The 72,089-nt window shown below is 41.6% G+C and overlaps 3 protein-coding genes across 3 annotated transcripts; 2 read left to right on the plus strand and 1 right to left on the minus strand.

The window, feature by feature from the left end:
• Positions 1-5,752: 5,752 nt before the first annotated feature.
• LOC119654472 (E3 ubiquitin-protein ligase SH3RF1) lies at positions 5,753-37,744 on the minus strand. Its single transcript, XM_038059890.1, has 10 exons — positions 37,247-37,744; positions 37,037-37,145; positions 13,362-13,596; positions 13,179-13,293; positions 12,389-13,124; positions 12,189-12,304; positions 11,555-12,126; positions 11,361-11,498; positions 11,028-11,288; positions 5,753-6,810 (listed from the first exon to the last, which is right to left on the minus strand). Exons 1-10 carry the CDS (start codon positions 37,358-37,360, stop codon positions 6,627-6,629), a joined length of 2,580 nt encoding a protein of 859 aa, XP_037915818.1. The 5' UTR covers positions 37,361-37,744; the 3' UTR covers positions 5,753-6,626.
• Positions 37,745-38,066: 322 nt separating this feature from the next.
• Positions 38,067-54,433, plus strand: LOC119654473 (transcription factor grauzone-like). Its single transcript, XM_038059891.1, has 8 exons — positions 38,067-38,525; positions 38,587-38,670; positions 45,918-46,396; positions 46,451-46,639; positions 46,697-46,900; positions 53,592-53,765; positions 53,823-54,167; positions 54,231-54,433. The coding sequence occupies exons 1-8, from the start codon at positions 38,403-38,405 to the stop codon at positions 54,277-54,279; spliced, it is 1,647 nt and encodes a 548-aa protein (XP_037915819.1). The 5' UTR covers positions 38,067-38,402; the 3' UTR covers positions 54,280-54,433.
• A 2,758-nt stretch (positions 54,434-57,191) lies between these two features.
• LOC119654926 (cytochrome b-c1 complex subunit 10-like) lies at positions 57,192-57,650 on the plus strand. Its single transcript, XM_038060577.1, has 2 exons — positions 57,192-57,352; positions 57,469-57,650. Exons 1-2 carry the CDS (start codon positions 57,303-57,305, stop codon positions 57,587-57,589), a joined length of 171 nt encoding a protein of 56 aa, XP_037916505.1. The 5' UTR covers positions 57,192-57,302; the 3' UTR covers positions 57,590-57,650.
• The last annotated feature ends 14,439 nt before the right edge of the window (positions 57,651-72,089 follow it).

Below are 72,089 nucleotides of genomic sequence, written 5' to 3' on the forward strand. Positions count from 1 at the left end.
ACTGGCCGGATCCAGAATCGCATATTCCGCCTTTTAAGCTTCGACGAAGTCGCAAAGTGTGTATGTTATATTGCTGACGAGGGATGTTAGCGCACAGAATGGTCATTGGAAGTCCCTTGTTGATGAGTAATGAGATCCAAAAATTAACATAGATCGCTCCAAATGAGAACAGTTTCAACCAAATTGACCACGTATTGATCTAACAGCTGAGGGGCAATATCGACTCGGATCATCTACTCGTTGGCAAGGAAGGATGTTACTCGACACCTACTTGCATTCTCGGCAATATTATTTTTCAAAACCTGTTATAGTAAATTTTATTAAATGCAGAAATGATTTCCACCATTACCGACGAAAAGGCAAGGAGCCTATTATGGAAGAAATGGTCCGTGTAATTGTGTAATTGTTAAGAAGCGGATGAAAGGAAGGTAATCCAACTGCCCTAAGCAATTCATCAACGTGTGCTCAAGGTCGGCGATAAGGAATCAATGCCTGCTGATTGGCAATGAGACGTTATTTGTCAATTATATACAAGAAAGAAGATGATACCCATTATCATCATCATCAACGGCGCAACAACCGGTATCCGGTCTAGGCCTGACTTAATAAGGAACTCCAGACATCCCGGTTTTGGACCGAGGTCCACTAATTCGATATCCCTAAAATCTGTCTGGCTTCCTAACCTACGCCATCGCTCCATCTCAGGCAGGGTCTGCCTCGTCTTTTTTTTCTACCATAGATATTGCCCTTATAGACTTTCCGGACTGGATCATCCTCATCCATACGGATTAAGTGATCCGCCCACCGTAACCTATTGAGCCGGATTTTATCCACAACCTGTCGGTCATGGTATCGCTCATAGATTTCGTCGTTATGTAGACTACGGAATCGTTCATCCCCATGTACGGAGTCAAAAATTCTTCAGAGCATTCTTCTTTCGAACGCGACCAAGAGTTCACAATTTTTCTTGCTAAGAACCCAAGTCTCCGAGGAATACACGATGACTGCACACATGACAGCATTGTCTTGTACAGTAAGAGCTTTGACTCTACGGCGAGACGTTTCGAGTAGAAAAGTTTTTGTAAGCTGAAATAGGTTCTGTTGGCTGACAACAACCGTGCGCGGATTTCATCATCGTAACTGTTATCGGTTGTGATTTTCGACCCTGGATAGGAGAAATTATCAACGGGCTCAAAGTTGTAGTCTCCTATCTTTATTCTTCCCGTTTGACCAGTGCGGTTTGATGTTTTTGGTTGGGTAGTTTTTGGTGCTGACCTTGCCACCATATATTTTGTCTTGCCTTCATTGATGTGCAGCCCAAGATCTCGCACCGCCTGCTCGATCTGGATGAAGGCAGTTTGCACGTCCCGGGTCGTTCTTTCGAAGATGTCGATATCGTCAGCATAAGCCAGTAATTGGGTGGACTTGAAGAGGATCGTACCTCTTGCATTTAGGGCATCCGTTTATCGTAGGCCGTGGATGATGTAGAGTGGTCTTGAGAGTGATCCTGCTGCTTCTATCTGGCCTCGCACATTGGTCAGGGTCAGCCTGTGCCCGTGTGCAGTTTACCCTGCCATGCTATCATAGGCGGCTTTAAAGTCGATGAATAGATGATGCAACTGGTGTCTATATTCCAACAGTTTTTCCATCGCTTGCCGCACAGAGAAAATCTGATCTGTTGCTGACTTGCCTGGAGTGAAGCCTCTTCAGTATGGGCCAATGATGTTGTGAGCGTATGAGGCTATCCGACCTAATAAGATAGAAGAGAATATCTTATAGATGGTATTCAGCAACGTGATACCTCTATAATTGCTGCACGGTGTGATATCTCCCTTTCTGGGCACAATTTGATGAACCACTTGGTGTAATTGGTCGCCTCCATATTAAACCAATTCCGCTTTAATTCCATTGGCTCCTGGCGACTTATGATTTTTAAGCCAATGAATTGCACGAACTGTTTCGTCTGTACTTGGTGGTGGCAGTAATTGTCCGTCGTCTTCAGTTGACGGGACCTCCAACTCGCCGATGTTCTGGTTGTTCAGTAGCTCATCAAAGTACTCAACCCATCGCTCCAATATGCTCATTCTGTTGGAAATCAGATTTGCCCCTTTGTCTCGGCAGGATGAACATCCTGCTGACTTGTTGGTAAAACTTGCGCGCCTGGTGCCGGTGCTCCCTGTACTTTTCGAGTTCACAGACCTGTTGGTTCTCTCAGGCTTCGTTTTTCCTTCTGTGAAGTCGCTTCTCCGCTCACTGGAGTTCGTGATAAGTCTCCGCGCGTACCCGCGTCCTTTGAGAATGCAACATTACTCGGTATGCAGTATTCTTCCGTTTCGTTGTTAGCTTACATTCATCGTCAAACCAGCCGTTCCGATTCTTTTTGCGGCTGGGGCCAAGTATGTTGGTGGCCGTATTTATGATAACGTTCTTCAGGTGATTGTGAAGATTATTTGGTGATGTTTCATCTCCAGAATCTCTGTTGGTTGCAATTATTGCGGCATCCATATCTCCCCTTATAGGTGTTGCAGAGGGCTGTGTTGTGGATGGCTTCAGTGTTAATTCTCACCTGATTGTCAGAGGGGATTCTGGGTGGTGGTAGGCTCCGAGGGATCGTTCTACTGTCTCGTAGAAGGTATCCTTCTCCGACTCTGCAGTCTCCTTTGTGAACCTTAAAGAGGTTTATATTTTTAAATTTACCTTGCAAGCACAGAGTGCCTAGTCTTTCGCTCAAAGCCGATAACAGCAAGTTTCATTTTATGGCTGACTAAGAAATCTACACATGGTTTACTGGATGGCTGCTATAATATATGCTGTAGTGACTCTTCTCCTGGAAACCGGTCCCTGTCCAATGCATCTCCTGTAACGCTACTACATCAGCCCTATATCGGGACAGGATATCGGCCAGCTGCTTGGCAGCTCCATCTCTGTACAGGGAGCGCCCCTTTCATGAGAAAATGCGCAAATCGTTATTCTTTTGTTGTTGCCGGGTTCGCCGTTGTGTAGTTAATCCAGTCCGGGGGTCCTTTTGTGGCTTCGTAACAAGTTCTTTTCCGTATAGGGTTGTCAGCCCTACCTTCTCTTCTACTTGGAATAATAGTCAGCATGCGCATGTTACGGTGATTAGTCATTTCATCCACAAGAGAAGGAATTTCACCGGATGTGATACGGTTAAGAACCCTATTGAAGCGTTCTTTCCACCGCTTTGGTTGCTCCTCGGTCGTTAACGTTCTCCACAGGATTGTCGAAAGATTTTTGAAACCATTGCGTTCTGTTGCATCTTCCACTTCCCTCGGGATTTCGCTCGGTATCGGCGTATCCATTTCCACAATTCTGCAGTCAGCCAGATTTTATTACACTTTATGTAATTTAGGACGTGGTCGACGGCCCGCGTAGCACCCGAAAGACAACGATCTATAGAGCTATCTTGTCGAGCGGCAGCTGTACAAACAGTAGATATTGAGCTTCGAGGGTCGCAACTCTCCAACCCTGCAAAAAGTGATGGACGCAACTCGCAAACGATAGTGATGGTGACAACTTTTAAATCTATTGCTGAACAATCTCTTTGCTTGTACGGTTCACATGACATGTCCGAGCAGCGATCACAGTGTCAAGGCTTCCCTGACCGAAAACTTGCAGTCAGTTAGAAACCGGCTCCCAGGCCAAGGGAGCAGAGAAACAGATTTCATTAGATTGGCAACAAAAAGAAATACTTTTGACTTTTTCTATATTCTAAAGTGTTAAAACAACAAAAACATGCTCAATTATTCACTGTAGAACTTATGCGCTTCTCAACATTCTAAATGCTTTTTTAGGGTTTATCTGAAAAAAAATGTCGAAAAAAAAATAAAACATACTCTCCAAGTTGAGGATTTTGTCAAATCGAACGAAATTTTGTACAATTTGAAAAACAAAAGATTTCAGGACGCTCCGTGATTCATGGTTGATTTTTCTAGTCATAGCCATGAAGAAGAAATACCAAACAATGCACGGCTGTTTCGTTCGATCAAAAGCAAATAAATCAACTCATTCGTTGATTTTTCTGCATATTCCCTGATGATGTGAAATGATATTTTCCGTAACATTGACTGCAGATTCCAATGGACTTGGCATGATTATACGGTGCATTTTTTCTGGATTTGAGTAAATGTATGGAATAAAAATTCGACGACATAGTCTTGCCCGACAAAGAAGTCAATAGCTGAAAATGCCTTTTTTGTACCCCAAAACCATTCAAGGCCCGTGACATTTTTCCTAAACCCACAATTTATTTCGACTTATGCCAATAATTCAAGCGAATGCTGCAATACTATTGTTCTGCGGCTGCCACAATGACAAAATCCCATCGACTTCTTAAGTGTTCAGCGATTTGGTTTTTCCCATTTCCGTTAATCTTCTATTATTTTATTCAAAACTTGTTTTGTACTCTGCGCCGAGACCTTCGTCCATTGAATGTAGAATAAACGCTGTACAATCGCTCGCTCGTGTTACAGGGATGCATTGGAGAAAATGAAAATATTTGACTTGATTCTAGTTAATTGTAAAATAAATTCATTTACTTAAGAATAGATAAATGCAGTAATCACTACGTCGAGATTATTAATTTTTCCTTGGGGTACAGAATGAACTCGTGGTGCAAACAGGTTTGGAACAATAATGAATAAATGAATTTTTAGTTATGTACAAATGCAAAAATAGTTAACGAACCAACGCTTTGACGGCTCAATGGGCGCAGTATGAAAGCGATAGACTCTCGATCTCGTTGCTCAATCACTTGCACAGTATTAAGTGTGGTGATAGTGAAACTGAAGCACTGTCTCAATGAAAATAAAACGTGGGAAAGAAAAAAAATAATAACAAATAGACTGTATGAATGCCCTATACTCCACAAAGGAGTGAACAGGAAGCAAACAATCAACTCTGAATTGTGTGAATCGATCAAAACTCATTCGGTACATACATACTGTATTTTCTTTATTTTTATATTTTTTGCGTATATACACTTTTTTCGTTTTTACAAGTTATTTATGTGAAGAAATTGTGGAGTTAGGTTTGTATAATAGGAATGTTGGGGGAATTTGTTTCATATTTAAATAAAACATTTTCGATAGAAACTGAAGTTATGAAATTCATCAAAATTGGGATATTAATTGATAGAATGTTTACTCTGATCATAATTATACGTTGGAATTAAATTAAACTTTATTTTATAGTTAGATCTTCTTTTGTAATTTCAACTCAATAAGAAAAATAAATAATATAAATGCAAATCTGATCATTCCTCCTTTGTTACAAATCTAATAAGAGAGGAAAGGAGAATAGTTCTTTCGTTCCATAAGAACAACTAAATACGCTAAATTAAAGTTGAATATGCATATATATTAAATTAAATGTTGAAATTTAATATATTTCCGGAAATGCCTCAAATAATGGTTACCATCAGAAATACCTTAGAGGACGTTTAAAACGACTTTAATAATTTCCTTTTGAAATTTGTAATTATAATAAAGACACTGTGTCCACAGATGATTTCATCATAGCGAATATAAAAAAATGGAAGCATTTACACTTTTTGTGCTACTTTTCATTTTAACAACCAATTTGAATAATAATTCAATAATAGTAAAGAATTAGTCTCATTATTATTTAAATCTACGCTGATAACGGTGTAGTTTGTTAAGGAAAACCGCACATTATACAAACAAAAAATTTCGAATTTGATCACAAACAAAATATTTTAAAATAAAAAACTGAATTAACTAGTCTACAATAATTTTAATATTCGAAAAACTCCGAAAAATCAAATATCACTGCCAAAGGATTTTATTAAATATATTTCTTCAAAAAAGAATTTAATTCATAAATTGTATTTTTCATTATTTGTCAAATGATGGTGATTTAATCAGAGCTGCATGCATGTTTCAATGAGATATAAGCGACTCCAATTAAGCTATAATCATTCTTCTCCGGAAAATTTGGATCTAGGCTTGATCTATCGAAAAGTAAATGCTGGGAATTTTTATTGTTACAGACTGGACGCAAGCTAAAAATGAAATATAGTGCATCCATTTTCAAAAACAAAAGAAAATAAATCTGTTACTAAACGAGTTACATTTCAATTTTGCCGGCAGGATCGTGTCTATATGGCTAAGCAGGTTATTGCTTAAAATATATGGCCAAAAGTTGAACATTGCTAGCAGATAAGAAACAACAGTCGAACTTTTTTGAACAACGCCCAATTGAATTGGAAATAGTTTCCTATTTGAACTCTCTCTCTCTACCTCTACCTATAAATCAATTTCAGCAGCAAACTATTATTCCACAGTGCATGAATTAACGAATACAATATGTATTTGAGAAGACTAGCCTAAGTGTGCGAAATATAATTTTGGCTCTCTCTGATTCTCAACATCCGATTTTTAATACACTATTAATTAGAAAAAAATGTTCTACATTGAATTCGCCCATGGACAATCTGCTAAATTACGAGCGAATTCAACTTAATCTCGGACTTTTCTTTGAAACATAACTTACTTTTCAAATGTCAATACATTTTGTTCATTATTTATAAATATCATTCTAAGCTCTTCTGATCACCTTATATATTCTTGTTCATCTGTGTAGTCTTTTTATAGATTATCAGGCTCTACAAAGGATGCTGGGAACAATCCGGTTTTATTTGTTCGCGCATGCGTTCCCTTATACCAGCCGTCCTTTAATTTTCGGTGCACGTAAACGATATCGCCAACATTCAATTCCAATTCAACGTTGCTATTGGGTGGATAGGAAACGACACATTTAAATCGGCTAGAACTGTAAGAAAATAGGAAATCGATCAAGCTTATTCCGAAATACATTGTACTCTTTTAATTTCGGGGATACTAATTTTATACACTGTTAAGAAGGTCATAATCATCGAATGTAAAAATGACTTGAACATTTTCAAACTGACATATTTTAAATAAACTTCTAACACAAGCTTTCTAAAATAGTAATTATTTTCCTCAAATATATTCATGCTATAAGCCAATATCTAGATGAGAATATTCCAAAAAAAGGCTTAAAACTAAAAGATTGCTTTTTAACGAACGACAATGTCTATAGGAAAGTGATCCAATTGGATTGTTGCGCCTTACGTCTTAGCACCCTTAACTTCTCAATACACTCCTTCCAATTTCCTGATTCTCAGCCAGATATTCGCTTATATTAAAAGTCACCTCAACCACCTTGGACCTTTCCCCAAAATTTTAAAACTCATTTCCATTTAAATACATTTCAACTTTTAATGTAGTCATTTTATAGTATTACTAAATGATCATTCAGTGGTGAAAGGATAGTATAGGTCCCAAGGCAAAACGTGGATTGGTACCTACTATGGAGCATAAAACCTAAGAAACGCCTGCTGAACCAACACCAACTGCTTTACTACCAAAACCTATCTCCACCTCCATGTGGTGACCGCTGGGAGTTCTTTCTTAACGAAAAGCTGCAGACGGAGAAGGATGAAGGCGAGTCTCCCGCGCCTAAAAACGGGGCAAATTGTACCAACCAATTCTCCAGGTTGTTGGTTGGGTAGGGCTGACAACCCTACACGGAAAGCCGAAGTTACGAAGCCACAACAGGAGCCTCGGACTGGATGGAAAACATAACGACGAACCCGGCAACGACAAAGGAATAACGATTTGCGCATTTTCTCATGGAAGGTGCGCTACCTGTACAGAGATGAAGCTGCCAAGCAGCTAGCCGATACCCTGTTCCAATATAGGGCTGATGTAACAGCGTTACATGAGATGCGTTGGACAGGGGCCGGTTTTCAGGAGAAGAGCCGCTACACCATATATTATAGCGGTCATCCAGTAAACCATGGGCTCGGAGTAGGTTTCTTAATCAGCCAAAAAATGAAACCTACTGCTATCGGCTTTGAAAACATAAGCGAACGGCTATGCACTCTGCGCTTACTTGACAAATTTAGAAATATAAGTCTCATTAATGTTCACGTCCTACAGAGGTGACTGCAGAGTCGGAGGATACCTTTTATGAGGCAGTAGAACGAACCCTCGGAGTCTATCCCAGATATGTTATCAAAATCATACTTGCGAATTGTGACAGCCAAGTAGGACTCCGTAACCCATATTCAGGCGATACGCTGGCTCCCATAGCTTACACTAAAATACAAATGATAACGGACTGCGGATTATTCAATTAGCAGTGTCACTCGGAATGGTTGTTGGAAGTACCTGGTTTGCACGGAAAGCGGTCCACAAACATATATGGGCCTCTCCAAACGGGACCACTTTCAACCATATTGACCACGTGTTTAACCAAATCCGCCACCTCTTAGCCTTGATGACTGTTGGAACATATAGGGGGGCCAATATAGACTCGGATCACTATCTCGTTGGCATGCTGCTCTGAGCTCGAATAACAACACCATCCAGAATCCCCTCTGACAATCAGGTGAGAGTTAACCTTGAAGCCATCCACAACACAGCCCTCCACGAGACCTATAAGAGGGAAATGGATGCCGCAATAACCGCAGTCAACAGAGGACCTAGAGATGAAGCATCAACAAATGATCGTAATAATCATCTAAAGAACGTTATCATTGATACGGCCACAAACACACTTGGCCCCAGCCACAAAAGGAGTCGGAACGGCTGGTTTCATGATGAATGTAGCTAGCAACGGAACGGAAGAATGCCGCATACCGAGTAATGTTGCATTCTCAAAGGACGCGGGTACGCGCGGAGACTTATCACGAACTCCGGCGAGCGGAGAAGCGACTTCACAGACGGAAAAAGGAAGCCTCGGAGAACCAACAGCTCTGTGAATTCGAAAAGTACAGGGAGCAACCGCACCAGGCGCGGTAGTTTTACCAACAAGTCAGCAGGATGAAGCCTTATACACCACGATGTTCATCCTGCCGAGACAAAGAGGGAAATCTGATTTCCGACGGAATGGGAATATTGGAACGATGGGTTGAATACTTTGATGAGCTACTGAACAACCAGAACATCGGCGAGTTGGAGGTCCCGCCAACTGAAGACGACGGACAGATACTGCCACCCCCAAGTATAGGAGAAAGAGTCCGTGCAATTCATCGGCTTAAAAATCATAAGTCACCAGGAGCCGATGGAAATATTGGATGGATTGGTTAAATATGGAAGCGACCAATTACACCAAGTGGTTCATCAACTTGTGCTCAAGGTTTGGGACAGCGAATCAATGCCTGACGATTGGCAACGAGGCATTGTCTGCTTCATACATAAAAAGGGAGATATCTCACAGTGCAGCAATTATAGAGGTATCACGTTGCTGAGTACCATCTATAAGATATTCTCCGCTATCTTGCTAGACCGGACAGTCTCATACGCCCAGAACATCTTTGGCCCATACCAAAGAGGCTTCACTCCAGGCAAATCAACAACAGATCAGATTTTCTCTCTGCGGCAAACGATGGACATCAGTTGCACCATCTTTCCTCCACTTTAACGCCGTCTATGATAGCATAGCCAGGGTAAAACTGCACACGGCCACGGGAGAATTCGGTATACCGACGAAATTGATAAGACTGTCTAGTCTGACCATGTCCAATGTGCGAGGCTAGATAAAAGCAGCAGGATCGCTCTCAAGATCATTGGACATCAACCACGGTCTACAAGGAGATCATGCGTCCTCTTTAACCTGGCCCTCGAGAAAGTGATCCGTGATGCTGAGGTAAATGCAAGAGGTACGATCCTCTTTAAGTCCACCCAACTACTGGCCTATGCTGACGATATCGACATCATGGGAAGAACCACCCGAGACGTACAAACTGCCTTCATCCAGATCGAGCAGGCGGCGCGAGATCTTGGGCTGGACCTCAATGAAGGCAAGACAAAATATATGGTGGCAACGTCAGCATCGAAAACCAACCAACCAACATCAAATCGCACTGATCAAACAGGAAGAATAAGGATAGGAAAATACAACCTTGAGGCCGTTGATAATTTCTCCTATCTAGGGTCGAAAATCACAACCGATAACAGCTACGATGATGAAATCCGTGCGCGGTTCTTGTCAGACAACAGAGCCTATTTCAGCTTACAAAAACTGTTCCGCTCTAAACGTCTCACCATAGGGTCAAAGCTCTTACTGTACAAGACAATGATCTTGCCAATCCTCATGTATTCCTCGGAGACTTGGGTTGTTAGCAAGAAGAATTGCGAATTCTTGGCCGCGTTCGAGAGAAGAATCCTCCGAAGAATTTTTGGCCCCTTACATGAGGATGGACGATTCCGTAGCCCACATAACGACGAAATCTATGAGCGATACTACGAACGTCAAGTTGTGGATAAAATCCGGCTCAATAGGTTACGGTGGGCGGGTCACTTAATCCGTATGGATGAGGATGATCCAGCCCGGAAAGTCTATAAGGGTATGGTATAAGGTCTATGGTAGAAAAAGAAGATGAGGCAGGTCAGGACGCCAGACAGCTTTTAGGGATATCGAATTGGTGGACCTCGGCGCAAAACCGGGATGTCTGGCGTTCCTTATTAAGGCAGGCCTAGACCGGATACCGGTTGTTGCGCCGTTGATAATGATGATGGTGGAAAGCACAGTGTCGCGAGAGGGAGAGGAGTACTTTCCAGAGTCCCACCATCTTACTTAGCTTAGCCCCAGAATATCCAATTTATGTCGCTGGAATTCTCGCTCAAATTGTAGAAAGCGCCGCCATTCTGAAGATTGCTACCGTTGTCGAGGAGCGTGCGTATGTGAGTTCAGTCCCTATCCGAGGCATTGTTTACACTCGGTAATAGAGGCAATAGAGTTTCAAAATTTGCAAGTTGCTAACCCATAAATTTCTATGCTTTTTAGTCGCTCCTTACGCCAAGCAGGGAAGGCTTTGAGGCCCAAATCCGAGGACCGAATAAAATTCAATGAATTTGACCTATGTGGGTCAATGTGATTATTCATATAATTACTTATTTCTATGTATTTAACATAGAAAACGTTGATTAAATCATTGATAAATCATAAGATATTCTTACCTTTCTCTTGAATGGGACCCATGTAATTTCCCGCCATTTAGAGAGCTATTAGTTATTTGTGACGAAATTGTATTCGCATCAAGACTTTGTGACTTGCGATGATGAATTACATGAGCGCCAACTTCTGATGCACACTTTTGATGGCTTTGGATAATCGACTTATGTTGAACATTTAGGTTGCCCTTGTTCATAGGATTCAATGAGTGATTATCTTTATCCTTATGTCCTCGAGAATTATTTGTATCACTGATTTGTCGCATACTGAAAGTGGCATATATAACGGTTTTTACTTCTACATGTATGTATTTTATATTCTATTGTTTCCTAACTTACCTCTGTAGGGGTGCTCTTTCTTTATGGCCTTTAATTCGCTGCGACCCAAACAATGCCTTGGAATTACTTGACGAATTTGGTGCACTTTCTACCTCCAAAGGGAGACTTTGAAGCAGTTGACTTGGACATGAACCCGACCTGAAGGAGAACGTTTAATATAAAATTGTGTAAACACAACTGACGATAGTCCATACCGAACGTGTATATGATGAGACATCGAATGGCTATGTTTTGGCTGCATCAATGGTTGATTAGTTGAGGTATCTTCAAATACCGGATTATCCATTGAATAAGTGCACTGATTCACATTCGAATTTGGTGGAGACTTTGATCGTTTGATATTTGTCAAGCGCTTCATTAAATTTAGTGCGGTAGACGGATTTTGTTCTCGTTTTTCTTTGTCTTTCGTGGGGTTTTGCTGGGAGACATTCGTTTGCGGTGAAGATTGTGAATGTTTAACAGCCGAATTGGGGCAACTACTTTCGTGTTTTGGCGTTGTGTTCGTCGATTTGGTTTCATTATTAGCTTGAGAGGGGCCCGTTGTAAATCTTTTACTAAGAAATGCTTGGAAATGAGCTTTAGCCCACTCCGAGGACGCAGACGTATTTGTATTGCTTCGTGGCGGTAGCTCTGGGGGTGGGAACCCTGTCTGAGTTCCTTGATTGTTTGGATGATCATGCGCACTTAGTTGTTGTAGCGGAGGAGGTGTTGTTTGAGGGGAATGTAATGGATTTTGTGTTGTTTTCCGTTGATGGATGAGTTGTTGCTAAAAATATTCAGATATGGTTCATAAGTTACAAATACGTTGATTTGATATTTGAAGTGTACCTGATCTCTATATCGTAGTGGAGTAACATAGTTTCCAGGAAACACACCACACTTTTCGGCCCAATTTTTCCCTTTGTACCAACCATCTAAACAGCGTTCAGTCACGAAATAAACGCCTAAAGGAGAATTATAAATGACATAATTTAAATCATATAAACGAAATTTGTATTGTAATAAAAAATCATAGAAACTCTACTCACATCCTTTTTTCAATTCCAATTCATCACTCTTTCGTGGCTTATAAGGGTATAATGCAACATATGCCCATGGCAGGCTCGGTTGATTGTGGTGCATATTTGACTTAAGTACATTGGCACGAGCAGTAGATTGTGTTGAAGATACATCTTGAGATTGACTGCAGTTATTGGCACATTGAACTTCTGTTGAAATCGTTTGTTGCGAACTTTGTTCGGTTGGCTCAGGTATCGTTAGAATTTCAGCTGAATGGCGATTAGATTGAACTACACTTAAATTTGTGTTTGCTGTCAGTGCGTTGAGTGAATGTCGTTTTTCTTTCATGTCATGTTTTGTGGCAGGATTATTTTGTGGTGAATTGGGTTTTGATGTTGGACTGCTTGGTATCGAGTTCGTGCTTGTGTTGCTACTACAAGTCGAATTTGGGCTAGTCGTAGCCATTGAACTTGAATCACTTGTGGCACTTTCAAGCGGAATTTGCGGGAGAATTCTGGCTGATGTAAGAGCAGGTCCACATGAAGATTCCATTAATTGCTTCGCTAATGCATTCATCTCTACGAAAGCAATTGGGAAAATGCCGATGCACGACCCAATGCACCCTTCTGCCCAATTATGATCAACTCGACGTAAAACGTTTATTATAGTTCCCTTTTTGAAAGTAAGGCAACCTTCTTCTTCATTCGGCCCCATCTTAAAATCGTACAAGGCCATGCATTGTGGGACGGGTAATGGGACGATAACCTAACCAAATGATTAAGTAAAATTTGAATAGTTTGAAATATTAATAAAAACTACCTGTACATAGTTCATGGGAATAGCACCTTCCCGACCATTTATTTCCCCAACATACCAATTCACATCAATTTTTCGTTTAAGTAAAATAATATCACCTTTTTTAAAATTAAGATCTCTGTAAAAGTACAGAACATGAAGTAAATATTCCATACAAAATTAAATCTCTCTATCTATACAACTTACCCAGTCTTTTTCGACGTAAAGTCATACAGTGCAAATGCGTGTGGAACAAACCAGGCACCTGCACCGGGTTGTTCATTTTGGCATCGCCCTGGTGGCACGCCATTTGTCGACAACTTTGTGCTCTCCTTTATTTCAAAATTATTTATACCAGTTACTATTGCATTAACATTACTATTTATAGTTGGACATGCAGTTTTTGTTGCGTTATTCTGATTTTGTGTGGCATTTTTCATTCCTGAAATGAGAGGAAATAATTTGTTTATATTTTGCGTCTTTTCAAATTTTAGATTATGTATTTTTTTTATTATTAGTTAACGCAATTTTGTGTAAAAGGCAAGTAATTCAGGGGCAAAAGTCTTGATGAGCGATCAATTTTAAATACATTGTAAATTATCCCAACCCCAATAGAGTTCTTCGTTCGAGATTGTGTTATCCGTCCATGCAGACAGGAAAAGGGAGAACCGTTAGTCTGAGAACCTTGATTTTGTTGATCTTAATCATTCCCACTCTATTTGCCTCCATCTCGGAATTCAGAGTCCTTCAGCCAAGGTGATGAGAGAGCAAGCGAATGGCATCAATGGACGCCAGATGGTTGAGGAATGATGTGATGATCGATTGAAGCCCTCCACGACATTCGGGCAAGGGAGGCAAGTCACTGAAATAAGAAGGAATGGTATCGGTGACAGAATGTAACCCTGTCGGACTCCGTTTTCCACTTCATACTCTTCCGAAATGTTACCTCGATGCAGCACGTGACATTTTGCGTCGTCATATGTTGCTCGGATAATAACTATTAGTTTTTCCGGATACAAACCCCGTTTACGCTGTCGAAAATTCTCTCGAAAACGATACAAAGCAGGTGATCCAATGAACTCTGGACACTGCTCCAAAACGATCCGCAGGGTGTTGATGTAATCAACGCGGAAGAACGAATCCTTCACTCGGTAAGCACAGAGACCATGAAACCCAGTGGATTTGCCTCGCTTAAGTGAATTAATGGCCTAAATTATTTCACTTTTGTTTGGAGGAGCAGGCCATATCCGCATATTACGGTGATGAGCCATTTTATCTATATGCGGTGGAAGTTCACGAGATGTTTTACAATTGACAGTGAAATAGTTCTTTCTCTCTAAAGCTACTCGTCAATGTGGATTAGGATCCGACCGATAACATCGCTCACAGAGACTTATGACCTTTCTTTTCCGATGCAGTATATGGCAGCGAAGCCATTATTATTTGTAGCAGCTTCTGCTTGCCTAACCAGCGCAAATTGGTTTTTGTCACGGCACACGTTACGAAACGCTTCTCGAGATTTGACGCAGTTGCGGGGCCTAAGCAGACGTTTGTCCTTCTCGCAGAGCCCACACATGCATTCAGTTCTTAACCTCCCCGATCGCCTCCAAATTTCAGCAATTAGCCAAATCTTATGGTGTCCCTATGGAACGTGGCCATCAACTTCACTTGTGCCAGAGAAAAGAGCAGTTTTGATGACGGCCCAAAGTCTGTCAATATTATCCGGCGAGCTATTCAAGGTGTTTGTTGTCCGGGCAGAAAGATAATTTTCCCGCTGCGAAACGACAGAGGGGCCTCTAAAGCGAACCGTATTGCCATTCGTGTATGGAGGCTTCACATTCCTGCAAGAAGATTCGGTCGCTATCCGCGGTGAAGTCACGTGAGGTTGATGTCCGCGCATCTCTTGTTTCGTACAGCCAGAAGACAACTTCTAAATCTACTGTCAATCGGGATGTGGTCTAACTGAATAGATATACACTGCAGGTCATTTCAAGTCAAACTGAAGTTATGGCAAAACTCTTTGCTCGGCGGCATATCACCAAGAATGAGACGCTGGAAGCTGTAGAAAGCCACAAACTTTGCATCATTATTATTAAGCTCCCGATTACCCTATTCCAATTAGGAGGTTATCAGCGACCGACTTGGCACTCAGATCACCAACAATGATTGCAACGTCACGTTTAGGAAGTCTCTCGTGGACTATATTGAGTTGCTTATAGAAGGCCTCTTTCCCTTTTGCAGCGGGTCTCTGTACTATGGAGATGTTCCTAATTCTGACCCGGAAGCTAGCAGTAGCGCTCTGTATATCAATAATTAATTCGACGCCACATTCACGCTTACTTCCGGCAGGCTTATTAGAGCACAATAGCACAGTGCTGCAAGAGGGAGACGAGTGCTCCCCAAAGTCCTCACCTTACCTCACTTAAAATCAGAAAGGCCACCGCTGAATCAACCATTACGGAATCCGATCATAAACCGTTATTGAAAGCAAAAGATTCTAGCTGACAGATCAGTCTCCGAGGCATGTTAATCGTTTCCAAAGCATAAAGGAATCTTTCTTTCCTGTTTAGTCGCCTTTTATGACAAGCAGGGAATACTTTGAGTGAATTCTAAATCCAGCAGCCCAGGGGAGGAATCACAGCCTCAACAGAGCAGCAACGGTTTACTAGTAAATACTATTTGTTCGGGTGTAGTTTATCCTTCCTTGTATGGGAGTTCCCCTTTAAACTCAACGTAACTCACCGCATGTGTGGGCGTACATAGTTCCTACCTTTTCGTGTGCGTGTGATAAACAGGCAGACAGATGAACATTGGGAGTTTCTGCAGAATAACCACAGGATTGGCAACAATTTTTACAGAGCCAAGGTGCGACGACACAGATGCTTGAGAGTCAATTTTCCGATCTTTTGTCTCGGTTTCGAATTCTAGTTGTGTGATAAATAATTGTGTTTGTTCCGATGCTCTATGCTTATTAATTGGCCTTATGAAAAAGGAAGTAGGGAGAAAAGCGATAATACCGATGAGACTGCATGGACTCCCTAGAACACACAAATCTAAGTATGTTTCCTGTTTACTATTTTGTAAAATATAGGATCTCCCCCTAGTTTTTTTCGTATTGTTTCTTGAATGAGACTATGCTTCAATTTCGTTATCATCACACAATAATGCTTTGTAAGTGGTGACAGTTCTCACTTTCGCCACTAAATTTCGTGTAAATTGGTTTAGCCGTTTTTGAGAAAAGTGCATGTGACAGACAAGCAAACATTGAACCGATTTTAATAAGGTTTTGTTTCGCAAACAAAAGCTTAATAATTGCTATTCAATCGTATGTGGAGAGCTGAATTACTCTGACTGAAGTGTAAATAATGCCGCCGATAAAGGAAACACTACGATGAAACGCGAACCACCATGACTCGGCTTTGCTCATGGAAGCTGCTGGAAAACGTGAGTTGAGACAGAATTTTTCGGTTGTAGGCGAGCAACAGGTCAACAAGTGAAAAGAAAAAAAAATCAATGTCTTATATTAAGACAGCGTGGACATTACAAAAAACTACTTATCATGGGAGCGATAATAATATTCGCTCCTCGACTGGGTAATGATGCGATGATGTTTGGATCTTCTTCGATAATGGTGAGGTGATATTACATTCAAGGTGATGCCACTTTTGTGGAGCTTCCGGATTTTGAACTGGGTGTCCTCCCTCACCAAATCTAAAATTCGCTTGACGACTAGATGTTTCAAGATATTAATTGCTTGCTTGTGCTTCAGGTTAACCGTAAACTCCTTTAATTAATTTAATTTATTTTTATGAGACATAGTTCAATTCATGACTTACATTAGTGCATTTTAGAAAATAAATAGCACAATAATTTATATTTAGCCATTTTTCGACGAAATACACCTTAGAAATATAAAAATTTAAAAGAGGAGCGAAAAACCTATTGTTCGCAGTTTTTAGGTTCTTGAATGAGAATAAGAAAACATTGCTTGTTTGCTCAACAATCGATCGAATATTGACGTCGATGCAGATGTCATCATTCATTGCCAGCACCAAAAGAATCTAATGCCAATAAATCTATTTGGAATAAGAACATATGTAGACTTCAGTTCTAGCATCTTGAGTTATAATTTCAACAGTTCGCTTTGATATCAATCAATTGCTTCCAAATTTGTTACAACAATTCAGATGTTATTTTGTATGCATGCTCAAATTTACATGCCTATTTTATAGCACCTTCTTAATTTTGCCGTTTTCTGATGTCCGAAGTTCTCATTTGAACGGTCACTGTCCCCGTAATTTACATTAACATACGAGAACTTAATTGATACTAACTTAGACACAGCTTTCGATACACCTAGTAATTCAAGCTACATGCACTACTCATTATTTGATTCACGTTGCCTCTATACTTTTATGAAATAAAAACTGTTATCAGGTTTATCTTGCCGGTTTACGAGCATTCCATAAATTCTATGAAAATTTTAAGGAACATAATATTTTGCCATGTTTTATGAGGAATAGGATAGAAGACGATAGAAGGCGTGCAAATTTTCTGAAATAATTACTAGACAGAAGTTGAGGAAGTAGATTCAAGGGTCCAAATGATTACTTTGGAAGTATGCTACTATGTGTAGATTAAATCAAACATCATCCTACAAAAACTACCCTCAAACGTTCGCTTAGTAATCACATCTTTCATCGTTTTATTCACAAGTTCAGTTTAAATCGTAACAATGAACTAGGTCGTTGATTAAGCGATTTTTATTATACGAATATGCACTATCTTTCTACTGATAAGCTTTATCTTTCTCGGAAAATTGATTTGCTAAGTAAACGATCAAATGACCTTCGCTAATAAAATGATAAATCGATAATTTGATAAGGGATATATTTTGGAATTGTAGTTAATTCAAATGTTTGTCAAATTGGATTCTCAGTGACCTGTGGTATTAAGGATAGGATAGCGATATCGATTTGATATGATTAGTGTGACTCAATTTGGTATAGAGGATTACGAGCCTATTTTTATCCATAAATTTGTTATTGATTTCTCATTCGCAAAGAGTTAATTGCGTAAATAACTAATAATTATTAATAACTTCTTTCAAAAGGTTCATTTATCATATAAAACTAATAATGAAATTATTGAAAGTAGTTTCTATTGTCAGTTACCCCTTCCATCATTTTTGGTAGACTACCTATTTTCCATTGCTTATTGCAAGGATTGTAATGGCATACATCGATTATATTGTAGAATCATTGATGTCCACAACATATTAATATACTATGTATCCCGTCCTCATTACAAATTCGTAAATCAAGCAAAGATACCGTAAGGATCGCCACATTTTCCTCCATTTCCAGAAGATATTAACCATTATTTCCAGCCAGCAAAGGCAATCTCATACATGTATCGTTCTATTATACTTAGAACATCATCATCATCAACGGCGCAACAACTTGTAACCTTATACCTTAGTAACGAACTCCAGACATCCCGGTTTTGCTTAGGGGTCCACCAAATCGATACCCCTAGAAACTATACGGCATTCAGGCAGGATCTGTCAGCTCTTTTTTTCCACCATAGATATTTTCCTTATCGACTTTCCCGGCTGGATCATACTCATCCATACAGATTAAGTGACCCGCCCACCGTAACCTATTGAGCCGGATTTTATCCACAACCTGACGGTCATGGTATCGTTCATAGATTTCGTTGTTATGTAGGCAACGGAATCGTCCATCCTCATGTAGGGGGCCAAAAATTCTACGGAAGATTCTTTTATCGAACGCGGCCAAGAGTTTGTAATTTATCTTGCTAAGAACCCAGGTCTCCGAGGAATACATAAGGACTGGCATGATGGTCTTGTACAGTAAGAGCTTTGAACCTATGATGAGATGTTTCGAGCGAAAGATTTTTGCAAGCACTATTGGAACAACACCAGTTGAAGTTCCGATTGTATCTCGTAAATCATAGAGAAACCCCTTACTAACTGTTAGAATAAATTTGGGCTGAGTCATACATCGAAAAGTGGCTATTGAAGAGAAGCCGTCCCTCGCATCGAATATATCTAGACTAGATTTCCACGCCGCGCTTAAACGCTTAGGACTAGGAAGATGTTTCAGAGGTTATGCCGTCTGCTAGTGAATGCGAAAATATTTATCAGAGCAGCATTATCATTCAAATATGATCCTAGTATTCCTCCATTGGGGAACTCACGGAACAGGGCATTAATACCTTTAAGCCAGTTTGAAAACCAGCTTGATAAGGACAGTAACCTACTGTAGAGTGAGGTAGAAATCTATCTGTATTACCTTGAACATCACACAATCATCAAAAAGGAAAATACAACGACCAAAGCCCACCCAGTATTTGATACTTCGCCGGAGATTCGTCGTAGCCGTGTAAAAGTTGGTTACACAAAATCGTACTGCTGTCTACGCTATCTAAGTTTGCAGCATTTGTGCGGATCTATACGCTACAGTTTAATGTAAGACAAATGAAGAGGAAATTGACACTAAAAACTGTAACAATTGTGGTTGATCGCACACATCTAACAGAGAGGTTGCTCAGTCTATACTGGAATTAAGCAGAAATCGGAGCCGAAACAACAAATTCATCACGCTGTTTCTGCAAAATATGATAATATCTTTCAAACTTCATCTACAATTTAACATTCCCAAAATAATGACCGAGACTACTCAACTCACTAACCACGCCCATGTGTTTCCAAACTGCCAAAAAATAGTACACCTCACAGCAGCTAACTGATCCAAGCAAAGTGGAAGTTGAGAATACAATCGCAGGTTGACAGATATATAGACCTAAACAGCAATAAGCCAGAACAAGGCGATCGCCACATGAAGCCCTCAAGGATCAACGCGAACAGGAGATACAAAGGTATTTAAGAGGCTTATCGACGACTACATAATAGTTTTTTTCCTGTAGAAAGCTAGAAGATGAAGATGAAGAAACCTGCTCAATGCGAATCGCCGCCAAATCAGCAAACCACAACTGAGCAAGAAACGATGCCGAAAAGGGAGCGGCATTTCTCCCCCATTTACCCCAGATAGAACTAAAACTTCCAAAAATATCTATGGGTAGGCGGACGGGAAACTATTCATTTTGGGCCAAACAAGATGCTTGGATCTTTAAAGAGCAAGTGGACCCAAAGACAGGACATGACCTCATCATGGGAAAAGTGTTGAATGAACTTTCGGGAATTGAAATTAAACACACATTCAATGCAATTCTACCTCTTCCCCTGACTGAGTCTAGCTGGAGTCATGCAGTCGAACCTTATTGTTGAGATTAGTGCTTGGAGAACTAAGGTGTCGGAATGGATATCGAAGTTAAAATCTTACTGGTAATAGAGAAGTCTGCATCGTAGACTAAATGTCGGATATTAGTCAACTTACCGAAGTAAACGAGTGCTTGAGTCAAATCAGGCTGATAATTCCGGGCGACATACACCTAATAGCGTATCATTACTTGTTCCCTATGCTCCTGAAAAGTCCTATCCTGCCTCAAGATCTAGTTTGGAATTGGACCATTGCTATTATTCCTTATAAAAAAAGTGAATGAATCATACCATTGTACATAGCAAACGAAAGTAAGATCGCAGGCACGCGACGTTATCAGAAAGATCTTTAAATGAAACACTCTAACACACTATATATTTCCTGGTTTCAAGTTATATATATTCTCACTGGAAAAAACTTCGTGCTGATGAATGCTAATTGGCGATCCACAAATGAGCCTCAACTATGTACTAATTCAATGATAATTGTACATACTTCTTTCATATTTTCAAAATATATACGCGCAAATAGTGTAAACACTTGATGCAATCATTGTTACTTTTACATACATAGTTATGCACGGCTACTTCTATGCTATTTCTATTATATTCTGAAAGAAATGAGGAGGTGAAGGTGATAGGTAGTCAGCAAATCTATTTGAATGCTAGTCCATAAGCCTGAATTGCTCTTGAGCTCATGAACTTCCAGCGTAGGAGGAAACAAGGACGACTTTTATTTTTCTAGCAAAATCAATAATCTGAATTGGTATTGAATAGGGTCATACGAAAATGGACCGACATATTGGCAGACTAACTCAAAAAGGGTATGTACAGTTAACGAAGGTTTTGTAATTGTTTTGAAGTATATATGTGTGTCGATGCTATTGCTTTGTTAAAGGAATTCTACATTGTAAATGTGTATTCACTTTTGTTATAATAATTCACCACTGAATCTTGACCTGAAAGTAATTTCGATGAGCAAAAGTGAATAAATGTACTATTTTTCGATAAAGTGGAGAATTAATTTCGGTTTCTAAGCAATTATCTATATTTGGAAGCAAAAATATACCAGACACTCAAATCGAACCTGGATCTTCTGTAGGATTCTTCTACCATCTATGACATCCGGTTAGCTACCTAGTGAGCGGACTTTCAACCGGATACATAAGGCGATAGAAAATTAAACGGACTTCATATCCGCGCTTCACGATTTCGTGATTCTAATTTCAATCTCGACCACATTCATGTTTGTGACTATCTTCAGGGGCAGTACAATGGAACTATTAAAGGTTGGTATGCAGGAACTATGTTCACCTACTTTAAAAGAATCCCGTGGTATGAATGTCTAGTGTCAACTTCACCTAAACCGCTTTGACCTCAAGTGGGGAGCTGATATACACTACATCAGCACTCTAGCCCTGGTATCCCAATTCAGAAATTGGAATATGACATGCAAAATAGTGTAACTTGAATGAGTTAAATAACTTATTCTACGGACAACGTACAAACCTGCGAGTCCAGATGACATAACTCCTACCCTAGTAATAGGAGGAATAGATGGTCAGGTTTCGCGTGTTCGGAATATATTATATACTATATACTGCACAAGCTTGTTGTACGCTTTATATGTACGTTAGTATAGGTTCGAGGCCGAAATTTGGATTGGTACTCACAATGGAGCATAAACCTGAGAAACGCCTGCTGAACTAACACCAATAGCTCTACTAAGCCACCCTATCTCCATCCCGACGTGGTGATCGGTGGGAGTTTTTTCTTAGTGAAAAACTGCAGACAGAAGATGAAGACGAGTTTCCTGCGTCTAAGGAGAAATAAGCACAATTTGAGAATTTTCTCATGGAACGTGCACTCCCTGCAGAGTTTGAATACCACCCAGTAGTTAACCTATATCCTGTCCCTAAAAATGTATAGTAATAACGTTACATGCGTTGGTCAGGGATCAAAGAGGAGCCAGTAGACCACATACTATAGCGGCCCTCCAATAAATCTTGTGCTCGGAGTTGGTTTCTTAGTCGGCCAAAAAAAGAAACCTTCTGTTATTGGTTTTGAAAACATAAATGAAAGGCTATGCACTCTGCGTTTGCGAGGCAAATTTCTAAACATATACGTCATTAACGTTGATGACCCCACAGAGAAGACTGTAGAGCCAGAGAAGGATATCTTCTACGAGGCAGTAGAGCGATCCTTCGAAGCTTGTCCCAAGTCCCAAAATCATATTTGGACATTTTAACAGTCAAATAGGGACGGTGCCATTATTCAGGATAAATACTACCAGGCTGCGGATTTCTCAGTTAGCAGGGGAGGCCAATGTAGACTCGGATCATTACTTGATTGGCAAGTGTTCCGAAGCTCGAATCTCAACACTGCCTAGAATCCCCTCCGACAATCAGGTGAACAAGCAACAAATATAATTGGGGAACGGATGCCGCAATAACCGCAGTTAACAGAGGTCCTGCAAATGAAACATCAACAAATAATCTTTACCACCCCCTGATGTTGACTATTATTGATATAGCTACAAACATATTTCGCCCCAGTCGCAAAAAAAATGTATGCTAGTTAAGTATTTAACATTCTTTATTTAAAATATTTATTGAATACTTATTATTTATTAATAACAAATGAATTATTGAATTCGTTCTATTTTAAAACTCTAATAACAAATTAATTGGCATGAGGAATTATTGAATTCATTCTATTTTAAAACTCTAATAACAAATTAATTGGCATGAGGAATTATTGAATTCAGTCTATTTTCAAACTCTCTAATTACAAAATTAAATTGGCATGAGGAATTATTGAATTCGTTCTCGAACTCATGGCACACTTTTCTCCGATCTTCCACTCCCGTGGCGTGCTACGCAAAGTGGATAGATCCGCGCCATCTATTCGCTCGCACTCGCAACATTCGAAATAAATTTCGAATGCTGCGAATCCTGCCGCGCCACATCACTCCGCCCCCAGATGAAACCTAGGGGTTTCGGCGACTGATCCCCGAACTTCGTTCGCCGTTAATCCACAAAGCGGACACGACGTTGCTTCGGGGCGCACGCGGGTTTCAGCCTGGACAAAGAGACCGCCTTTTTGTGACCACCGATCTCGAGCTGGAAGAAATGTTCTCCCCGCTCGAGAACGCGGTACGGGCCCTCATATGGAGGCTGCAGCGGCTTCCGGACGGCATCCGTCCTGATCAGCACGTGCGTGCAAGTGTCCAGCTCCTTGGGCGAACAGGCAGGTATGGACGAATGTCGAGAGGGTGGTGGCGCTTTGATGCGTCGGAGATTGTCCCTCAGCAGACGCACCAACCCCGACTCCGTGAGACCCGATCTCTTGTCGAAGACCGGATCGCTTGGGAGTCTCGGGTTCTCCCCGTATACCAGCTCCGCGGGGCTGGCAGCAAATTCCTCTCGGCGGGTTGTTCGAAGGGCGGGTTGTTCGAAGGCCGAGTAGGACGAGAGGCAAGACTTGAGTCCAGGACGGGTCGTCGCGTGCCATAATGGCGGCTTTCAGCGTCCGGTGCCAACGTTCTAGCATTCCATTGGATTGCGGGTGGTATGCAGTAGTCCGCTGGCGTTTAAAACCAAGGAGTTTGCCTAACTCGGAGAAAAGGGTGGACTCAAATTGCATTCCCTGGTCAGTGATGATCACTGCAGGGACGCCAAAGCGAGGTATCCACTCTCGACAGAGGGCTTCAGCACATGAATGCGCCGTAATGTCTTTCAGAGGTATTGCCTCAGGCCACCGCGTGAACCTGTCGATGATTGTGAGGCAATACTTATAACCGTGCGAGTCTCGCAAAGGCCCTATTATGTCGAGGTGTATGGTGTGGAAACGCTTGGTAGTGCGGGGGAATGAGCCCACTTCTTTCCTTACATGCCTGGAGACTTTACACTTTTGGCATGCGATGCACTCTCTGGCCCAGGAATTGATATCCTTGTTCATGGAGGGCCAGAAGTATTTTCCGGTGACTAGCCGGTTTGTTGTCCTGATGCCGGGGTGCGCCAAGTCGTGAACTGCGTGGAACACTTCCTTGCGAAATGTGGCCGGAATGTATGGCCGAGGTCCCTTTTCCGAGTCTTCGCAGCAGAGCGAGAGGTTTGAGCCGAAGATGGGCAACTCCCGAAATTTGTATTTGGGGTTGGACATGAGGCTCTGAAGTGCTGCGTCATCCACTTGCGCCTTGGCAATAGCCGAGAAATCGAGTGAGGCGGGAATGTTAACTTCGGAGACACGAGACAAAGCGTCAGCAACAATGTTGTCCTTCCCGGACACGTGCTGGATGTCTGACGTGAACTGGCTTATGAAGCTCAGGTGTCGAAGCTGACGAGGGGACGCTTTGTCGGGCTTCTGTTTCAAAGCGAACGTGAGAGGCTTATGGTCCGTGAACACTGTGAACGGCCTGCCTTCTAGGGAGAAACGGAAGTATTTGATGGACAGGTATGCGGCGAGCAGTTCGCGATCGTAGGTGCTGTAGTTCCGTTGAGCGGGATTCAACTGCTTCGAGAAGAAGCTCAACGGCTGCCAAATTTGGTCCACCTTTTGGTGAAGGGCAGCACCTACTGCGATGTCAGAGGCATCAACAAAAACGGCTAGGGGTGCATCTTGATGAGGAAATGCCAAAAGTGTAGCATCAGCCAGTTGCTGTCTGGATTTATTGAACGCGCAGACAGCCTCTTCAGACCACACAATCTCTCGTGTGTCTTTTGTTTTGGGGCCAGACAAGTACGCGTTCAAAACGGACTGGTGATGGGCGGCCTTGGGCAGGAAACGACGGTAGAAGTTTAGCATGCCCAAGAACCTCCTCAACTCCCTCACTGTTTTTGGACGCGGGAAGCTTGTGATTGCTTGCACCTTGTCTGGGTCGGGCTGTATTCCTTCAGAGGAAATGGAGTGGCCGAGGAATCTCACCTGTTTTTGAAGGAACTGGCACTTCTCAACGTTTAAGACTAAACCGGCCTCAAGGAGACGTTGAAAAATGCACTCGAGATGGGCTAAGTGCTCAGACTCAGTAGAAGAAGCGACCAAAACATCATCCAAATAGACGAAACAGAAATCGAGGTTTCGCAGGACTGAGTGAATGAACCTTTGAAAGGTTTGCGCCGCATTGCACAATCCGAAAGTCATCCGGGTGAACTCGAAGAGTCCAAAGGGTGTGCATATTGCCGTCTTTGGAATGTCTTCAGGAGCTACTGGAATTTGGTGATAAGCCTTGGTTAAGTCCAAGGTTGAAAAGATGCGGCAATTCGCGAGGTGATGCGCAAAGTCGTGGATGAGTGGAATTGGATATCGGTCAGGAACAGTCTGTGCATTTAGCCTTCTGTAATCCCCACATGGGCGCCATTCGCCGTTTGGCTTAGGGACCATATGCAGTGGGGAAGACCAACAGCTGTTTGAGGGCCTGCAGATACCCTGTTGAACGAGTTGTTCAAACTCTTTCCGTGCAATTGCCAGTTTCTGAGATGGTAGAGGACGCACCTTCGAGAAGATCGGGGAACCAGTAGTGATAATGTGGTGCTGCACATTGTGCTTCACTGGTTTGGAGAGACTACAGTTGGTAGTAATCTGGCTGAACTTTTGGAGAAGTGCCCGAACACGAGAGTCGGTAATGTCTTCTAAAAGAACGGAAAGATTATTGCCTGGGTGAGATACCATATGTCCCGACGAATTAAGGTTGGTCGTGGAATCTATAAGAGACTTGTTTTGCAAGTCCACCAGCAATCCATAGTGACACAGGAAGTCTGCGCCTAGTATGGGGAAGCTGACATCCGCCAGGATGAAACGCCACGAAAACGTCCTACGCAAGCCAAGACTCACGTCCACTTGCCTATACCCGTACGTGTTTATGCGGGAGGAATTTGCTGCCGCAAGTTTGAGCGGTTGTGGGAAAAGTTGATGTTGCCGAGGTACGGGAAGAACCGAAACCTCCGCACCAGTATCGATGAGGTAGCTGCGCCCGCTGAGGGGGTCGAAAATAGTTAGGCGACGTGGCGCTGCGTTCTGGGTGGCCGCCGCCAAGACCCCCCGCGGACCTAGTTTTTTGCGGTAGGAGAGAATCTACACGGTAGCGTACATCTTGTCGCTTTATCCCCGAATCTGCGGTGGTACCAGCAAATCCCTTGGTCCGTGGACTGTCTTGACGACCTGCTACCTGATCGCCCTTTTCGGGTGGCAGACCGCGAGCGTGCTCGCGATCTGGCGCCCGAACGCTGAGCGTCCAACGTCGCCCGCATCTCGGCCATACTGGCTGTTAAAGCAGCAATCTCGCGCCTCAATTCACCCACCTCATCCGACGGTGGTTGAACGGCCGCCAAGGTTGGGCGTACGTACACCTCCTGGACCTGGTCGGCCGTCGCTGCCAGTTCCTCCAAGGAGCCGGAGACGCAAGCGAGGATCGCCTGGGTGCCCTCCGGGAGCCGACGCAGCCAGAGCGACTTGATCAGGTCATCGCCGATCTTGCTCCCACCCAATTGCCTCATTTCACGAAGCAATTGGCTGGGAGTTCGATCACCCAACGTTAAACCCGCCAGCAAGTGGTCTAATTTTGCCGACTCGCTTGCCGACAGGCGCCTGATCAACTCACTCTTGAGCTGCACGTACGATGTCGACTTCACCACGTCGGACACCAGAAGTATGGACTCTTCGTCCAGGCCGACCACCGCGTAGTTGAAACGGGTCGCGTCCGATGTGATGCCGGACATTTGGAACTGTGCTTCCAAATGCACGAACCACAGCTCGGGGTTCCGTCGCCAAAACGGAGGAACGCGTACGGCGAGGGCGGTCACTTGCGGGTCCGATGGGCCTGCCGCGTCTTTATTGTCAAAAGACATTTTTCTTACTGAGGAGTACGAGATTGAGATGTAAACGCGGTGAGTTTATACTGAAACGCGGTGAACTTTACACCGACACGGCAGGTCGCACCCACAAATGCACGCACGAGAAAAAACGACGAGCGAAGCGGACGCTCTCCAGCGCAGACCAAAAATACCACCAATGAAAATGGAGAACTCGCGATGCTAAACACCTCCTCGCCGTCTCTTGCAGCGATTTCAATCTTTTATTACTATTTTTTTTTTTTTTAACTTTTAATGTATTGAACAATAATTTCACTTAAAATAAATTGCAATAATGATTTGCTGCTGCGGCCTCTTTGGTGAAGACGGTGTCGATGTGAAGGCGGCGGCGGTGGCGGCGGCTTCTGCTGCAGCGATGGTGGCGGAGTCTTCGGTTTCTGCCTGATAGCGGTGGCTGTGGCAGTGATGCTGGTGTCGGTCAGCTGCGCTGATCTTGACGGCGAGGGCTGCAGTGACGGCGGCGGCTTCGACCTCTGCGGCGATGGTGGAGACGATTCCGGCGGCGGAAGTGGCTGCGGCAATGATGGTGGCTGGGGCTGCGTTGATGGCGTCTGTAGCGACAGCGGTGGCAGCTGCTGCGTCTGTGGCAGCACCGGTGTCCGCTGCTGCGTCTGTGATGGCAGCGGTGGTGGTTGCGGCGTCTGTGGCGACGGGGACAGCGGGGCTGCAGTGACGGGGGCGGCTTCGACCCCTGGAAACGACTGCGGCTGCGGTTGTTCACGCAATTATGGTGCGTGCTCCGGCGTCACCAATATGTGTTATTTGCGCTGCTGCTGTTCTTCGCCCGGGCCGTTGTGCCGGTTACAAAAAGACGACCCCTGACGCTGTCGGAATTGGATGGTGTCTGGGGCTGCGGTGCTCTTCGGGGTCACCAATTAAGTATTTAACATTCTTTATTTAAAATATTTATTGAATACTTATTATTTATTAATAACAAATGAATTATTGAATTCGTTCTATTTTAAAACTCTAATAACAAATTAATTGGCATGAGGAATTATTGAATTCATTCTATTTTAAAACTCTAATAACAAATTAATTGGCATGAGGAATTATTGAATTCAGTCTATTTTCAAACTCTCTAATTACAAAATTAAATTGGCATGAGGAATTATTGAATTCGTTCTCGAACTCATGGCACACTTTTCTCCGATCTTCCACTCCCGTGGCGTGCTACGCAAAGTGGATAGATCCGCGCCATCTATTCGCTCGCACTCGCAACATTCGAAATAAATTTCGAATGCTGCGAATCCTGCCGCGCCACACTAGCAACGGGACGGAAATTTGTACCCTCAAGAAGCACGGGCACGTGCAGAGATCTATCACGAACGCCGTCGAATGGGGAAGTACAGGGAGCAACGTCACCAAGTGGAAAAGCTTTACCAACAAGTCAGCAGGATACATCTCGAAGCTCATCCTGCCTAGACAATGAGGGAAATTTGATTTTCGACAGAATGCGCTACTTTGGAGCAACGGGTTGAGTTCTTTGATGAACTCCTCAATAACCATGTTAAGAGTTTCCGCCCACTGAAGACGACCGACAAATATTGTTAACACCAAGCATGGGAAAAATCGTGAAACGAGAAGCTGGACGTTTCAGGTCTGAAAGGTTTTGTGTATTTCTTTTATAAAAACCTTTGAGTGGACATTTGTCGCATGCGTGGGTGAACGCCCACAGCTCGCACCTTCCCATCAAATTGGTATCAATCGGTTCGACCGTTTCTGAGAAACGTGCGTGCCACAGACAAACAGACACACAGACAGAAAACCAATTTTAATAATGTTTTGTTTCCAACAAAATCTTAAAAAGAATGATATCACCGAGTGTAGCAATTATGGAGGTATCACATTGCTGAGTACCATCCACAAGATTTTCTCCGCCGTATGGGGCCGTGACCGTGAGCGAATTTGATATCCCCACAAAAGTGCTAAGACTTACTAAGCTGACCCTGACCAATGTGCGAGACCAGATAAAAACAGAAGGATCACTCTCAAGAACCGTTGATAATTTAGATCTATCTACAGTCAAACATCACAACTAATAACAGCTTTGACGATGAATTCCGCGCATGGTTTTTGGCTGCCACCGGGGCTTTTTTCAGCTTACAAAAACTTTTCCACTCGAAATCTCACGCCATAGTGTCAAGACTTTTACTGTTCAAGAAAATAATCTTGCCAGTCCTCATGTATTCCTCGGAGATTTAGGTTCATAGCAAGGAAAATTGCGAAGTCTTGGTCGCGTTCGGGTTAAGATTCCTTCAAATAATTGTTGGACCCCTACATGAGGAAGGACGATTTCGGAGCTCATATAACGACGAAATTTATAAGCGATACAACAACCGTCTGGTTGTGGATAAAATCCGCCACAATAAGTTGCGGTGAGCAGATCACTGCATTAGGATAATCCCGCCCAGAAAGTCTATAAGGGCAATATCTATGGTAGAAAACGAAGACTAGGCAGACTCTGCCTCAGATGGACCCATGGCCTAGGCGAGGACGCCCGTCAGCTTTTATCCAATTGGTGGACTTCGGCGGAAAAGCGGGATGTCTAGAGTTCCTTACTAAGGCAGGCCTAGACCGGAAAGACTAATAGGATCGATTTCGCTCACTGCAGCATGCCTACCAGAAAAGAAAATTCACGAAACCAGCACTTAACGAAATTACGGAAAAAAATGAGGGGGCCATATTTATAAAGAAATACACCGTCGGACATTCATGGGCACCTAGTAAATCTTTTAATGGGACGCTGTTCCTTAAATTACCACATGATTTGATTTTCCTTAAAGCCCATAAATGAGAATAACACTAAAAGTCATAAGAGAGAAATGAATAATTTCTAAACTGTACGATATAAACCTGCAAGACTTACAACGCCTGGTAAATTGTGATAATTTTATCAAATACATTTAGCTAGCTATTGAACGATACGACACAGAAAACTTCAATATCGTGGTAATTCCTCCGCAAGACGGTATAACATACAAGTCAAACATCGACTTGAAGATCCTTGAGACTATTCCAATTTAGATTACTCTGAGCAACAACTCTGTCTTTTAACGTTATTTTATTAGGTTCTCCCAAATTGTAATAATAGTAACGACGCCACTGTAGTGACATGAATTGATTCAGATGCAAAGTAATAATTTTCATGCTTGAGGTCAGAAGTCAAAAACATTGCTCTGAAAATCAATGCAAATATGATCAAGAATCGTTTCGAAAGCCAATAAAGATAAGACCATGAAGCATCAATCAAATAACAGAAGAAGAAACAATCAGGCAGAGTTCGACCTTAGATGATGACTAACTATATTGAGACCGTCGACAATACGAATTACGTGGAATTCAACCCCGATGGACCAGAATATAATATTGAGGGGAACCACGGCCATAAATAAGACATATTTTTCGGTTAACTTTTGTTAATTTTAGGAAACGGGGAAGCATGCCTTGAAAGGGTCGATTTGATTTTCTTTAGTATACTGGAACATTGGAACGTTACTAAAGGCGATCAATCAGGTACAAGAGCAACAATAAGGTGAAGAATTCGAAAGCGTGGCTGTAAGATGGTGTAGTTGAATTTCAATACAAACGAACTCGCAACTTGTTACGATTTAGAATAACTGGAATTTGAAATGGAATTGAAATTTTAATTGGAATTTGAAATCCCTCCCACCCCGCCGCTTCGTCTATCTGTAGGTATTCATCAAGGAGGCGCCATTTGGTTCTTGTTATGAACACAGTCACACGGAATCTAAATAAAACTGAATTTTTGGCGACCGATCCAAATGAAAGAGGCACAATTACTGTCAGCGGCAGTGACCTGCCCAACACTAAGCGATTTAAATATCTTGGATCAATGCTATCAGCTAATGGATCAATGCGTTATGAAATTGCTTCACACATCAGCGTAAACTGGATGAAGAGGCATTCCACAACTGGTGTTCTTTGTGACCGAAGTATCAACGAACGTCTCAAATCTAAAATTTACCGCGATGTCGCCCGTCCTGTCGTTCTCTATGGTCCTGAGTGTTGGCCGACTATCAAAGACAATGAACTGTCTTCCGGTAATGAGGACGAAGATGTTGAGTTGGACTAGTGATGTGACACGTTTTGATCACATCCAAAATGAAGTTATCCGCGATCCACATGCAGTTGCACCGCTTATGGAAAAAATGCGAGATGAGCGCCTTCGATGGTATGGTCACATAATTCGCGCTAATGTGAATTCACTTGCCAAGACTGGTCTGAACACCGAAGTCGACGGTAAGCGACCACTAAAACAAAAATGCAAAGGCGAAAAAAGACTGGTTTTAACAAGAAGTTGGTTGTACGGCTTATCGAGACAATAGAGCCTTTTGGACCGAATTGATTACTGAGATTCTTTGTTAAAACTTGACGAAATCAATTAATTTAATGGTCAGATAGTGATAGGTTGATCGAAACGGTCGCTAAGTCCGGATAACAGCCAAATAGGTTTGGCTGTGTGTCTGATGGTATTGCAAAAGAAACATTCACTATGGGTTGCTCTCTTCTAGTCAATCACTCACCTCCTGCCAACAACTGACAAGATTGAGATAGGTGATTGTCTAGAAGCGATCCAATAGAATAGAGCCAATAGAAAGGGTGTTGTGTTCCATCAAGACAATATCCGGCTACATACATCTTCACCGACGCGCCAGAAACTCTAAGAATTTGGATGAGAGATTCTGCTGCATTCGTTGTAAAGTCCAGATCTGGTACAAACCGATTATCACATTTCCAAACATTTAGGAAATTTTTGGCTCCAAAAGAGTCTTGTAACAATGAACGGATTAAGTTTTTAACGAATAGAGACGCGTTTTTTGCGATCCTACAATTATGAAATTGCCTTTAAACTGAGCAACAGATATTGAACAAAGCAGCAATTTGATCTTTATTGCACAATCATAGCTATGCTAATTTAATATATAGCAGAAAACGGTCAAAACTTCTACTTCATCCGGTCGCTTTGCATATGTAACAAGGTGCGATTTTCAAATCTAACTCCAAAGCAATTTGAGGTCAAAGTGCAAATCGCTGAAAACGAAATAGTTCCGTGTGAGATTGCTCTAACTCTGCGACTTGTGTTGCGCGGGATAATCGAATAGAGCGATGAGGTTCTCTTACATCCTCCAAGGGCCAAATTTATTTGAATTGTTGCGCCAAAGATTATTATTATGCATTATGATACAGCCTTGTCAGACTGCAGCCTTAGCGATATGTTTGATTTCACGCGCCACCCGTTTGTTTTTTTTTGTGTCGAATTTTATTTGCCCAAACTCCGATCGATTATCTGATCATCTTCAAAACCTCGCACTTCATGATGCGTTATTTAACGAAGACCGTCAAACACCTCAGTTGAAATTCGGGTTTTAATGAAATACGAGTTCCACCGTAAAATTGGAACATCCGACACAAATCGGAATATTCACTATGTTTTTGGAGCGGAAGTTACTTCTCAATTCACGGTAAATCCTTTGGTTGCAGGGTTTTTTTTGCTGACACGATTTCAGCCTATCGAACGATCCACGTCTTCTCGTTAGCATTTCTTCAGTTCAAAAGTGGGACGGCTCGTCTTGATCGATTGCACAATGTTGCTCTGTCAAAGGCTTGATTTGGATGCAGTGGCGAAGGCGTTCAAATCATTATCCAGCAAATGAAGCCATCGTTGTTTCGACCGGTTTTTTGATCTTTTTCGCCATCAACTTTGATGTATAGGCCAATCTTGACAAGTGAATTCTCGTCAGCGCGAATTACATTTTCACATTTCACTAAAGTGACCGTAGCAAAACTACAAGAGCTAGAAACTCTCCGTTAGCTGCCACGTTCTTGATGGTATTCTTCCCATTCGTTTGGTCCTGGCCCTTTAAGCGAGATCGCTCATGCGTCTCTACGATCGATTGATTTGACTGTTAGCCCATAAGGTGGAGAAACTCTCACTTGTTGACTCCCATCCCGTGTAATATTTTAAAAATTGATGAAAAGCCATCCTTAAAGATGCGACTGCCAAATACTTTGCTACTTCTATTACTTCAGCTCCAGAATGAAGGGGCTTTGAGGCAAAGGTCCAAATCAATGAATTCAAAAATGCATTGCCTTTTGGAATTTCAGCATCCAAACAACGGGAGAGTATTTCGTCAGTAGAAAAAGCTTCGTAATCAGCTTGACGACTCGTTGAAATTGCTAAGGATAGGTAATCGTGACGAAAATATCGTACTTTTAATAAAGAAATCATAAATCGCCGATAACGCATGGTATATATTTTCCAGACGTTAGACGTTAGAGCACAAAATAAATGCTTGGAAACCAACTCTTAAGAGAAGTACAATCAGCACAATACGACAGTTTATTTCGTAAACATTCCTTATCAGCGGCCACGGATTCATTAAAACTTCACTACCGCACTTCATGCACACTGCAAAGCCCAAGCCACGTTGACTTTTCTGCTCAAAGTTATTTCAAACTAAAATTGCAGTGAGTGTCGAGAAGACGGGGAAAAAAAATTTATGAAACTGTAACTGAGATTTCCGTTGATGTCAAAGTCCACGCCACCTGCGATTCGAATTTTACGTGCGCGTAGTCAATGGAGTCCTCGGACGTGTGACCATTTCCAAGGAAACTTGACTTTATCTTTCGATAATATATATCCATGGTTGCATAGGCAAACTATTTGCGAATCCACAAGAATAAGGAGACGAAGGAACACAATCACGATGAAAACGAAACTAACTAGATCAAAACGAAATCTGTAAGTTTCTCAGACAGACCTTCTTTCTGCCACTACTTACCCTATTGTCCTTTCCTCAGATGTAGAAAAGAATTTCATGTACACCTGAAATAACAGATGACGTTTAGTGTCATGTGCGAGCCTGGGGCGTCGCGAAACCCAGCGGAGCGCGTCAGAAAACTAGCCTCGGATCCGGCAAAATCCTCTTGGTATCTTATTTGTAGATACCAAAACTAAAAAAAATATACTTTTTGGAAAGTGTCACATGAGAACACTCCATTGAAATAAAGGGGATTAGATTTTTTGTTTATTTATTTGATCGGAAATGGCCCAATATTTTCCCCGGAACGCCTCTCTCGGAAATCTGAAGTTCACACATTGATCCATAATAATCCGAAGGAAGGAGAATTCAGAATGGAAAACAGCTTGCTTTGTTATAAGTTTTCAAGGTGTGCTTGATGTTTTCCAAGATGATATTAGCCAATACCTTTGGAAAAGCAAGAAACACGTAGATACCCCGCCAGTTGCGTTTTTAACGTGGGTGCTCTTCATCCCACAGGTCCCGCGACAGGCCGAAAAACAAAATGCATCCAATGTTGTTAAAAACAAAATGATCGTGTTGAATCATAAGCTAAATGCAAGGGTGTTCATCTCAGTCGACCCGGAGGACGGGCCCCAATGTTGTCCAGAACTGGACAAAGGTTCTTGACGCATGAACGGACGTAAGTAAATTAATCTGAGCAAATCAAATACGTGTCTGCAAGCTAAATAATGGTACCTTCACGGGAAAGACCGAGGAACTTGCAAGAGCCCTTCGGAAAAGCCGCATTGATGTTTGTACTCTACAAGAAATTCGATGGTCTGATGCAAAAAGCGGCGAAATAGAATGCGAACGCGGTAAAAGTGGCTATAAACTTCCTTATTTTGGTAGCCCACACACTCAATACGATGTTGGCATTGCGATCGATTTGATGGCCGATTGATGAAGCTCACCAATATATCAGCTAATCGCACTATTGACTTCTTCACCTCGTACGTAAAGTTCGAAGTGTGGCGGATGTATCAAAACCGATTCGTGTCTCTGTTGGTGTTCATCAACGAAGCGTCCTCTTACCACTTCTCTTTGTTCTTGTTATGGACCTTGTCACACGGAACATCCAACGGCCAGCGCCCTATACACAGCTTTAAGCAGATGATGTTCTCCTAGCGTTTAATAACAAAAATAACCTCGAATAACTTCGTCCGAAAATGGAATGATCGGCCCATGCAACACAGTCTCAAATTAAATCTAAATAAAATTGAATTTTTGACAACCGATCCCAATGAAACAGACAGTCACTGTCAGCGGCGCTGACCTGTCCAGAACTGAGCGATTTAAATATTTCAGGTCAACGCTATCAACCAATGGAGAACTGTGTTGCGAAATTACTTCACGCATTAACGCAACTTGCATGAAGTGGTGTTCCACAACTGGCGTTCTTTGTGATTGACCTATCAACGAACGTCTTAAATTTAAAATTTACTACAATGTCGTCCGTCCTGTCGCTCTCTGTGGTTCTGGGTGTTAACCGAATATAAAAGACAATGAATGGTGCCTTGTGGTGATGGAGATAAAGATGTTGCGTTCGATTAGTGGCGTGACATGTTTTGATCACATCTGAAATGAGGATATTACCGATCGTTGAAAAATTGCGCGAAAGGCGTCTTCGATGGTATGGTCACGTAATTCATGCTAACGAGAATTCACTTTCCAAGATTGGTCTGAACATAGTAATTCGCCGCATGTCAAATGTGCTTTTCACAATCGACGTCAATCCAAATAGTTGCAACATTTCCACGGATGGGCTGAAACCTGCGTTGTGTTTTCATCACCATTTCTTCGTCTTCGGACTCAACTCGACGGTTCTGATGTACTTCCCACAAGTGCAGTAGGAACTCGCCATCAACATAAAATCGTCACATTCCTACTAACCTAGAAATGGGAAATCATCTCTCTCCTGGTTCAGCTCTCGAGGCGAGCGGACGGACACCCTCAGATAATTAATTCACTTAAAATTCAATTGTTTGTATGTTTGTTTTCTCGATTTTGTAGAATAAAATTATTTTAAATGTACGTTGTAATAGTTGTTGTTCTTGCCCACAGCACAAGTCATTGCTCCGACCTACAAACTTATACGTGTTGGCCAACTATAAAAGACAAAGCACGGCTACTTGCGGTAATGGAGGCAAATATGTTCCGTTGGACTAGTGACTTGACACGGCTTGATCACATCCGAAATGAGGATATCCACGATCGATATGGGGTTGCGAAATTACGAGAGAGGGATCTTGGGTGGTATGGTCATTAATCCGCGCTAAAGAGTATTCATTCGCCAAGATTGGTTGGAACATCGAAGTCGGCCGAAATATCGGTGACTTGATACGCTGGTTGCGGATTTGAAAGCCTTCCGACTGCATTCAGTACAGGACTTTGATAAAACAAAGTGGCGCAACCGATCATGACCAGCCGACTCGTTTATGAACAGGATAAAGGCTAAAGATAAAGAAGACTGCATGATCCAAGACGGCAGTGTTTTACATAAACCTGTACCTGGAAGAAATCACAAGTTGTTTCGCCTCGGAAACGACCACTTGTATTGAAAAGGGGAGCATATTTCTTCGAAAAAGAAACTTTGGTTCCACCCGTTTTCATCAAGTTGCTCTCCAGTCAAATTCATCCGCAATTTTTTCTTAATTATTGAACATTTTCGAAATTTAATAGTATCTAAACTAGATCGGGCGAACGTAGTTATCATCATCAGCTAATCGTGAACAGAAGACTAGGTGAAGTGTCTTTTTGAATAAATTAAAAGTATTCAGAGAGTATCCAACAACTTTTACCCCAGTGATTCTTAGTCAGCCGGAATATTTGTGCCACTGGAGAGAAGATTCCCCGGAAATTCTATAAAAGGGAAACTGCACTTACCTTCAAGAATTCTTATCAGGAGTATATTCGACGGTAACTCGTCGATTTTCGTCTCAACAACTATCCGACATTCTGGACACCGCAGCTCTTGATGACTCGAGACAATCACCTGCCAGAGACACGAAAACAGGTATTTAGTATTCATGAACACCTGTGCCCGTTGATCAGCAGAATTTCGCAACATTAGCGGATTGCGGGATAAAAACCTACCTCAAGGCATTTTCTACAGAATGTGTGCTGGCACGGCAGCACCTTGGATGAGGTGTCCAGGCGGTCCAGGCAAACGGAGCACTCCAGCAAGTCGTTTAAAGTTCTCTCGTCCATGATGGCTGATGATGATGACCTCAGTAACGCATTCCAACAACTCACAACCACGAGAATTTTATCTCTTTCCTGCCAAACTAAGCCGCAGCCACTTTCTTCTTAGACACTGTTATGATTCTTGCTAACATCGTGCTTAGGTGCCATTGGCGATGAAGGAATTTCACACGGTCCGGAAGCACGTCTAAAATATCAACAAGTCGAACCCGCGCACTTGTTATCCAATTGCAATTGTAACGGATAGTTCAGCCCGAGTTGCACGTCGAACAGAAGACCCGAATATTCCCCGGCCGCGGTTATTTCATCACGTCAACGTTCTTTGAAACTCGCCCTTTCATTTCGGGACCACCATCACTCTCTGTGAGGCCATTATTCATATGAGCAACGTCGAGGGACTGCCAGCACAACAAGTTTTCAACGAAGTTTAAGTTGTTTGGCGGGAGTGCCGTGATGAGTAGAGTAACAGAAGATGACAGAATATGGAAATAATTTGGATAGAACTCCTTTCGACTTTGGTTTCATGCTAAAAATTCTCATTCCTTTCTTTAATTAATGCCTAAACTAGTGAATATAGATAATTAGAATTTATCACTTTTGGGGCTAAACACATCACTTCCCTTTATTTAGGTCTTCGTTTCACGCAGGAAGAATATGAGATCTTCTAAGTTGAAGAATTGAACAAATATCATTTCTAGACTAAATTCAAATGGGATAGGCTGCTTTATACTTTTCATTCAATTGAGAATGTTACACATTTCTCGTAAATAGAGGTCTTACAGGTAAACCTAGACACTATTCAAACGTGCCTCTAGTATATTACATTCGTTCAATTGGTTCGTTGAAATAACTCATTAGTGACAGTTCCTACTGTGAATTAACGCTATGCAGATGTTTTGTGTGCATACAGACGTCAAGTGGATTGTCAAACAGTCGCTCCAATTGTAAACATAATAAACAAGAATTCCTCAAATGGTACCGGAACTTGTGTAAAAATTAGAATGAGGCGATAAGAAGTATAAAATTAGAATAAATACTGTTTATAGTGATGGATCTAGAGTCTTTCTGTCGGTTGTGTTTGAATGAAAACCGAACTGTACTGAATGTTTTCAGTGAGGGCTTGGTGCAAGCCGACATGCATGCCAAAATAGAGAAATATTTATATCTGGACGTAAGGAGATATCGGCTGATATTGAGGGAGAATAATGACCGGCTTCTGTTTGTATTTGCAGATAAAGTCAACAGATAGTATTACGAAGTCAATATGCGTTAACTGTATGAGAAAAGTAGAAGATATTCATAGTTTTTGCACTGAGGTAAGTTAATGTACGTATTTGACGTGCGTATTCCACTCTTTGCTGCCCTTGTTAACGTCGGCACCGCAAATGGAGAAGCCTTTTTCTGCAATTAGCTTTCCTACTCCTAACACATCTTCATGGCTAGCTTCTAATAAATCTATCGATTGCCTGGCGACCGAAGGGTAGTATAAGTCCCAAAGCCAAAACGTAAATTCTTGGGAAACAACTGCTGAACCAACATCAACAGCTCTACTATCAAGCCCTATTTCCACCTCCATGTGGTGTTTGCTGGCATTTTTCTTAATGAAAAACTGCAGCCGAAAAAGAATGAAGGCGAGTCTTCGGCACCTAAAAACGGGACAAATTTTACCAACTGATCCTGGTTGGGATTTGGGTAGGGCTAACAAACCTACACGAAAAACAACTTTTTACGAATCTAAAAAGGAACCTCGGATTAGATGGTTATAACGACGAACAAGGCAACGAAAACGGACTGGTGATTTGCGCATTTTTTCTTTGGTTCGGATCCTGCCCAGCAGCTAACCGATACCCTGTCCAAATACAAGGCTTATGTAATTGCGTTACAAATGGTGCACTGAACAGGAACTGGTTTTCTAAAGAGGAGACACGACACCATAAATTATAGTGGCCATCCAGTAAACCATGTGCTCGGAGTAGATTTCTTAGTCATCTAAAAAATGAAACCTGAAGTTATAGGCTTTGAAAACATAAGCGAAAGGCTATGCACTCTGCGTTTGCGAGGCAAATTCCGAAATTTACGAATCATCAGTGTTCAGACCCTTACAGAGGGGACTGCAGAGTCGGGGAAAGTTACCTTCATTCATTCTACTGCCTCGTGGTATGATATCAAAATCGTACTTGGAGATTTTAAGAGCCAAGTAAAGACGGAGCCTATATTCAGGCGATACGTTACATATCACACACATCACAATAATAATATCCGTTGGCACAACAATCCGATTGGATCAAGGCCTTGAAGTGTGTTAGAGCACTTCATTCAAGGCCGTTACGGTATCATCATCAATGGCGCAACAACCGGTATCTGGTCTAGGCCTGCCTTAATAAGGAACTCCAAACATCTCGGTTTTGCGCCGACGTCCACCAATTTGGCATCTCTGAAAGCTGTCTGGCGTCCTGACCTACGCCATCGCTTCATCTCAGGTCTTCTTTTTCTACCATAGATATTGTCCTTATAGACTTTCCGGGCTGGATCATCCTCATCCATACGGATAAGTGACCCGCCCACCGTATTCTATTGAGTCGGATTTTATCCACAACCTGACGATCATGGTATCGCTGATAGATTTTGCCGTTATGCAGGCTATGGAATCGTCCATCCTCATGTAGGGGGCCAAAAATTCTTCAGAGCTTTCTTCTCTCGAACGCAGCCAATAGTTCGCAATTCTTCTTACTAAGAACCCAAGTCCCCGAGGTATACATGAGAACTGGCAGGATCATTGTCTTGTACAGTAAGAGCGGAACAGTTTTTGTAAGCTGAAACACGCTCTGTTGGCTGCCAACAACCGTGCGCGGATTTCATCATCGTAGCTGTTATCGCTTGTCATTTTCGACCCTAGATAGGAGAAATTATCAACGATCTTAAAGTTGTAGTCTCCTATCTTTATTCTTCCCGTTTGACGAGCGCGGTTTGATGTTGTTATTTGGTTGGTTTTTGGTGCTGACGTTGTCGCCATATACTTTGGCTTGCCTTCACTGATGTGCAGCCCAAGATCTTGCGCCGCCTGCTCGATTTGGATGAAGGCAGTTTGTACGTTATGGCATACTACAGGATTACAACACCCTGTAGGAGGCAATGTGGTCAGCATTGCGCTCGCCCGAGATTACTACCCTGATTTGACTCAGGTACTCATTCACAGCTGAGCCGACAGGGGTCCGACGTCAAATCACGAGACAAATTCCACTTCCGCAAGTGAGATTGATACCAATGATAATAGACTGCGGATTATTCAATCAGCAGTGACGCACTTTGGAAGTATCTGGTTTGCGCGGAAAGCGGTCTACAACTAAATCTCTTAAAAACCGCGCCCAAAGATCTATCATGAACTTCGTCGAGCGGAGAAGCGACTTCACATACGAAAAAGGAAGCGTGGGAGAACCAGCATGTCTGTGAACTCGAAAAGTACAGGGGGCAATCACAGTAAGCGCGGAAGTTTTAACAAGAAGTCAGCAGGATGAAGCCTTATACCTTAATGCTCATCCTGCCAAGACAAAAAGAAAAATCTGATTTCCGTCCGAATGGGAATATTTCAGTAATGCGTTGAGTTTTTTGATGTACTGCTCAACAACCAAAATATCGGTTAGTTGGAGGTCCCACCAGCTGAAGACGACAGATGAATGCTGAACTGGTTAAATATGGAGGTTCAGCGGTTCATTAACTTATACTCAAGGTGTGGGACAGCGAATCAACGCGTCATGACTGGTAAAGAGGAATTATTTGCCCCATACATGAAAAGGGAGATATCACGCAGTGCAGCAATTATAGAGGTATCACTTTGCTGAGAACCTTCTATAAGACATTCTACATCTTGCTAAGCCGGATAGACGTATACGCCCAGAATATCATCGGTCTATACCAAAGAGGCTTCACTACAGGCGAATCAGCAACATATTGTAGCATATCTTATATAGAATTAGATGTGTAATTTCCATTTTAAAAAAAGTTGTCATAAAGAAAACAATTTCATTATTTATTTTTTCGTTAATTTTTTGAGCGAAAAACAAACGTGCTCAAATTTTTTCAATTTACGGTTCATTTATTGGCAAAAAACGTGCTAAAAAAATTTCTCTTAGTTTATTGTTGATTAATTGTGTTGTTAGAAAACAACTGCCCGAGAAGCTGAAGCCCTTTATCGTTAAAGTGATTCAAAAAGGTCTAATCAGAGGGTAGTTGCTAAGGAACTCAGCATCTCGCAGTCCGATTCCGTAACACAAACCCAATTGCAGGACTGAAGGGGGACCGTGTGCAAGTCCGTATTTTGAGAAAAGATTCGTTTAAAATGGTTTGCTTGTATCTCAGATTAGGACGACAACCCGTGAGAGTTGGGAGTCACGGTACGGACTAGAATTATTTCGCGGTGGACAATCAGACTTGTTTTTTTTATGACATATTTATGGTGCATTATGTTGTCGTAGGCATGCAAAACCAAATGCTTTTCGACGCTTTTTCCCGTTTCGCAACTGCACGCTGAAAGTTTCGGATTATTGTCTTGTATCAAAATTCAATCGTCGCCAAATTTGCTACGAGAATGAGCTAGCATAGATCCCGATAATAAATTACAGTATTTGGCTGCAGTCATTAACCCACACCCTTAAACTTTGGGCCAAATGTATCATGAAAAAACAAGATCCTCCATCATAGATCTATCCCCCTGTCTGACCGCGGGCTGTTGGTGTTTGACGTCCTTACGTTTTCCAAAAGGTCAAGCATGACAAATCACTTTTATTGAAAAAAACATGAATTTTGACTAGCCGAACTATAAGATATGGCAGTTCAGTCTGTGACACTCCATTCAAAGTACTCTTTCGTGAATCATAATCTCGCGTAACAGCTTTTTTATGATGTTGATGGATGTCAAGTGGGTTGGAAAGCAATCAGTTTTGGATGCTTCGACATAAGACAACATAATGTAACATAAAATAACCGCAAAATAATTCTACCCGTACCTACCGCGACTCCCAATTTTCACGAGTTGTTGTCCTAATCTGAGATACGAGGACACCATTTTAAACGGATCTTCCTGGGTCTCAGTTGATTTCCTCGTATGTCCGCTAATCTTCTATCTTGCAACTGTGTTCCTGTAACGGAATCGGATTGCAAGATGCTGAGTTTCTTAGCAACTACCCTCAGACTAGAGCCTTTTTGAATCAATTCAACGATAAAGGGCTTCAGCTTCTCGGGCAATTGTTTTCCAACAACACAACAAATCAACAATAAGCTAACAAAATTACTTTGAGCACTTTTTTGCCATTAAATGAACCATACATTGAAAAAATTATTTTGAGCCCTTTTTTTTCGCACAACGACGAAAATGGAAATAATGAATGTGGTTAATTTATGACAACTTTCTTGAAAAACTGAAATGAATGTTGAATGAAAATTCGGCGCTATGTAGTTGTGGGAGAAACGAAATCATAGAAGTGATTGTAATTTCAAGGAATCTCAACTCGAAACTTCTTTGTGCAATTAATAAAGTTCGCTAAAAGCGTTTTGAACATGCCATGACAGATAAACGCTCGCAATGCCCTCAGACTCACTTCATTTGGAAGTGCGCATTAAACGCTCGCAAGCACTCTATCACGTATTGTTATTTTTTTCTCCTCTCATGAAAGAATGATGATGATGGTTTTATTCTTTGAGTTGGTATTTGAAAATATACTCAAAGGGTTCTTTGCTTATTGTAAAAAGAGAGTAAGAGATAGAAATTTATGGTCCAAAGACCTTCGACCTTCGGTTTAGACATTTGGCTATTAAAACAAAATGGAATATACGCACAACAGATCGAGAGCGAGAGTCCCAAACTGGACTTTTATGTGTCGGATTGACTGTGACAATTACCCCAAGGTGCACTCTCTTTACCTAGAAGCTGATTTCTGACAGAAACTTGGAACGGAGCAGAATGCTTTCTATGAGCAATTGCATACAGTGTGTGACATTGGAGCGTGATCGACGATCTAAACGCCAGCGTAATCTTGGTGACCGCAACAAGTAAGTTTCATAATCGGCTGTATATTCTGCAACACGGAACAAGGCGTTGCTCCTAAATTCATTTCAGGCTGTATTCGCAATCCGGCTATCGTCCAATACTGGGAAAACTTTTTATTGCTTAGACAACGAAAAGCCTTTAATAACCGCTTCGAAAAATATTTATGAACATTGGGCCACCACCACTGGGTCCTCTTATCCTATACGAAGTTGTCGGTCACGTCCCAAAAAGGCATTACAGGACTTTACTAACTGTAACTGAAACTTGTAGACGGATCAATGAGCATAATGAGCTGAGAGCTCTGTCGAATGCTACGCGTGTTTAAACTCCATTATGGTAGAAAAGTCCGGGATGTGTGACGTAGTCCACCGTTACATTAGTGAGGAAAACAGAAGCTGTAGCAAAGAGCAACAATTTTGCTACAATACACTGCATCACGAAAGAGATTACAGGTGATCATAAGCCATTCGATTGTCGTGTGAGGGATGTTAACAGGATGATGAGCAGCTGAAGAGGTGGAAGGTGGCCACCTTAACATATGGATACGAACTGCTTCTCTAAACAGAAGTGAAATTATCTTTGCTATCAACGAGTTTAAACGGTGTAAAGGTACCGGCCTTGACGATTTCCATCTAAAAATTTTTCACGGAGCACCTGAAGTCTCTGCAGAGATGCTAATTCTACACATTCGTAAATCCTGGTAAACTGAGATTTTTATCAATGAGTGGAAGAAGGGGATGCTCGTGATGTGTTCGTCTTAAGTGAGGCAACTGGATTTGTATTTGTGTGCAATAACTAAAAACATTTTGAAACCAGCAGACTGGTTTCCGGTCTGGATCGTGCAGTCACAAAAACGAAGAAAGAAACTTTGCTAGCCAGGCTGATAGTATATGTTCTTACATAATGCCTAGACCTTGGTCAGCTGGCCATAATAATATAGGATCGAGGATATTATATAGAAGGGACGATTGAAGTAGATGTTGCCGCCTAATTTCCATTCCCATACCTAGTGCGGCGCGCTCCATTCTAACTTTAGAAATATTTTGAATTTCAATCTGAGCTTTTGGTTGTACGTTTTCAAGATAATGTACTATCAAAATATGCAAAGAAAAAAAAGCTTTTTTTAAAATCATCAAACTATACTACCACCTTAAGTATCGTCCCGTGAATTACGTTGCTCATGAGTTTCCTCCCTACCAAACGCGATCCGTTACATACATGGTTGAGATTTCAAGTGTGATCGCACAGGACCAACCTTCAGCTGTAAATTGGTTGTTGGCAAGCCAGGAAAATCGAATGAGTTTAAATATTCATTGAGATGGTTGCTTCGTTTTCGTTGTTTTCACAGTTGATAGACTTGAAGTGATGCAATGGACCGGAGATTTGATTTTGATTTGTGTCAATATTTTCGAACTTTGCCGCAGAAATGGTTTGTTCACTATTACTAATAGTGATTTTTACGGTTACCAATTATGCGCGGTAAGTTTATTGTTAAATTCGTCCTTCGTTGAGATGAAATTCTCAAAAATTCGGTGGAAATGAAAGCTCGAATTCGATTCGTCGACAGGAGCATGGCCATTACCGATAATCAGCAATTGCTTCGATAAATCTTTGGCAAATGTATTAGCAATGGAAACCGAATATTTGTCATTAGGGGAAGTTTAACGTCTAGGAAAAAACCACCATTTCTTTCATCAATTGCCTTCATGAACGTATCGTACTTTCCGTTTTGTTGGGGTAAAGTGGAACATTCGTTCGAACTGATAGTTTCAATATACCCTGGTCATATTCATGTTTCAATTCTCGATTGAAAGCGTCGTTCATTCCACTTCCACATTCCGAACTTAACTAACAAACACATGAGGTAGTACATGGCTTCGATGAAAAGCAAAGCCTGGTTATGTACATATATATATTCAGTTCAAGATCGGGAATGTTTGAATTGGTAGGAATTCGATGGAAAATAGCTTTCAGAAATGGAAATTCAAATTAACCTACGAACGAATCCACTTGTGAAATCAAGCATGCAAAAACCTCGTTCCACACAAAATGTATGGGAAAATGAATTTTCTCCATACTTTTTTTGCGTGATTTTACCTCTCTCTTTTTTGATAACTATTCTGCTATTTGGGGTGGAGGCAAACCCAATAAATTATAGATCAAGAAAATCGAACCAGCCTAGAGAGAGTTATAAATGCTGCAACAAACCCGACTTTTTCTTATATAGCATTTCCATTCCAGATAAGTTAATAATTTTCCAAATCAAATTAATGGCTTTCCACGCCGAATTCAAGTCTTTCCGAATAAAATTAATGAAAATTAATATTTTTTCAAATCAAATTTACAGGATCAGATTATTAAGTAATATGAAAAAAATGTTTGTGAAAAGTGGGAATATGGTCCCATGTCATACATATTCTTTTTTGTAGATTATGAAATAAATTTGATCCTGTAAATTTATGCTATATGTGTATAAAGATTGATTTCTTTGATACTATTCATTTTTTCTTTCAATACTAGGTGGAACAAAATCAACAAAAGATTATTGAGCTGCAAGCTGCCACACATTACCAAATCATATTCGAGAAAAATACAAATATCGAAGAGCCTACAAAGCAATTTGTTAATGTCCAGCCCTATGATATTAATGTCCACGTGGATCGTGATTCGTTTTCGTCGCCTATAATTAACGATTTACATTTCACCAATACTGACATCATTCAAAACCCTGAACAATCTCCGGAATATCAAATAATGGTAATCCAATCTCCAAATAACACAGCAGAATCGCCGTTACCACCGACTCAAGACGATATCAATGACATCGACAATTTCGACAATATCTCAATTGCAAGTTCGAACGAAGACGACCGAGCAATAGAGAAAGACTACGACAGCAGCGATGAGTGGCACAATAGCATTGAAGGGTTTCCGAAAGTCGTTATTCAGGATGCAAAGCTTGTGGTGCGAGGGAGGGAGTTATTTCAATTGATGTCTAAGTATGCGTTTCAATTATTTGTTTTAATCATAACAGGTAAAACCATTTGTTCTAGATTTTATAAATTACAATGCGAAATATGTCAAGAGAAAGATAGTGTTTTTATAAAGCTTACAAGCCTCCTAGAACACTATGAAGATATGCATCTGACGAAGGGTTTTGTAAAATGCTGCGGTGCAAAGTTGACAAAAACTCGTGCGATGGCATTGCATATGGCACGGCATGTGCAACCCGATGCGTTCAAGTATGTTATCTACTTTACTACGACTTCTTAAATAACTTCCTTCGTCTTAAAAAACAGATGTCCGGAATGCGGTAAAATGATGACTTGTCCGAAGATTTTACGATATCATATTCAGAATCATTTGCCAGAAGAAAGCAGACCTTTGGCATGTCCAAAGTGTCCGAGAAGGTTTAGCTACAGTAGTGCTCTAACTGCACACACAGTATCTCATCTGCCTGAGGATCAGCGAGATACGCATATATGTGATGAATGTGGAAAAGCGTAAGCTATTATTTTTATATTTTCCTTTCTATTTATTTTTGAAATTTTACATTAATCGAGATTTACATACAGTGCCAGAAAAAAACTTGCTTAAAGTTGTTAAAGATATTTTCCGTAAAAAATGAATGTATATTCACTCTTTGTCATATATATATATATATATATAATTAGATATATAATTTCAATTTTTGAAAAAGTTGCCATGAAGCAACCATATTCCTTCTTGCCGCTTTCTTCAATATTTTTTACGAAAAAAACTAACAAAAATGCAAAAAATTAAAAAGAAGCGAATTAAAAGTTAAATAATTTGCTGCATATTGTTTCCCAGTAATAATTGTACGACAGCGCTGAAGTATGAAGTCAACAAGCCAAAAACATTAGATCCATTGGAAGTCCTACACACGCTTGCTCATTGGTGGTGTACAGGTCAGTTGTTTTTGTGAAATTACGATCCCTGATCTTTTTGCCAACAACTTCCCAGAGATATTCGATGTGATTCGAGTCAGGGGTTTGTGCAGGCTATTGCAAAACGTTTACATTTTTGTTGGACTCTTCGTCGAAAGGTTCGAATTATTGTCGTGCATAAGAATCCACCCGTTGTCCAATTGTCGCGAGAATTACAGTATTTGGCTGTAGTCATTACACCCACGGCTTTAAACATTAGGCTATCTTAGACCCGCCTCCATGTTTGACCGCCGGCACTTGGTATTTGACGTCCTAATGTTTTCCAAAAAGATAGTTCATGACGAATGCCTTCTATTGCAAAGAGCATAAATTTTGATTAGCCGAACCATAAAATACGGAGGTGCAGCATTTGACACTCCATTCAACGTGCTCTTTCGCGAATTGTAATTTTGCGTAACAGTCCGAGTGGATCGGAAAGCAATCGGTTTTGCATACCTAGCCATACAATATCATAATGTAACATGAATAAGACATAAAAAACAAATTTCATTGTGCACCGCAAAATATTTCTAGCCGTACTTGTTGTGACTCCCAACTTCCACGTGTTGTCGTACTACCTGAGGTAAAAATGCAACGAAGGCGGCCGAAAAAATTTGTGAAGTTTATGGGCCCGATACTGTAACGATTCGCACAGCACAGCGTTGGTTCGATCGATTTCATTCTGGTGTAGTGAATGTCGAAGATACACCCGGTACTGGTAGGTCAATCGTCGTAGAAACCGATAAAATCGTCGAAATCATCCCAGTAGACCGGCATGTGAGCATTCGCTCGATTAGCCAGGAATTGGGTAAGGATCATAAAACCGTTTGGAACCATTTGCTGAAGATTGGATTCCAAAAAAAGCTGGATGTTTGGGTGCCACACGAGTTGACGGAAAAAAACCCCAACAAAAAAGCTTGGATGATTCAAGCAATTATGTCCTCTTGACTATTGAATTTTAATTGATTGGAGCAACAGAGAAGAGATGTTGTTTTATTAAGGTTTTGTGTAAAACAAAACCTTATTAAAATCGATTCAATGTCTGCCTGTCTGTCACACGCATTTTTCTCCAAAACGGCTAAACCGATCCGAACGAAATTTGGTGGACAGATGGGAACTATGAAATCCCACGCATACAGTGAGTGGCATAAATTTAGGTGGAGTTTAAAGGGGGGCTCCCCATACATGCAAAGGGGGGATTCAAAATTTTTTTTCACCGGATATAGTTGTGTAGGGTATCAAATGAAAGGTCTCGATTTGTACTTTCCGAAACTGACATTAGTTTTGGCATAAATTGCAAAGTGCGTGAGTAAGGAGTCAAAATGTACGCACTTGAAGTGAGACAGGACTCATTTTCGGAAACTACCCAACCTAAAAATCCGAAAAAAATCAGGGTGGTGCGCCTAGATGAAATCTAGGCCTCAAAATATGTGCCATTCCGATATCCGCTCAAATAAACTTACTAATAGTATATTACTACTTTTTAGAAATTTACTGAAAAACCCCCCTTAAGTTCATCCTAGGACTTCCAAATTTTGTACCAGCATATTTCGTATATATGTGCTAAATTTCATGGAAATCAGGCGATTAACGCCAAAGTTATAGCAGTTCAAACTTAGCAATTTCGCACGAGTTTACTGCTTTCAAAGCCATGCAAATCAGATGCTGACGTCATAATTACTCGGAATAATTAAAGTCGCATTTATGAAGAATCTACTTATCTGCAGCACTTTTTAAGATTTTGTGTAAAACACTTATGTGAAATCTAATCTTCGAGAGATGTCCTATTCCGGTATCTGCTCAAAAAATTTTCTAATAGTATTTTATCAACTTTTAGAAATTGACTAAAAAACTCCCCTTAAGTTCATCCTAATAATAATAATAATCGTTGGCACAACAATCCATATTGGATCAGGGCTTTGAAGTGTGTTAGAGCACTTCATTCAAGACCGGGACGGTACACTACAGTAGACTGTAGGAGACAATGTGGTCAGCATTGCGCTCGCCCGAGATTATTACCCTGATTTGACTCAGGTACTCATTCACAGCTGAGTCGACTGGTATCCGACGTCAAATCACGATACAAATCCCTCTGCCACCAGCGAGATTTGAACCGCGGCCTTCCGTACGACAGCCTTGTGCTCTAACCACTTAGCTATCCGGACACAAAAAAAATTTTGCACCGACATAGAGGACAGCCTCGTGCATACACATGCCAGGTTTCATGAAAATGCAACTATTAGTGGGAAAATTATAGCAGTTCAAACTTATCAATTTCGTGCTAATTAACAGCATCCTAAGCCATACCAATAAGATGCTGACGTCATAATTAACGAGAATAATTAAAATTCGAGTGAAATATTAAAATTCCATTCAAGAAGAATCTAATTCTCTCTAGCCCTTTTTTATATTTGATGTTGGTTAAATTGTTGGCATTTGCTAATAATATTAAACTCAGAGTGTGAAGCGTATGAGGTTGACTATTTCAATACAGGACTTTCCATCAAATGATTTATTTAAATTACTTTCTAAAAAATAGATGCCAATAGAATTTTTAACTATGTGACACGGAACTGTCAGGCTCACCGCTCCTCACATCTTCTTCTTTTTCTTCAGCCTTCAGTTCACAAGCGGGGTCGGCTCGTCATGATCGGTTTCGTCATTTTATTTTATCAAATGCCTGATCAGGTTGTAATCGCGAGACCTTCAAATCCCCATCCAGTGTATCAAGCCACCATTGTTTGGCCGGCTTTTTGGTTGCTTACCATTGACTTCGATGTTCTGACCAATACTGGTTGTTGAATTCTCGTTAGCGTGAATTACGTGACCACACCATCGAAAACGCCTCTCTTGCAGTTTTTCCACGATCGGTGCAAACCCATATCGATCGCGGATATTCTCATTTCAGACGTGATCAAAACGTGTCACGCCACCAGTGCAATGCAACATCTTCGTCCCCATTACCGCAAGACGCCGTTCATTGTCCTTTATAGTCAACACTCAAACTATAGAGAGGAACAGACGGACAACATTGCAGTAAATTTTAGAATTGGGACGTGCGCTGATACGTCGATCACAGAGAACACCAGTTGCGGAATGTCAGGTGGCGTTAATGCTTGAAACATTTCATTACGCAGTTCTCCATTGGTTGGTAGCATTGACTCGAGATATTTAAATCGCTCAGTTCTTTCAATGGCAGTAATCTGCCCCTCCAGATATTTAAATCGCTGAGTTCTGGCAATGGTGGTAACCTGCCCAGAACTGAGCGATTTAAATATCTCGGGTCAATGCTATAAGCCAATGGAGAACTACGTTATGCTCCTCCTTTAGGGAAACACAAAACCTTTTATACCTGAAGCGTCAAGCTTCCGGTTTCCCTACTTGTTTATGGACTACGCTGCATCACATTCCCAGATGGAGTTATCAAATATTCAAATTATTTTTCTTCCACCTAATACAACTCCGCCTGCCAGCCCCTTAATCAAGGCATAATAAAAACCTTTAAAATGAACTATCGAAATGGAAGTGCGATATCGGTCAATGACGTGAAAAAATCACAGTTTTAGAAGCTATCCAGTGGAACAATGCTGTTATAAAGAATATAAGAAACGAATGAAGTAATAAAAACTTGTTGTTTCTTTTTCGTTGGGGTGGGTATTTATTCTTGCAAATACCGATATTTCGGGAACCACTTGTTCCCTTCATCAGGGCTAACAAGTTCTTGTTAGCAACTTGTTAGCACTGATGAAGGGAACAAGTGGTTCCCGAAATATCGGTATTGGCAAGAATAAATACCCACACCAACGAAAAAGAAACAACAAGTTTTTATTACTTCATTTAATTAATCGTTGGAAACACCGCATAATTTCACTCTGATAAGAAACGGTTAAGAACTATTTGAAATAATAAAAACTTGTTTTTCCTATTCGTTAGTGTTGCGTTATATTTTGCAAATTCCGATGTTTCGGGAACCACTTGTTCCCTTCATCAGTGCCAACAGTGGGTGTATTAGCTATTTATATTTATATTATTATATTTTTAATTAGTTTTTTAAATAACGGTGAATAGCAATTGCCTAGATCTGAATTCAATCTAGTGTCTACTGGCTGAATGCTAATGAATAAGCTTTCGGAGGCGTCCAGCTGCTTAATTTTTCTTAACACTTTCAGATTGTCGGCGCTTATTTTATGGCCGCATTCCCCCATATGCTTAGCCGCCATTGGTTTTTTGTGGGTTTTCAGCAGTACTTGATGGCCAACTCTGCCTCCTTCGTATGCTTCCTCTAGTGGTTGCCAGCCTTTTTTGTTTGTCAGATATACACCTTCGGACAATCTGAGTAAGCGATTTTATATATACCGCTCATTTCCTCTACCGTTTTCCGGTCCTTTTCTCTAGCCAGCTGAAATTTTAGCTGGTAGATACGGCTTGATCCTACCAGTTGTATATCGAAACTTTTTAATGTCCTTTTTATATACTTGGACAGATTTGAGAAGGTGACACTTTATCTTTTTAATGCGGTAGAAGTCGATTGTTGGCTGTGCAGTGTAGTGAGGTTATTCACTACGTTCTATCCTTCGTGCGTGTCTCCTGATCATCGTATTTATGGTGATGCTGGTGTACCCTTTCTTCCTTGCAGTGTCCATAATGTAGTGTTTTTCGCTCTGGTAGTTTTCCTCTGTGAGTGGCATTGTTAGAAGGTGATGGATCATCGTGCCATTTTATGCTGGTAACTATGGAACGAAGTGACCGGGATTGTCCGCTGGGTGCTGGTGGGTTTCCTATAAGCAGAAAAAGAAAATTGTCCGTCTTGACGTTTGATTAATATATCTAAGAAAGGCAATTGGTTATTAACTTCGATCTTATGAATGAAGGTTATTTTAGGGTGTAGTGTGTTGATGTTATCCAACATATTGTTGATATTTGTTTCCGGGATCACTCCCAAAATGTCATCCACGTATCTTAACTATATATTTGGGAATCTTGCTCCATTTTTTGCTCCAGTGAAGCCATAAAGATTTCACTTAGGAGTGGGGAGAGAGGATTGCCTATCACTACACCTGAGGTTGTCTTGAAGTATTTTCCCCTGAATGTGAAATAATTGCAAATATATGGTTGAGATATGTGGTGATCCCGAAAACAAGTATCAACAATATGTTGGATAACATCAATAAACTACACCCTAAAATAACCTTCACTCATGAGATCGAAATACCGCGTAATCACACTCAGGTTAAGAACTGTTTCAAAATGTCTGGCTATCTTGAAACGATTGATGATCCTCAAAACGATATCAACAGTATTGACGTTGAAGGCCCCTTACACTCTATAAACCTGCTTATGGAACAAATAGGCGTTGATTCAAACTGCAAAGAAAACTATGTTAACATTGACAACAATGTAGTAACAGAGATTTCAGCTCTACAAAGTGAGGATATAATTTTTACGATCACCTGCATACCAGAAAACGCAGAGGATGATGAAGAAATAGAGTCAAATGAGGGTAGCACTTATAATTATGCACATACATACATTTTAGATATTTGTTTTTAAATTAGTATAGTATAAACATTTAGTTAATTTAGTTTAGTATAAACATTTCTGGTAGAAGGGATGCCACAATGTTTAAAAAAGTCAACTTACGGGAAAGTACGTTTAAAGATAAAGTATGGTATAAAAAAATGATTACAAAAATGTACGATTCAATCTGCAAAAAAGGGCCGGAGAGTCCTTCTTCTTCATTAAGAAAATGTTCTCGGTTGGCCACATTTTTTTTCTCGCCACTGACCGTACGCTCGGAACACGTCCATGATTTTCAAAATGGACAAAACACGTTCGTTAAAGAGCATTACTGCTAAGTGGGTAGAAACTTCAACCAGCTTCTGATGGACTCTGTGCTGTTTTAAGTGTGCACCCAAGCATCTCTAATAAATCGTCAGAAGACGGAAGCTCGTATGTCGATTTCATCAATTGTACAATCTGCGATCGATCGGATCATGTTGAAAACTTGTGAAAGTCCTTTAAGACTACAAAATTTCTGCCTCCACTGGTGTCCAGTTATGAGAAGTTCCACTGTATAAGATAAGTTTCAAAATCATGTATAACATAAAACATAAAGATTAAAAATCCATTCGTTTTTTAACGGAAATCTTCTTTGAAAACTTTGAGCACGTTTTTTCGATACTGTAAATAGATCTGGTATCGGGGTAAGAATTTTCTAGTAATCAACGTAAACGATAATTTATTTCAGTTTCCTCACTGCTAGCCGATTAACAACTCACATAGGCATAGCACATTCAAATGATGTGCCACGCTACGTTTGCCACGAATGCGGGAAGCAATTTAGTTGTAAGGGAAACCTAACATATCATTTAACTACACACGAGCAAATCCATCAAGTGCAGTGTACTGTCTGTGAAAAATGGTATGAAATCAAAATCGATCCAATATATTATTTTATTCAGTTTATCAATTACTTTAGGTTGAAAAATAAACTATGCCTGCGGAAACACATGTCTCAACATTCAGAAATCCGTCACCAATGTCCGTCATGTACTTATTCCTCCGTTAATTTGCAATGTTTTCGCAATCATATTCGGGTGCAGCATTCTAACGACAAACCGCATGTTTGCAACGAATGTGGACGTAGTTTTAAGTTGAAAAACACACTGTTAAATCATATGGTGCAGCATACCGGCGAACGAAAGTATTCATGTGAATTCTGCACAAAAAGATTCGCTTCAAGTGGAAATTATTACTCACATCGCAAGCGAATGCATCCCAATGAGTTGGCCGAATATAATCAGAAACGTGCTGAGGAGAAAGAGTAAGTTGGAAGGTACTTCAGCATGAAGCTGTATCTAAGCTACTATTTGTTTTTTCGTTATAGAAAAGCGCGAGAAATAGCTTTGAAACAAGTAAGACAAGAAGGAACTTGACAGTAGCTGAAATTGATGGTGAAATTTAAGAATTTGAGATAATATTAGAAATAGATAATGAATTTCCTTCCATTTTAATTTATGGTTTTTAAAATATGATCAGAAGGTAGGTATCAGCTTTACGTTGAATGATATACAATAAAAAACAATTGGATTAATCAAGAGTAGAGGTTCTTTAATGCATCGGATTCTGGGAATTCTAATCAGGATCCGAAAGCAATTTCAATTGAAGTAAACAAACCTTTCTATAATGAATCGATATGCAAAGTGAACCAATCTTGTAAGTCAGGATACTCAGAAAGCGAGCCCATTTTGTATGAAAAACAGAAGAAGAGAAGAGTTCTGAAGTGTGTTTGATTGACGAATATTCAGGGATATCAGAAAGAAATACAGCAGATATAGGACAAAAGCAGACTTTCTATGAGCAACTCATCGCAGGTTAATAGTAGTAGTCTAGTAATTTTTTGGCTTTCTATTCCTTATTTGAGGGTTAAATTATTAGCTTCTCACTAATATACTTCTTGATCAGATATAACTGTTTTAAGTTAAAAAAAAAAAACAAGAAAAACATTCATGAAAATGAGATTATGTTGTGTGAATGCTGAAACGGTCTACAGATATTACTGATGTTTGTTATCTGCGGTAACTGGTCATGAACTTGATAAGGGGATGGCTAGAATGATCATCCGGATTGACTATAGCCAATGATGGGGCAATTTTTCCCAAAACTAGAAACGTTTCGAAGGCTGACTATGGAGAACTACTAGCATCCCAGTAAAGCTCCACAACACGCGCTTGCTTACCTCTATACTAATCACAATCGGAAAGGTGGGACAACAACAACATGTAGAGAACATAGTCAATTGGGAACGCAAGCTAAAAATGGAGGGAATCGCGAAAAATTTCAGAAATAACCTAAAGTGAAAAAGATAAATACAATAAAATAAACTATTGGTTCGATCATACGCACTGAATCGGAGAGCTGGAAACCCCTTGTATCGCAATCGAGGGAGAAAGGACTCACTACGAATTGCACATTCTTCCGATGCTTCGAATGCCTCTGGAGACTCAGAAGCGCGGCCTATGAGGTGCCTTTGCCTCCTTGATATCTCAAGGCTTAACTGATCTAATCTTAAACTGAATTTCCATATTCTGGAATCCCTTTATCAATCAGTTGGCTATTTGATGAAAGCATTTAGTAGAGGATTAGTCCTGAGTCTTCTATACGGTCCTTTATTCAGCTTATCCTTATCAGTCCTCTTTCTCCAATATGAATAGTACATTCCATTCATCCGTTTTGATGTACTGAATGGGCTTCTCTCTGAGGTCCTTGTTTATCTTCCTTTTTGTTGGTGTTTCTGACCTTCCTAATGTTATTTTCCTCGACGGCGTTCGCTGTTGCTGCCCTGATGTGTTTTTTCTGTTATGTTGACTTGCTCATCTATCTGTGATGAAAAGTGATATACTTGCTCGACCTTGGACAGTTAAAGGACAGCGAAGAGTGATCTACCACAAAGTTATCGATTTAGTGGACATAAGAGCTCTAAACTTCTTCTTGAGGTGTTCTCTTTCTTTCACTTTCACAGCACAGTATGCACTGTGACCAGAGGAAGTTTATTATTATGCTGCGCAGGATGTTGATGATAACGGTTCCGAATCGTTTACCGCATTACGAAAGAACGTACAAGAGAGCTGAGAAAGTATATAGAATGAACTGTGGTGTTCACAATTAAAGTGCGGCTATTTCGTCCAATAAATTTAAATCAATTATTACTTATAAAAGAAAACACCATTATAAACGTTAACGACTTATGACAAGTCAATTTCAGAACATTTATCAATTATTAGAAATCAATTATAAAACAATGTCATTTTTGTATTTTTTAATTCAAAACGAGAAAAGCTTATCTCAACTATTTTTCACCCATCACTAATGACTGACTTTTCTCTAATACTCGATTGTTCCGCCAGCCTCGTGACTTTCACCTCAACAGGTAGGCGAGCCACTCAGACGGGTGTTTCAGTCCGTGGTGAATTGTATCTTTTCCGTGCGGAGCCCGAACGAATCGTCACTAATTAGCTTGGGTCTGCATAACATCTAGTGAAATTCCAACTATCATGGATGAAATGGCTAATCACTGTAACATCCGGATACCGACTGCAACTCTAAATAACATTGAAATCATCTTAACCAATAGTGTATTCAGAATAATGCCGTCGACTATGACGGTCTTTCTCAGGAAATTTTTGACGCAGCTAATGGGGTCTCCACAGAGTTATATATATTTCCCAAGGGTGGATGGAAGAAGCGAATGACTGTTAAGATCCAAAAAAAAAGGACCCCCGTCTTGAGTGCGACAGCTAAAGAGGTTGCCAAGATAGTAGTTAAAATAGTTCTGGAACGCATTAAATCTATTTTAATAAGTTCTTGTTTCACCTGAAAAAATCAGAACACCTGAATAATAATTAATTAGCTTCATTCCTACGTCGATAATTTAAAGTTCTTGCCGAGATACGGTTAATTCTCAGGCGAAGTTATTTCGAATTTTTTTCGAGAACTATACTATTGGTGTAAATTAAGAACTCTTTTTCTTCAGTCTTTGTCCCATTCACAAGCGATTATTAGAAACCCGGAAATCTACACTAATTTTTGCGAAATCAAAACTAAATTGAATTTCTAGTTGTATTAACATTTTTATTTCCTGCCATCTTTATTTGTCTACCATTCTGTGTGTAAAAAGCGGTGGATTTGTTAATGTTGGCCTGAATAATCGTACATGCAAATGTAATGAGCCAATAATTTTAAAACGAAAATTCAATCTTTTTTGTGAATTAATTTGAAAATATTGGAAGTAGTCGCTAATTCTCATTGAACGTATGGAAATCTATTACATTTTCAATTGAGGTTAGTTTCTGACTTTGTCATTGCCAGGGTAATCTTTCAGCCACTGACATTTGAAGTACTCGACGAAGTTGGGTCTACCCCGAAATACTTTTAATACTCCGAGTTTGAAATCGTAATCATGGTGAGGATTCCGTTTGGCAAGAAGCACGCTGAGCAAGCTACTCGATGGTGAGTGAAAGATATGTAATTCGTGAGTTCAGGAGAAATACCCGAAGCTCCCTGTTAGGTTACATAATTAGGCTGGACTCTTTCTGATCATGAAAATATTGTTTCCTATTTGATAGGGTATCGTCCGGAGCTGGCTTCGGCGGAGCAGCTGGTTTGGCCCTTCTCTACTTCACAGATTGGAAGGTCGTTCTCCAATATGTTCCCTTCTATGGCAGTAAATTCGAGAAATCAGAATAAAGTGGTATCTGCATTATATTCTGTAATCTATTTAAAATAGAATATTAGGTATTTCGAAAAATTGTGTTTTAGTTGTGGAGTTGAATGATTGCTCAAGGATGAAAATTCCGATGTTAAACTTCAATGGAAATTCATCAAAGGATGACGATGAACCTCGTCAATACAACTTGTTGCCCCGAAGTTCCGTATGCTATTCCTTGGTGAAAAGTTGCCTAACTTTGTCCAATATGTAGAATGTATAGCAAAAATCTATTGGTTGATGTTGAGAGTAAATTTATGTAGTAATATTTCGTACCTGTTTATAATAGATAATAGTAAGATTTGAAAGAAATGGTAGCCACCATCAAAAAGCGTTCAGCCCAGAGCTACTGATGTGTAAAAATGTAAAAATTTCAGCCCGATCAGTTCAACAGAATTTTACTTTAGCTTCCAATTGAAAAAAATGTGGTTTTGAGAAAAACGCGTCTAAAATTTTGTACGCATGTCAACATGGCGAAATTTCTAGTGTTTTCCCAACATATTCTGCTTTCAAAATATATATAAAAGAAAAAATCGATTTCCAGAAATCGTTACATAGGTAAACCCCCTTAAATTGCAGCAAGAAGAGTATCTGCAGCTAAGAATGTTCCGATGAAAAATGTCTATTATCCAACAGCAATGTAAATAATGCTACAGGTAATTTCTTTACTTCTACTCTAAAAGCAAGAACATTTCAAATGAGCAAATACCATACCAGACGAGGTCAGTAAAGTGGTTTTAGATTTTGATGAGAAGTACGATGCTGATTTCCAGCCGCTTGCATATCGAGAGAACTCTGAACTAAAATAATATACTACCTAACTTGGAGTGACTTTCTAGGAGTAATCAGTCGTTCTCCTAAGGGGTCCAGAGCAGCATGAGTGGGAATTATATCCATGAACCAAACCACCTAGTATTTCTGGTCTAAGCTGGCCGAAGTTGGAGAAAATTTTTACGAGGAGCCCATTAAGCAGAAAGGTAAGAGTTTCTCTCCAATTGGTCCGGTTCGCCATCACGTGGATATATTGGCATCTACCCAACCAGATCTAGAAGATATTACAAAAGTAATAAATGGCAGGAGGCAAGTTCAACTTTTCGAATAAATGGCAGAAGATAAATACAAAAGACCTGTCATGGATTAAAAAAGTGCTTTTGAAACTTAACAAACACAAACTCCAGGGCAACATCGTATAGTTGAAATTACCAAATCTTCGTGTAGGGAAAAGAGAAATGGCATTCGATGGTCCAAAATACAGAAACGAAATTGGCAGAATACCTGGAGTTCTCGCGAAAACCCTTCCAAAATCAAGAACTTTTGGGCAACCACTAAGCATGTGGTCTTCCAAATTAATGGCAACGAAAAACATGACTGGGAAAACAGTAATAATCACCTAGGTATAAAAAAAAGTAGTTGTTTGCTTTTATATAGTTTGTTTTGAGTAAAAAAGAAATAGTTTCTGGTTTTGCTCTAGATTTATTTTGGTTTTTGAACAAGGCAGACACGTGTTTCGTGCAAAACAAGTGTCCTTCTACAGTGCTGGTTTTGTACCAATTTGTTACGATTACCCCAATAGCCTTATATATCTTAAGTTATTCAATCAATTAACCTAACAACTAATATTTAATTATCTGAAATTATAATGCCCCCTTAAATACCTGGAACAAGCTAGATGAATAGTTGCCCATCTCGGTATTCAACAACCCGGCGTTAGTCTCTTTGGAAATCCCCAGGCTTTCTGCGGTCCGGAAGACCAGGTCATCAAAAAACTTAACAAGAAACCAGTATGTTACCTCAAAGCAGATAAAGGTAACAAACTGGTAATACTAGACCGAACGACGGACACTAATCCCCCCACCTACAATATTGCGAAATGACTTCTATAGCTTCCAGGGGGTCGAGAAGCTGAGGGATGCTAAGATTAGGCAACATGAAATTCTAGTTTCGTTTGATGTAAAAGCATTTTTTCCGAGTGTATCCGTCAAACAAGTCCTACACAATCTCGAAGAGTAGCTTAACAAACACCGCTCCTCAACCAAGGAAAGCTACTTCACCTTCGGGAATGAATATTACAAAACCACCGCAGGCACGGCAATGGATAACCTAGTTTCCCCTCTACTAAGCGAAATGTTGACGGCAGGTTTGGAGGAACTAATGGAACAAGATGGGATAATGCCCGCCTTTTGGGTTAGATATGTCGATGATGTACTAACCATCGCGGATAAATCGCTGCTGAATGGATTGCTAGAAAAAAACAATCAGCTCGACAAAAATATAACATTCATCATGGAGACTGAACAAATGGATGAAATACCATTCCTGGACACCAAAATAATTAGAAATGGGAAAACTTTGAAGACGATATATTCAGGAAACCGACAGCCACACGAGTCATTCCTAGCAGCTCTTTCCATTCATACCAGTATAAATTCGCGGTTTTCCACAGCATGATACACGGAATGCTAAACATTTCCCTAACCAGATCAACATATATTAAAGAACTGGCTTATATAAAAGGCACCGTGAGAAAGAATGTCGGTGCTATATATTACAGACGCAATAACAAGAAAGAAACATGTTGTCAATAACAGGAAACAATTGTAGTACTTTTTGAAAATGATCTTTCTTATTTTGGGTGAGACACAGGGGTGTGAGAATTCAAAGTGTGCCCCAAAAAGTTTCGTTCTCAGAACTTATTCGACCAAGGAATCCAAAAATATCACAGTAATGCATCGATGCAAAATCTAGGCTTCAAAATACGCGAAATGCCACCTGCAGCCGGTTTCGGTCATGCTACTCCTGAGGGCGGAGGCATCGAAACGCTACTTTATCGGTGGTCTGATTCGCAGGGCGGCAATCAACGGCCGGTGTTGAGGTGCGTCATCAGCAGACATGTTATAGGTCTTTGCATTGAGAAGTTGTCAAAAAGCATCTTTCTCGGAATCAGATCGACCGTGCATAGTGCGATCAGCTGATATAATGGTGAGCTTCATCAGGCGGTCATCAAATCGTTCAACACGGAAACCCTCTGAGATGGTAATGCCAACACCGTATTAAGTATGTGGGCTACCAAAGATAAAACGCTCATCAATTGGCAAGTTTATAAGAATGCAAACCGAGAAGCAAATAAAGCGGTCGTTGTCACTCGAGCGGTCCGTTAAAAAGATCTTTACGATAAACTGGATACTCGGGATGGCGAGAGTCATCTATATCGATTTGCCAAAAACCGATAAGAACGCACAATGGATATATGGCTCAGTGAATTTTTTAATCGGGTTATTCAGGAAGGTAGAACACCGTTTGACTGGCAAGAAAGTACCCCAGTTACAAAATGGGAAAAAAAAGATAGTCCAGCAGAATATTCAAATTACCGTCCAATTTGGTTACATTCCCATATGATGAAGATTTTTTAACGCATTCTTCACAACCGTATTCGCGAAATCGGTGAAATAACCGTGAATTAAACCGCATAGAGATAGAGAAAACGTTTGACCGTGTGCCAAGCGAACTTATCTGGTATGCTCTACGACGACACTCAAAAGTCAGAAGAACTGGGTTCAGTTGCTCTACCACGATGCGAAAGTTTGAAGTATGGCGGGTGTATCAAAACCGCTTCGTGTCTCTGTTGGTGTTCGTCAAGGAAGTGGCCTCTCACCACTCCTCTTTGTTCTGGTTATGGACACTGTCATACGGGACAGCCAAAGTCCAGTGCTCTATACACTGTTTTATGCAGATAATGTTTTCCTAGCGTCTAATAGCAAAAATAATCTCGAGTAATTTGTCCAAAAATGGAATGATCGACTCGTGCAACACAGTCTCAGATTGAATCTAAATAGCACTGAATTTTTGAGCGAGTTAAATATCTCGGGTCAATGCTATCAGCCAATAGAGAACTGCGTTATGAAATTGCTTCACGCGTTCCATAACTGGTGTTCTTTGTGATCGACGTAGCAATGAACGTCTCAAAATACCGCAATGTCGTCCGTTCTGTCGTTCTCTATGGTTTTAAGTGTTGTCCAAATAAGGAAAAACGGGACTAACAGTTGTTAATTGTGCGTTTTTACTGCTAGTGTATATACGAAATGTGCAAACCAAGCTTTCTTGTAAGACAACTGTATTTTTATGAAAAAAATCATTCTATTATCACTGGTAACAATTATATATTTATAATTTTTACTTTCTTAACATACCTTAAATATAGTTCAATATATGCTCGAATTACTTCTTTTGCATACTGGGCAATTACTTTCGGAGTTAGTTTATTTCAGGAGACGGCCAGTTTGCCTTTCTTCGGCTTCCTTCACTGAAAATCGAGGTTTAAGGGCTTGGGTTTTTAGTAGGAGTAAAACTTAAATTCTCAACACCAACTACAGAACAATTTGTATTGCTATCGAGTGCTATCATTCCTCTAGTATTTAATTCTATTTGAAAAAATTTCGTTAGGGGACGATAACGACAATCTATGACAAAATTTACCTACCTAACAGAATTGTAAATCGTTGAGCGGCAGCCATTTTGTTTAGATTTTGTGGTATCAACCGATCCATTGTTACATTTTCATGTGGTAATATTTCCATCAGTAAGTTACTTGTTCCTTCATATATATCCATCTACCAAAAGCGCAAAAGATTGACTCATTAGTTTTAGGATACATGTTTGATCTACTTATTGCCAAGGCTTATCGAAAAAGTCATTCCATTAAATTATGTTTGAATTGCAAAAACTATCAGTGTTCGGAAGGATTCAAATTATATTAATTTTTTTACTTACGATTTTTCTTATCTCAACCAAGGGATTCGGATGACCCCAATGACTTAATTGTGCTTTATTCTGGTAGGAGTGGGAAAAGAAAAGTATAAGTGAGAAGTAGTATAGATAAAATTTCACATGATGCTTTACCACCATTGCTTGTTGCCAATCCTTAAATTTCTGCTTAAAATTCTCAATTTCATTATAGGTGTTGATGCCATTCATAATTTCTGTAGACGCCTGAGGTGCTGAGGGCATAGTTGATTCCTGTATCACTTGTGAAAGAGGATCCAATTCTTGTTGCACTGGAATTATAGGAGATTGGATATGATTACGAACGTTATTTCCTCCTTGCTGCGCTTGATTTGTCAAATTCTCTATTTCTGCCGCTATATTTCTGTTACGCCTTCTTCTTTTTCGTCTTGGTTGTTCGCTGACGACCCCCGTGACTCCCTGAGCACCAGGGTCAGCTCTCGGTCGTAGTATAATTGGAGAAACTCTTGGACCTGAGTCCAGCAATTGCTCCACAAACGAAGGAACTAAAATTGGTTCTTGAGAGGGAAGTAGTGCAGGTCTTTCAACAATGGTTGCGATGGACTCTGGTACAATGGGAATGAGATCTCGGTCATTACTTTGATGACTTAGTTCTTGAGGTATGTTTATCGATGGCAATGCACTACTTGATTCCCCTGCGCGTACATCTTGAACAGATGAGTATAGGCGATAGACAGCGTTTGGAGGTATATCTAGTCCAGCATTTAATTTTTCAAGAACGTCATCAATTCTAGTATTTGTTTTGACTTCCGTTAAACTAAAAGCAAAAGTGGAAATGAGCAAAAAATCATTTCTTATCATTGTAATAATTACAAATACGGATCATAGCAAGTAACCGCTTTGGCTGTACTCATTACTGAAGGTTGCGATATGGTAGGGCCCTGAAAATGAATATCCATTTTATTCATGCTACTTATAAAATATAAATGACTCCAAAAACCAGAAAGTTGTTTCTGTCAAATTTATTTTATTATGAAGAATGCTCTCATAATGCATACAGGCCTTTAACATAGTATATCAGACTACCTTCTTTACTGGGATACTTACTTTCTACATTCTACTCCACGCTTGTCAGTCAACAAAAAAAATGCAACTTTGAAATGTAGTCATATGCTATTATTAAGTTTACTCCTCCTTAATTCCACTCAAAATCATTTCATTCATTGCATGGGTAAGCTTTCACAGTTTACATATGTTCAGTACTTCCTGTACGGAGTTGCCAAATCTCCCATCAGGCGCGTCACTTCGTGCGGATAAGGGAATGCTCGGCGAATGTGTCATGGGCGTGCACATGCACGCATCCGGAGATGTGCGTGTATGGGCATGCTTATGCGCAGGCCGGGTAGGTGGGAAGTAAACGCCCACCCGTGGATAAAAATTGGCTATGGGAAGGACACCCAGAAATTAAACCAAATATGGAAGAGGAGAAAAGTAGTTTTTTTACGGTGCAGGGCTTCGGAAACCCAGTGCCGGCGGTTTTTGGGAGTGAGCAAGCGGGCTCCCGGCCGTCGATATCCAACGACCGCAGTGCCTCAGTAGTGGGAAACTTGGCTACTGTGGCATCTAATGCTACAAGAGATAATGGTGGAGTGGAAATTAGGTCCACACCGGATCCCTTTAGGAGGAGTTCGAAACTTGGGAGATCACCACCGAGAACAATGGTTCTTTTTGGTAGTCGAGATTCGTCGCGGGATTCTGAAAGAAATACGAATAGTCCCTTAATCGAGATCATTCCTTGTGGCGCAAGGCGCGAAAGCAAACGGGAACATACCGGAATGGCGTTCGTTACACTCGGGGAACGAATAAATGAACTGTGCGAGTTCATCAAGGAGAGGCGGAATATCCACCAAAATATTCGAGCCTTGATAAGAGGCATTAAATTGTCTTATATCAAGGCACTCGAAGAAAAGAATTCCCAAGCGTCAGTTGGCAAGGTCACAAGGGAAACGCAGGTGACACCTCCCCGTGATAAAGCAGGCGGGAAGACAGGAAAACGGGCTAGAGACGGTACCAGCGGGCCTCTTGGACCACAGCAAGTCCCGAAGAAGAAAAAAGCCTCTTCACCAAAGAAGGCGGAGCCGGCGAGAGTACCCACGAAAGTCGGTAGTCTCACGATTGCAGCCACAACACCTACAAAAGTGGAAGAAACCAACGCCCCGGAGGCCCGAACAATGGACTAAGGTGAGCAACAAGAGGAAAAAGGACAAAAAGAAACTCCGCCCGGAAATAATAATTATTTCCAAGAAGGGAAATATGTCCTATGCCGACATCCTCCGAAAGGTGAAGTCAGACCCGGAATTGAAGGATTTGGGGGATAGTGTGAGCCGTATCAGGCGAACACAGAGAGGGGATCTGATGTTGGAGTTAAGTAAATCCGCCGACAAGTCGGCCGATAACTTCCGCGGGAAGGTGGAAAGTGTACTTGGAGAGGAAGCTGAGGTAAGAGCTCGGAAACAGAAGATAGTGGTCGAATGCAAGGACCTAGATGAAGTCACCTTACGGGAGGACATCTGTGCTGCGCTGAAGCAACAGTTCAACCTTGGTGATATAGACCAGAATGCCATAAGAAGGATGAAGAAGGCATATGGTGGCACACAGACGGCTATTATTAGTTTGCCGGCGGAATTAGCTATTAAGTTAATTACCGCGGGCAAGGTAAGAGTAGGTTGGGTCGTGTGCAGGCTCAGGGAGCAAATCTCTCGAAAGAGATACTTCAGATGCCTCGATTTCGGCCATTTTGCGGCGGCATGCACTAGCCAGCATGATAGGTCGAGGAGTTGCAGGAAGTGTGGGGAAGAGGGCCACCTCATCAAAGATTGCACCGGAGATCCACGGTGTATGTTATGTAGTGGGAAAGAGGGCGTGGACGGCCGGCATATTGCGGGAAGCAGCAGATGTCCGGTATATAGGAGGGAGCTGAACCGCACAGGCAAATGAGATTGATACAAATCAATCTCAATCACTGTGAGGCAGCTCAGGACCTGCTCTCGCAAACCATTCGAGAGTCGAATGTCGATGTCGCGGTTATTTGCGAGCCGTACAGAAACTACGGCGGTGCGACTTGGGCGGTGGATGCGTCTGGCAACGCCGCAATCTGGGCGTGCGGAAGACAGGCCATTCAGGAAGTCATGGCCCCCCCGGCAGCCGGTTTTATAAGGACGAAGGTCAACGGTGTCCATATTTACAGCTGCTACGCTCCTCCTAGTGCAACCTTAGCAGAATATGGGGAGATGTTAGACAGTCTGGTGTTGGATGCTAGAGACCGCAGCCCTAAAATCATTGCGGGCGATTTCAACGCGTGGGCCCTGGAGTGGGGAAGCCGATCGACGAACACCAGAGGTCAAATTCTGTTGGAGTCATTTGCGGAGCTGGACATCGTGCTGGCCAACGTTGGATGCGTGCCCACCTTTCGAGGAAGAGGGTCGGGTTCGATCGTTGACCTGACATTTGTTAGCACTTCACTGGTGAGGGGGATGGCTTGGCAAGTGAGTGAGCACTACACCCACAGTGACCACCAGGCCATCTTCCTCTGCATTGGGAACCGGGGAAGCAGTCAACGACGCTCTGGAGGTGGAAAGGCTAAGGCGGTTTGCTGGTCTATCGGAGCTTTCGACGAGGAGACATTCCTGGCCGCATTGGAGGGAGCCCATGATCCGGATGGAACAGTGGTGGAAAGGGTCACACAGCTGTCTCAGTGTGTAACCGAAGCATGCGACGCTACGATGCCACGACAACGTTTGCACCACGGCAAGAGGCCAAACTACTGGTGGAACACGGAGATCGCTGCCTTGAGATCCTCTTGTCTCCGAGCGAGGAGACTTTCCCACAGGACAAGGGGAAGGCCGGAGCACCAGGAGCGTGAGGAGGAATATAGGGATCTGCGAAGCAACCTTAAGAAGGCCATTCGGAGAAGCAAGCGGGAATGCTACCAGAAGCTCTGCATGGAGGCTAATATGAATCCGTGGGGTACAGCCTACCAAGTTGTAATGAACAAGATCCGCGGGCGAAAATCACCTCAGGTGACATGCCCACGGCTCTTGTTGCAAATAATTGCAACTCTTTTCCCGCAGCAGGAGCAGGACGAAAGAGAACCCCAACTGGCAGCTCAGCAGGACGTCTTCTCGATCCCTGATGTTACCGAAGAGGAACTTTGGGAAATCTGCAGACGTATTGGGGACAGCAAGGCTCCGGGATTGGACGGAATTCCGAACAGGGCTCTGAAGGTGGCGGTGAAGGCCAGACCAAGGTGGTTCGCAAGCACATTCGAATCGTGCATGGCGGAAGGAGTGTTTCCCGCCCAGTGAAAGAGGCAGAAGCTGGTCTTGCTACCGAAGCCCCGAAAACCACCCGGCGTGCCCTCTTCATATCGCCCTATTTGTCTCTTAGACACCATGGGGAAGATGTTGGAGAGGGTGATATACAACAGGCTGCTCTCGTTCATCGAGCTTGCGGGTGGCCTTTCAGAGCGGCAATATGGGTTTCGGCGAGCCCGTTCTACGGTCGATGCAGTAGCAAAGGTCGTGGAATTGGCTCGAAATGCAATGGCCATGGGCAAATGCTGTGCTCTGGTGACGCTGGACGTCAAAAATGCTTTTAACTCAGCCAACTGGGGCTGGATTAAGGGCGCTTTGGCCAAACTGGGTGTTCCTAGCTACTTGGCTCGGCTCATCGAGAGTTACTTTTCGGACAGACTTCTCTGGTACGAGACGGACGACGGGCCGAAGGAGTACATTGTGACAGCAGGTGTGCCTCAAGGTTCTGTATTGGGACCGCTGCTGTGGAACATAATGTACGACGGAGTGCTTGGCCTTTGCGTGCCGGAGGAGACAACGCTGATTGGTTTTGCGGACGACTTGGCGGTAGTTGCAATTGCAAAGCATCCCGAGGACGTGGAGCTTTATGCAAATGAAGCCATTCATACCATCAAGTTATGGTTACGAATGGCCAAGCTGGACCTGGCGGACGAAAAGACGGAGGCGGTCCTCATTACCAACCGTAGGAAGAACAACACGGTTACCATCCAGGTTGGTAATCGTGAGGTCGTCTCAAAATCGGTTGTCAAATACCTGGGGGTGATGATCGATGCCAAGCTGAGTTTCAAGGGACACTTGGATTATGCGCGAGAGAAGGCAGCAAATGCCAGCTCATCCCTTGCAAGGATGATGCCTAACGTGGGAGGGCCGAAGTATAGTCGCAGGCTACTCATCGCGGGAGTGGTGAGGTCGATCCTGCTATACGCGGCCCCTGTCTGGGCGGGAGCGTTGAACCACGCTGTCAACCGGAGGAAGATATGTTCGGCATACCGGCCAATTGCGCTAAGGGTGTGCAGCGCATTTAGGACGGCGTCGACGGAGGCAGTGTGTGTTATCGCAGGAATGATCCCTATAGATCTTCTAGCGGGCGAGGCACACTGGCTCTACGAAAAACGGAGGGCAAATCCAGCCGAGGTGAATGCAGATTTCCGAAAAGCCATCAGGAGAGAGTTGTGTGGCAAGTGGCAACAACGATGGGATAACTCCGACAAGGGAGGTGGACCCATACATTGATCCCGTGCATCGAGAAATGGGTCAACCGAAAGCACGGAGAATTGAATTACCACCTGACACAGTTCCTTCCTACTTGCATCGCTTCGAGTTGGACGAGTCTCCCAACTGTCCTGAATGCGGTGCTACACTCGAGGACCCGGAGCACGTTATGTTCCATTGTCCCAGATTTCTGCAGCAGAAAAGGAGGTTGAACAGCATTTTAGGGGCGGACATCGAGCCCTCCAACCTGGTGGAAGAGATGTTGAAATCGGAGGAAAACTGGATGGCGGTAAATGAGGCAGTAGCCGTGGTGCAGACAAAACTCCTGGAGTTGGATCGAGCTCGGAAGGCGGCGCGACGGACACGTGACATGGACGAGCTGGTATAGCGAACCAGAGCCTCCCCAGCGAAGTAATACTTCACGGTGGTCCCGCGGGGAGGGGTGGAAGAGTGGGGGTGGTTCTAGTGGGTGTGAATCCCACACACTGCTGCAACCTGGCGCAGCAGCGTCTTTCTAAGATTTCCACCTCCATCCATAAAAAAAAAAAAAAAAAAAAAAAAATATGTTCAGTACTTTCGAGAAAAGGATGCGTTCGACAGAAAGACAGCTACCGGAAGTGTACTTACTTTCCGAGGGACAGTCATCAATCGATCGTATAAGCCAGACGAGTACCACATTTGCGAGAATAGTTTGTCAGTCCTCTTCTTTTTTTTTTGAGCGTTCGTATCGTTCAGATGTTGGGTCGGTTTGTCTTGACTGGTTGCGCCATTTTGAATGGAGTGTATCAAACCATTTTTGTTTCGGCCGGCCCTTTCGTCGCTCTCCATCGACTTCGATGTTCAATCTTGGCAAGTGAGTTCTCGTCAGCGCGAATTACATGTACATATTATTTAAAATGTCTCATCCGAAAATTTTTCTAATATCGGTGCATTGCCATGTCATCGTAGTGTGTTACGCCAGTGGTCCAACGGAATATATTCGTCTACATTACCGTGGCCCGTCGTTCTTTTATAATCGGCTAGCACTCAGAACTATAGAGGCGACAGGGCGGACGACGCTGCGGTAAATTTTGAGTTTGAAACTTTTGTTGATAAATTGACCACAAAGAACGTCACTTCTGCCACTTCATCCAAGTTGCGCTGCTGCGTAAAGCAGTTTTATAATGCAGTTTACCATTGGCTGATAGCATTGACTTGAGATATTTAAATCGCTCAGCTCTCTGCGGTGATAGTAACTGTTTCATTGAAGCCGGTTGTCAAATATTCTTCTCTATTCAGATTCAGTTTTGGACCTGTTGCATGAGGCGGAAGAGCAATTCAACACAGCGCAGGAGTTTTTCTGGATCTAGGATGAGTTTGTCTGGTACACGGTCAAACGCCTTCTCTAGCTCCAGGAATGTAATGTAGACAAGAGAATGCATGACATGAAGGTTCTGGGATTTAACGTGAGTACCCGACGTGTACGTATAATCTCACAATCCTCTATCTAATACCTCTATCGCAACTAATGGGTATGGCGCCTGAGTTGCATAGCGTAACTGCACGCTTAAATTCATAAGAACATATGCGCTCAGAGGGCCATTCCGGATCCCATGGTACCAGATAGCCCCCAGTGAGGTTTTGTGGTCAGGACCACTTCAGATCAGTCCCTTGTAGACTCGGGTTTGTTCGCCTTCCTCGAGTACGTGGAAGCGGATGATAAGCAAATTCTTCCGCTGAAATCTGCTCGAAGTACTCCCACCATCTGTCGCATCTTGTCGATCGGTAAGCAAAGTACCATCATTGTTATAAATACAACAGAAGTGTTCCTGTTTGGGTTGGGTTGGTGTCGGCTTTTGACAAGTCAATACAGATCTCTTTCGCCATCCTGAGTCTCTTTGTAATAGACCGCTCGGATATATATAGCTTGCTTTGCTTCCTCGTTGTCATACTCTTAAATTTGCTAATCGGCCAGTGCCAGTGGGTTATGAGATGTAGTCGATTTAGGTTTTATGTTCCCACTCTAAAATGTGGGAAGATGAGACAATTATTTGATCAACAATGTATTGGTAAGTACAAAAGCGTGGGTGTCCTTGAAAGCACTCGCCGCCCTCATTGCGTGCTCCAAACTCTTTTTCTTCATAGCACCTATTGTCGTCTGGCTTTTCACCTACATGACCATTAAGACTGCTCACAAAGCTGCGTTCCGTATGGCATCCGCGAACCTCGCAGAGAGCACGGATGAAGAGCGCGGTGAAAGTCGTTCCATTTGTCGTCTGGCCATATGACCATTAAGATTGTTGACAAAGCTGCGTTTCGTATGGCATCCGCGAATCTTGCGGAGTGTACGGAGAGATGGCGATGCCGGCAACATATTCCGTGCGTAAGCTACCGGAACAGAAAAGTTTATAGCTATTTTTAGCGACCAACATAGTTGGACTCCCCATATCTTTTTCTTAATATAGAGACGGCGTTCCCATGCATAGAACGGACCGCAAAAAGTAGAAACCAGCGTTGTACGTCCTCATCATGCCTGCTGCACCCGTATGTCCGGCCAAATAAAACCTTTAAGCTCGCCATTAAGACCTCACCCGACAAACTTTTTATTATGTTTTGGAGCATGCATAGTAGAAAGCAGTTGTTCACGCTCATTGGAAGGGCCTAGTCTCTTGCTACCGTGGATCAATAAACGACAATAATTTAATTCAAGTCAAATGCTCAAATGTTTTTTTCCCGTGCCCCAGTATTTGATAACAGATAATCATTCACACAACAAGTCGCGAAACTGGAAACTTGACTCTTCAGGTATAAAAGGTTTTGTGTTCCCCTATGTGAGGAACATAACGCAGTTCTCCAGTGGTTGATAGCATTGACTCCAGATATTTAAATCGTTCAGTTCTGTCAATGGCAGTAAACTGCCCAGAACTGAGCGATTTAAATATCTCGGGTCAATGCTACGTCAACGTCGATTTTAATAAGGTTTTGTTTTACACAAAACCTTAAAAATCAATCTTCCATTGATTCAACAAAGACACTACTTTCAATTCGCCAACTACTCAACAATATTTTTTACTTTAACTGACATGCACTTGCGAACTTACAACGTGCAAGAAACTCTAATATTCAATATTACTCTACTAAAAAAAATCATATACAACCGAAAATCAAATTGGAAACTTTAACATTCATTCATTGCTTATTTCAATCGGAATCAAGTTAGAAACCTGAACGTTCGTTGTTCATTCGATTGGATCAATACACCACACGAATCATCAGCAAACAATCAGGCTGCTTCTGAGGCAAATCCGAAAATACAATCCACAAGAATGTAGTTGATCCGATTGGCTCCATACAATTAATGAATTCACGATGAACGACCGAAATGAATTTTTATTTCATTTTCTGCCATACAGGCAGACTTTAAAATGCCTCGCAAAGAATGTGTATCGCGAAGAGAGCATTTTCTGTTACTGCTTTGCTTTTCCTCTGTCTGCTTTTAAGAAGCACCATTTGGAGCCGTGTTATGATTTTTACAATAGCTACATCTGTTATGTTTCTGTCATTTTATTTTCTCTAATTATGTAAGGAAAGCAATGCTTCCCTCGCTCCCAATGACGACACGCCACTTTTTGACACGTGGTACAGATAAGAAATCTCCGTACACGAAAATTTCAGAAGCGGCACAAGCGCCTGCCTCACGCTTGAAGATTACTCGCTCTGGTTCGCTCTAGTTTGTTATACTTGGTACAGGTCATGCGAGATCAATTGGAGAATCATAAACATAATAGCCTGTACTATCACCTCAAGCGAGGCAGCGTGTGTTACTGCATGGAAGATATAGATCTCCTGGTAGGCGAGGCGCGCTATCTATACAAGATAGGAATGAATCTACTAGAAAAGAATATTGAACACTGAAGAGCGATAAGACCAACTCCACTTAAAAAGTAGCAACACAAACAATAACAGTAAGCGGCAGAAGAGTCGCTGGACCCACAAACTATGTCCCCATATTGAGGAGCGGATTCATAAGTACAACTAAGTTTACTACCTCCAGATTCAAATTTTGGCAGAACATTGGCAATTACAGGAAGTATCAGCTCAGGTTGGATGATTCTCCCTTTTTTCCCGAATATGATTACACACAAGACCTAGATATGTCATTTTTTAATACGATTTT

Source organism: Hermetia illucens, chromosome 4, assembly GCF_905115235.1.
Source record: "Hermetia illucens chromosome 4, iHerIll2.2.curated.20191125, whole genome shotgun sequence".
NCBI lineage: Eukaryota > Metazoa > Arthropoda > Insecta > Diptera > Stratiomyidae > Hermetia > Hermetia illucens.

Coding starts and splice junctions, on each gene's coding strand:
- LOC119654472 (XM_038059890.1), bottom strand. CDS start 37,360: ATGGACGAGAGAACTTTAAACGACTTGCTGGAGTGCTCCGTTTGCCTG. Junction 13,597..37,036: donor CCTGATAAGAATTCTTGAAG/GTAAGTGCAGTT, acceptor CTCTCATTTCAG/GAATGAAAAATGCCACACAA. Junction 13,125..13,178: donor TTCCCATGAACTATGTACAG/GTAGTTTTTATT, acceptor TCATTTGGTTAG/GTTATCGTCCCATTACCCGT.
- LOC119654473 (XM_038059891.1), top strand. CDS start 38,403: ATGGATCTAGAGTCTTTCTGTCGGTTGTGTTTGAATGAAAACCGAACT. Junction 46,397..46,450: donor TTATTTCAATTGATGTCTAA/GTATGCGTTTCA, acceptor CATTTGTTCTAG/ATTTTATAAATTACAATGCG. Junction 53,766..53,822: donor TGTACTGTCTGTGAAAAATG/GTATGAAATCAA, acceptor CAATTACTTTAG/GTTGAAAAATAAACTATGCC.
- LOC119654926 (XM_038060577.1), top strand. CDS start 57,303: ATGGTGAGGATTCCGTTTGGCAAGAAGCACGCTGAGCAAGCTACTCGA. Junction 57,353..57,468: donor GCTGAGCAAGCTACTCGATG/GTGAGTGAAAGA, acceptor CCTATTTGATAG/GGTATCGTCCGGAGCTGGCT.